The 69,941-nt window shown below is 52.3% G+C and overlaps 3 protein-coding genes and 1 pseudogene across 3 annotated transcripts; 3 read left to right on the top strand and 1 right to left on the bottom strand.

The window, feature by feature from the left end:
* The window catches only part of LOC118260188 (zinc finger CCCH domain-containing protein 11A-like), a 7,741-nt pseudogene extending 3,770 nt beyond the window's left edge, over positions 1–3,971 (top strand).
* A 28,962-nt stretch (positions 3,972–32,933) lies between these two features.
* Positions 32,934–35,282, bottom strand: LOC118260171 (RIMS-binding protein 3A-like). The gene has a single exon (XM_035570243.2). It carries the CDS (start codon positions 35,141–35,143, stop codon positions 32,951–32,953), a length of 2,193 nt encoding a protein of 730 aa, XP_035426136.1. The 5' UTR covers positions 35,144–35,282; the 3' UTR covers positions 32,934–32,950.
* A 16,229-nt stretch (positions 35,283–51,511) lies between these two features.
* Positions 51,512–53,495, top strand: LOC118260189 (tubulin alpha-1 chain-like). Its single transcript, XM_050715983.1, has 3 exons — positions 51,512–52,256; positions 53,295–53,361; positions 53,483–53,495. The coding sequence occupies exons 1-3, from the start codon at positions 51,566–51,568 to the stop codon at positions 53,493–53,495; spliced, it is 771 nt and encodes a 256-aa protein (XP_050571940.1). The 5' UTR covers positions 51,512–51,565.
* A 979-nt stretch (positions 53,496–54,474) lies between these two features.
* LOC118260190 (RIMS-binding protein 3A-like) lies at positions 54,475–56,724 on the top strand. The gene is made up of 2 exons (XM_035570278.2): positions 54,475–55,975; positions 56,288–56,724. Exons 1-2 carry the CDS (start codon positions 54,475–54,477, stop codon positions 56,722–56,724), a joined length of 1,938 nt encoding a protein of 645 aa, XP_035426171.2.
* The last annotated feature ends 13,217 nt before the right edge of the window (positions 56,725–69,941 follow it).

The following is a 69,941-nucleotide window of genomic DNA, read 5'->3' as shown; positions in this document are numbered from 1 at the left end:
TCACCCATGTTAGCCTGCTGGTGCTGCCTTCTTCTGTTCAAAACATGCTTTTATGCTGAAAGTCCCTGGTTGTACTGGAAAGATTTGGTGCTCAGGTTAAGTGCAGTAGCAGGAGAAAAAAAAATGTGTCAGTATGCAAATAGGGGGATAATGGAAAAACAGGCGAGTAACGAGAAGAAAGAGCTATAGAAGACAGTGCTATGTAAGAAGCAATTTCTGAAGCATTAAAGAGGCTGACAGTGGCAGGCGTGGACAGTAGTGTGATAGGAGTCTGTGTATAAATTATATTGTTTAGAGTTGTGCAAATTCCTTTTAAAGGGAAAAAAGTGAAGAAGTACTTTTACTCATAGACATTCACCTTAGAAAGGAATATTTCTCACCATTTGTACCTAATAATATTCTGCTTGCTTATGCAGCTTTGTTCTGCACGAAGTATAGCTGTCAAGCAGACTCAGATTCATTCTCTACTATCTCAGCTGGAATTTGAAGCAAACACTGAGACTAGTAATACTTTTTCTAAGTTAATTATAGTTGAAATATGAGTTTGTGTGGTTTAGCTGTCAAAACAGTGTCTTACTGGGTTTTTTTGGACATGGGCTAACAGTATAATATTTCTATTGGCTACTGGTTTCGATGAAATAGAAAAATTTTACTTTTGTTTTAGGGGAGGAACCTGTGATTCGACTAGATCTTGCTGAGAAACAAGGAAAACGGAAAGCCTCCGTGGGTAAGAACTTTTTATGAGCCGTTATTTAGGTGCCGCCTTCTATATATGACTGCATTAAAGAGTATTTTTGACGTATGAGAGGAAAATGCATTGCAGTGGAGATCTGTGTTGACTGCAGAAATGACAAAAAAAAACATTTAGCAGCTGAAAGGCAATTTTATGAAAATATGCTTGAAAAATAGAAGCTTGTGGTTGACTGTTCTCAAATCTTCCTGCAAAGAAATGTTCTTAAAATATTCCTTGTTTTCTCTGTCTGAAGCTGATGTAAGCGCCCTTCCAGTGAAGCGCAGCCTTGCTGAAAGGCTGGGGAAGAAGGTGGAGGTTCTGGGAAATGCTGACAAAGCACCGAAGAGAGGTACAGCTACTAAACGGGCATCTGGATTTGATTCACGGGTTTTGTATTTAGGCTTTCTGTTTGTCCTTTTCCTGTGATGTTTCTTTTTGCATGTTGGCTGAGGTGTTAATCACTGGGATTCAAAGTTACCTTTCCTGTCTTGTTTTCAAATGTGAACACAAAGTTGACGTTTATGCAGCCTCCCTAATTTGTTCTTTTTCTGTTTTGCAGTTCAAGTTCCCAAGTCTGTGAAGGAGAGACTAGGATTACCTTTTCAACAGACTAGTACTGCGAAAGGTAACAACTGGCTATTAAATATACTTTCTCCTTCTTCCTTTCCGTGAACTTAGACCGTTTTCATACAGCCCTAAAAATTAATTGAAATGAAAACAAAGAACTGATTCCTCTTGCTTGAGTGCTGAAGCTCTTCTGACAGCCACTATCAGAAATCTGGCTCTAGGTGTGTGTTTATTTTCCACTTGTGCCTTGTCAAGGTTTTAAGCTGCTTCTGTGAACCATCATATACAATTAGAATAGAACCACTGCCAGGAGCAGGAATTTGAAATGCAGTCTGAAAAAGTAATAAAGTAAACTAGCATTTCTGTGTAGCAACTCTCTCTGGATAGGGCTGGTCTTCAAACTACAACAAGTGGCTCAGAGGAAGAGGAGAATGTTAGGGTATTGTCCTAAGATGCGTTATTGGGAACGCTCAGGATTAGTTTTCCTTAGTACTGTGACAAATTCTGGAGACTTAAAATATTGTTGGACTCTCTTGAAATGTTGGTGCTTCTCATTTCTTGATGATGACAGGGAAGGCTGCTAAGCCAAAGGGAGAGATCCATGTGAAAACACTGGAGGAAATCCGTCGTGAGAGAGCTCTTCAGAGACGAGAAACTCAAGCCAAAGCCCAGGCTGAATGGCATGGTAAAACCGAAGATCCCAGCGCAGGGGCAAGACCCGCTCCTGCAGGTCACATCAAAACTTTCTCTGAAGCCTTGGCTGAAAAAAAGAATAATCGCTTGGTAGAAGAGAAGAAAAAAGCAGGAGAGTTCCATCCCAAGATAAAAATTCAGGGTGAGCCCAAGAAGCAGAGTGTGCTCACTCTGTCCGGGCCCAGCAAAGCGCAGTCGAAGGAGCCGGCAGGTAAAGTCAAGCCAGAAGGAGAAGTGCGTGTTAAAACCTTGGAAGAAATAAAGCGCGAGAAAGCTCTGCGGATGCAGCAGAGTGGAGGAAATGTGCCAGCTCCCCCAGCACAACCTGGACCTGCCCCAGCAGGGCAGAAATGGTTATGGAACACAAAGCTAACAGGTAATAAGATGCTTTAATACCTGCCCCGGTGAGGTGCTTCCCATATTGAGCAAGTTCAGTTTGCTCAGGATCTGCTTTGCTTTTTCCTTCAAAGCAGAGGATAAAAGAGTTTAAGGCTACAAAGTTCAAAGGCAAGGAAGGGCCAGAATATGCAACCATGTCTGTTTTCATTAATTACGTGATGGTATTCTGTATTTCCCGCTAGAAAATTAACTCATTGAGGGGCTTTTTAGTCTAATTTTGGTATTCTGTTTTTTTTCTGCCATCTGTTTATGGTATGGAGTCATCCCTGTGTTGAGTTCAAGTTCACCTTCCTCTTTGGCATGTGTTGCTTAACTTGACACGTGTATGTGTTTGTAAAGCATGCATCAACGTCTTAATGTGGGGGGCCAGTTTCTGTCAAAAATGACAGAGGATCAAAGGCCTCGTTGTTAAGATTATATCAACTTTGTAAAATGAGATTGTGTGAGGGAGATAAGGAGGGCTTAAAGGCTGCATGGATTGCACATTGTAGCCTTTCTCTCTGTCTCATGGGACACGAGGAAATAAACGCACAAAGAAAACAAGTACCCAGCTTTCTTTATTTCTGCCGTTGACAAAACTTTTTGGGGGGCTTGTTTTAAAGCACCTGAAAAAGAAGAAAAGAAGACAGTGGAATTGAACCGGCCTTTTCCGAAACTTTACTCTGTACCTGATGTACAGGTGAGTCCTTTGTGAAGACACGCATACATTCATATAATTTCTGATAAATTCTGACAAGTTTTGTTACTCACCATGTGCCACCCTCTTGAGTGTGTTCTTACCTTTCAGCATCTGGTAGGAGCTGCAGTGCAGTCTAAATCCTATCGCCAATAGCATTTCCAGACAACATTGTAATCCTCAAACTTTGAATCAGTCTGTTTATGCCACGACGAATAAGAAACCCCATTAGCACCAGTCGAAATCTACACAGTTAATGTGGAGGGAATTTTTTGTTCTTACCGACTTAATCTGTCAGACATGAAGGATATTGTAAAAATCCTGAGGGAAGTGATTTAATAGAGAAGGCCAGAGTTTTGTGTTCAAGGAAATCAATCGGTCAGTGGCTACTGTATAGGGGAACTTGTATGACTTTCTGCTGCTTAAAAAGCATGGAATAGATGTACAGCAAAACACCCTAGCTGTTTAAAGCAGCTTACCATGTTGGAAATTGCAGATACGTGAAACTGTTTCCATAGTAAAGCATGGCTCTTGTTACAGGCAAAATTTTATGGAAAAAAATGACAGTAACCTGAACGATATTAATATGCTGTTCCACATCGAGACCGTTTTGGAGGAATTGCTGATCAGATTTTCGTAATGAAATCTCCACAGATTTTTTTGTCCTATTCATGCACTACTTTTCTTTCCTTCTAGCCCACTCAGCAGAGTGCAACTCGTACTAAATTTCAAGTGAAGAGCATCGACGAGAGACTGTGGGAGAAGTGGCAACTGAGAGAACAACAAGAGAAGCTTCGGAAGGAGGCAGCTGCCGTCCCATCTACTGCTGGCTTCTTTGCTACTGTACCACTAGGGAAAGAGGCAGCTCAATTTCAGGAACAGGAGGCTAAAAGTAAGTGTTGAAGGTTAGAGTTACTTAGGTTGTCTCCTGAAATACAGGCAGAAGATGACAATTCTCATGTTGTAACTCTGGCTGGGTGCCTTTCACCACTTAATGCTACAAAGCGAAGTGCGTGATTTTTCCTGCTCCGGAAAAGGAAAATGTCCGGACAGTGGTGAGAACTGTGACACTGTCTACAGAGAAAGGTAATAATTAACGCTTTTGTTTTGATTTCATTACTCCTAAACTGGAAGGTTAAGCAGTAATTAAGACAATTCACCCATGTTAGCCTGCTGGTGCTGCCTTCTTCTGCTCAAAACATGCTTTTATGCTGAAAGTCCCTGGTTGTACTGGAAAGATTTGGTGCTCAGGTTAAGTGCAGTAGCAGGAGAAAGAAAAAAATGTGTCAGTATGCAAATAGGGGGATAACTGAAAAACAGGAGCTTCGGGGCTCCCGGGGGCCCAGCGGGGGTCACCGGTGTGGGTCCTCCGGGGAACCCGGGGGCCTGCCGGGGGTCACCGGTGTGGGTCCTCCGGGGCGCTCGGGGGCCCGTCGAGGGTCACCGGGATCGATCATCCGGGGCGGCTGGGGGACCGCCGGGGTTCACCAGGATGGGTCCTTTGGGGCGCCCGGGGGCCTGCCGGGGGTCACCGGGGTGGGTCCTACGGGGCGCCCGGGGCGTCCGCTGGGGGTCACCAGGGTGGGTCCTCCGGGGCGCCCGGGGGCCCGCCAGGCGTCACCGCGGTGGGTCCCCCGGCGCGACTGGGGACACGCCGGGTGTCACCGTGGTGGGTCCTCCGGGGCGCCCATGCACCCGCCGGGGGTCACCGGGGTGGGTCCTCCGGGGCGCCCGTGCACCTGCCGGGGGTCACCGTGGTGGGTCCTCCTGGGTGACCGGGGGCCCGCCGGGGCTCACCGGGGTGGGTCTTCCGGGGCGACCGGGGGCCCGCCGGGGGTCACCGGGTTGGGACCTCCGGGCCGCCCAGGGGCCCGCCGGGGGTCACCGGGATCGATCATCCGGGGCGGCTGGGGGACTGCCGGGGTTCACCAGGATGGGTCCTTTGGGACGCCCGGGGGCCTGCCGGGGGTCACCGGGGTGGGTCCTCCGGGGCGCCCGGGGGCCCGCCGGAGTTCACCGGGGTGGGTCCTCCGGGGCGCCCGGGGGCCAGCCGGGGGTCACCGGGGTGGGTCCTCCGGGCCGACCGGGGGTCCACCGGGGGTCACCGGGCTGGGTCCTCCGGGGCGCCCGGGGACCTGCCGGGGGTCACCTGCGTGGATGCTCCAGGGCGCCCTGGGGCCCACCGGGGGTCACCCAGGTGGGTCCTCCAAGGCACCCGGGAGCCTGCTGGGGGTCACCGGGGTGGGTCCTCCAGGGCACCCAGGGGCTCCGCCGGGGGTCACCGGCATGGGTCCTCCAGGGCACCCAGGGGCTCCGCCGAGGGTCACCATGGTGGGTCCTCTGGGGCGACCGGGGGACCGCCGGGGGTCATCAGGGTGGGTCGTCCGGGGCGCCCGGGGGTCCTCCGGGGTCACCGTGGTGGGTCCTCCGGGGCGCCCGGGGGCCCGCCGGGCGTCACCAGGGTGGGTCCTCCGGGGCGCCCGTGGGTCAGTTGGCGGTCACCGGGGTGGGTCCTCCGGGCTGCCCAGGGGCCCGCAGGGGTCACCAGGGTGGGTCCTCCGGGGCACCCGGTGGTCCGCCAGTGGTCACCGGGGTGGGTCTTCTGGGGCGCCCCGGGGCCCGCCAGGGGTAACCAGGGTGGGTCCTCCGGGGCACTCGGGGGCCCGTCGGGGGTCACTGGGGTGGGTCCTCCAGGGTGACCGGGGGACCACCGGGGGTCACCGGGGTGGGTCCTCCAGGGTGACCGGGGGCCCGCCGGGGGTCACAGAGGTGGGTCCTCCGGGGCGCCCAGGGGCCCGCCAGGGTCACCTGGGTGGGTCCTCTGGAGCGCCTGGGGTCCCGCCGGGGGTCACAGGGGTGGGTCCTCCGTGGCACCCGGGGACCCGCCGGGGGTCACAGGGGTGGGTCCTCCGGAGCAACCGGGGGTCCGCCTGGGGTCACTGGGATGGGTGTTCTGGGCCGCCCGGTTGCCCGCCGGGGGTAACCAGTTTGGTTCCTCTGGGGCGCCCGGGGGCCTGCCGGGGGTTACCGGTGTGGGTCCTCCGGGGCGCCCGGGGGCCCGCCAGGTGTCACTGGGGTGGGTACTCCGGGCTGCCCAGGGGCCCGAAGGGGGTCACCAGGATCGATCATCCGGGGCGGCTGGGGGACCGCCAGGGTTCACCAGGATGGGTCCTTTGGGGCGCCCGGGGGCCTGCCGGGGGTCACCGGGGTCGGTCCTCTGGGGCGCCCGGGGGCCAGCCGGGGGTCACCGGGGTGGGTCCTCTGGGGCGCCCGGGGGTCCGCCGGGGGTCACCGGGGTGGGTCCTCCGGGCCGACCGGGGGTCCACCGGGGGTCACCGGGCTGGGTCCTCCGGGGCACCCGGGGACCTGCCGGGGGTCACCGGCGTGGATCCTCCGGGGCCCACCGGGGGTCACCCAGGTGGGTCCTCCAAGGCGCCCGGGAGCCTGCTGGGGGTCACTGGTGTGGGTCCTCCGTGGCGCCTGGGGACCCGCCGGGGGTCACCGGGGTGGGTCCTCCTGGGCGCCCGGGGTTCCGCTGGAGGTCACCGGGGTTGGTCCTCCGGGGCGCCCAGAGGCCCGCGGGGGGTCACCGGGGTGGGTCCTCCGGGGCGCCCAGGGGCCTGCCGGGGTCACCGGGGAGGGGCCTCCGGGGCGCCCGGGGGTCTGCCGAGGGTCACCGGGGTGGGTCCTCTGGGGCGCCCAGGGGCCCGCCGGGGGTCACCGGGGTGGGTCCTCCGGGGTGCCCAGGGGCCCGCCGGGGTCACCGGGGAAGGGCCTCCGGGACGAACCGGGGCCTGCCAGGGTCACCGGGGTGGGTCCTCTGGGCCGCCCGGCGACCCACTGGGGGTCACCGGCACAACCATGTAGCTCTCTTTGCCAGCACTCCCCTTGCTGCAGACCAAATGGCAGCCCTGACAGAGGAGGAAGCAAGGGAAACCAGAAGGCCCTTTCTCGCCAGGGCCATAGGGGCGCCCTCTGTGCCTAGAAAGCAAAGCCCTGGCCTCAGAGGCTTGCTGAGGGGAGTTGTGGAAACCCAAGCTGCTCTGCTCCCTAGGCTGCCTTGGGACACTGGGACAGTCTTGCTGATGGAGACAGATGTCTGCAATCTTCCCTCCCACCAGCAATTCTTCCTCCTCGCCCTAAACGGGACTAATTCCCTTCCAGAGCCCCTTCCCACTGCTGCTTTTTCTGCTTTACCAGAAAGAAAGGGAAAGCACTTCCAAAGGTGGGCTAACCACCTCGTCTTCCCAGCAGGAGCTAGCCACATGGGAGAGCAGAGGGTGGCTTGGGTGATCATCTGAACCCTCTCTTCCAGAGACTTGCAGACAACCTGTCCTTCCTCCCTGCCATCCTGCCCACACGCACTTGCCATACCTGCACATAGAAGGTCTGAGCAATCACTCTGTCCATGTCATAGATGAATAGCCCAAGCAGCGTTTCCGCTTTGTCCTCATCCACTCCCTCAAAGACAAGAGATGATGAGAGCAGGTCAGTCTCAAGCAGGCCATCAGAAAAAGAATATGCTGAGGCCAAAGCTGGGAACCCTTTCCCACCTTCCTTGGCTCTAGCAGTATTCTAGTACAAGTGAGAGTGAACCCAAGTCAGGGCACTCGGAGCAATTGCTCCCAGATCCTTGTCTGTGAACCGCAGAAGAAGGTTCCAGACGTGTCTAACAGTGCTCAAGTGTCTCCAGTGCCCCTCGATAGGATGCGGTGCTCTGCAGCAACCAATCCTCAAATCTCTGAGGGAACACGCCACGCCACGCTTTCTGGCACTGCTTTTCCTTGGGGCCAGGGCCTCCCAGAAAGAAGTGCCAGGCAGAGACCTACAGAGACAGCAAACTCTTTTGGGGCGCTGCTGACTTCCCCGGAAGGAGAGACTCGCTTGGAGATATGCCAGATGGTGAAAGCTGTTGGCCAGATTTTCACCGGCAACTGAATGACGACGTGTCCCTGAGATCCTCGGAAGGCCCAGCAGTTGCCTGGGGAAATACTTGGCTGAAACGAGAAAGCCAGCGACCGTCAGTGGCAGGGCAGTCAGAGAGCCAACAGATCTGGCTGTTCAGCAAGGAGCCACAGACCTTGCCTTCTCTATAGGTCGCAATTCATCTCACAAGTAAACGCTAGTCTATGAACAGAAGGTGAAGATGCACAAGTTTTGAGAGTGTCTAGGCCCAATCGCCTTTCGCAATCCACTTCTGCTTTCTCAAAGGCTACAGAGTCAGGGTGGTGTTCCTAATGTATGTCACTCCATCACCCTTCAAAAACTGAGCTGGACCTGTGAGGACCATTTCAGGCATTCTTCAGGCTGATTTGATTGACCAGATCAGCGCTGGGGGGCCCAGAGAACATCTCTTGCAGCTTCCATGGCTCGGCACACCCACTGAACTCCCACCCGTGCTAGAAACGCATGGTCTCCCAGCCAGAAAGCAAGAAAGTAAACCAGCTGTCACAATTTCTCTTGCCATACCTGCAATATAGTCTCTGGATGTTTTGCAAAAGAAAAGAGTGGAAAAATCCACCCCTTCTTCATGCCTTCCCCACCATAACTCTTGGATGTCCTCTCCATATCAATTGCGGCACCTGAAATGAATATGGAAAGAAGTTCACTAGGACAGGCAGGAGATTAGCAGAAGCAGTGAATTATGATGTGTTTCTCGGGCTGAATGCAGAGCTTGTTGCTTTGGGGAGTGTCAGACACAAGCTGAGTGCAGTGAACTGTCTGTCTGCATACCTATGGATTTCAGGGCCCAGTCACGCATCCAGGTGTCGATTTTAAGCACCTTTTCAAATGCATCCATTGTCAAGTGCAGAATGTTCTGGAAAAAAAAAAAAGGGGGGGGAATGGAGACACAGCAGTTCTGCATGAGCACTGACTCCTAGCAGAGAGCTAAGGAAGGGCTCTGTGTCAGAAAATTCAAGGCAAGACCTGTCAGAAAAGGTGCCAGACTGTGAGCATTCCCAGATGAACCAAGTGAAGCCTCAAAAAGGCCACCAGTGTCCAGAGCCACAGCACAGACTGCCTTCAGGTTCAGCCTGAGCCCCATGTTCCCAACCCTGTGTACTCTCCAGGCCAGCCCGGAGATGGAGTCATGCCCTGAGCCAGCTGGTGCATGCAGAGGCCCCCTTCCAGCTGGCCTGGAGGGTGCGCCTGCCAGCTAAGAAGCCTGACCTGCAAGTTTCTAGGAAGGGCCTCCAAAGCCAAGCCAAGCCAAGCCCAGCAGGTGCCTGGCTGGACACCCAGCCCAGGGAGGAGTTCACAGCGCTGCTCAGAGCGGCTCCAAGCCACAAGCAAAGCTGAACCCTGGCGGTCAGGTGTTGTGGTGGTTTTACTCGGGTGGGCGGCCGAGCTCCACCACAACCGCTCTCTCACGGCCCCTCCTCAAAGAGGAACGGGGAGAAAATACGATGAAAAGAGCCCAAGGGTTGAGATGAGGACGAGGAGATCGCACAGTAATTATTGTGACGGGCAAAACAGACTCAGCATAGGGCGATAGTAAGATTTATTGCCTATTACTAACAAGCTAGAGAAGCGAGAAGCAAAGGAAAGAAACCAAAAGCACCTTCCCCCCCCCCCCGTCCACCCTCTTCCACCTCCTCCCCCTGAGCGGCGCAGGGGAACGGGGGAACGGGGGTTATGGTCACTCTATAGTGCTTCTTCTCTGCCGCTCCTTCTCGGTCACTCTCATCCCCTGTGCTGTGGGGTCCCTCCCACGGGATGCAGTCCTTGCTGAACTGATCCGACGTGGGCTGCCCACAGGCAGCAGCTCTTCAAGAACTGCTCCAGATATGGGTCCGTACCACGGGGTCCATCCCTCAGGAGCAAACTGCTCCAACCTGGATCCCCCACGGGCAGCAGCTCCTGCCAGGTCACCTGCTCCTGCGTGGTCTCCTCTCCACGAGCTACAGGTCTGGCCCGGAATCTGCTCCGGCAGGGGTCCTCCACAGGCCGCAGCCTCTGTCAGTGCAGGTCCACCTGCTCCACCGTGGTCTCCTCCACGGGCTGCAGCGTGGAACCCTGCTCCACCATGGTACTCCATGGGCTGCAAGGGGACAACCTGCTTCACCGTGGTCCTCACTACAGGCCGCAGGGGACTTCTGCTCCGGCGCCTGGAGCACCTCTCCCCCTCCTTCTGCACTGACCTTGGCACCTGCAAGGGTGTTCCTCACGCCTCTCACTCTCCCAGCTGCTGTGTGGCGCAGCTTTTTTTTTTTTTTTTTTCTTTTCCCTGTCTTAAATATGCTCTCAGAGAGGCGCAAAACAACATCACTTATTGGCTCAGCTAATAAGTGATTAATAAACTAATAAACCCACTACAGGTGTGGGGCAGGCAGCACAATGACAGAGCTACCACTGAAAAGGGCCAAGAGGAACCAGCAGGAGGAAGCCCTCAGAGGGCACCGAGCTCTCTGACTCGCCCCGAGCACCTTTACCTCTCTCTTCTCCCATTGGATGTGATTATCTTCCAGAACCTCGCTCACGGCCTGCACAAATTGTTCCACTGCAGCAGACGCATGGGCTTCCTTCTCCTTTAGCTCCTGCCTTTTCTGGTCAATTGAAACCAGTGAGGTCCTGGAGGCAAAGGGAAAGCAGATCTTTCCAGCAGCAGCCCATCAGAGGAAAGGGCTCCCATGGGCCAGCTACCTCCCCCCTCCCTGAACCCCCTCAGCCCCTTTTCCCTTACTCTGGTTTACAAAAGGCTCCTTTCCACTACCCCAGGTAAAGGTCGGGAGCCCTGGAAACAAGGCAAGGGAGTGCAAAAATAGCACACAGCTGGCTGAGACAAATCCCCAGAAAAACTTCCATGTCAAGAAAGCGCTCTTACCCGGTAGACTTGTGCTCTGCTTCGGGCACCGCTAACACTGCCTGGAAGATAAAGACACTCCACTGGAGAAAGCACGAGGAGCACCGCCGGGGCTTCCCAAAGGAGAATGCCCCAGTAACAGCTGGCAAAATTTTCCCCTGCTTCGAGGCAGTTTGGAGAGATCCCAACCCAATAGCTGAGTTCTTTAACTAGCTATGGGCAGCGGAGCATCTTCTGCATTTCCATTTGCTTTCCTATCCCACCCAGCCTCTCCCAGCGGTACAGAGGGAGCAAAGGCCTCTTCTGCCAAAGTGCTCCTCTCTTCATCCTGTCACTGCACAGGTCACTTGGGAAGATCTGTCTCCACACTGAAGCCCATCCAGGTTCCAAGATGGACCGACCAACACAATTGCCCACGACCCACTCTCTGTCTCAGCAGTGATGAGCCTTTGACCAAACTCCTCATTTTCCACATGGACATGGGGGGCCTGAACATCTCTCTTGGCTCTGTCGTGCCTCTCCCCAGAGGGTCCCACAATCCACACCCCATCTGCACCCCCAGCCCAGGAAACAAGGAAATACTGAACCATTTCATGCCAGAGAAGTCAAAAGTTCTTACTGCCCAGTGCAGACCCTTCCCTCACAAGGGCCCACAGCAGGGGTGTCTCTCTGATCAGCCGCACAACCATGATCTCCTGCAGTGAAGACATGGACAACCCGGCCATCTGCGCTTCTTCCCCCTGCTGCGGACTTCACGGGGCTCGGGGTGCTGCCCAGCCTCTGCTGGAGCTGTGATGGGGCACCTCTTCATCCCAGCACTGCACAGACCCTGCCTCCTCCATGCCCTTGGGGGGGGGGGGGGGGCAGGGCCTGGGGTCCCTGACAAGAGGCTGGGAGCTGCTCACTGTCGTGCAGCATTGCTTCGAGGAGTCAAGAGTTGCTCAGAGATGCCTTGAGCTGCTTAAGAGAAGGCAAAGGGCTCTCTGGAGCAGCCGTGAGGAGCAAAAAGGAGCCCCCAAACTGTCTCCCAGTGGCAGAGGGCTGCCCAAAGCTGATCAGTGCTCCAGGAAGGCTTTTAGAAGGAAGGCTTTTTTAACTATCAAGTTCCCATCTTATCACAGAGCCTAGATGCGGTGTCCTTGCACCCTCCCTCCAGGTATTTATACACAGAGATGAGATCCTCCCAGAGCCTTCTCTTCTCTCTGCTGAGCAGCCCCAGCTCTCAGGCTTGCCTCATGGGAGAGATGCTCCAGTCTCTTGATCATCCTTGTAGGCTTTAGTTTTACCCTCTCCGGTACATCCATGTCTCTCTCTCCCTGGGGAGCCCAGCACTGGACAGAGTACTCCGGGTGTGGCCTCACCAGGTCCGAGGAGAAGGGAAGGATTGCTTCCCTCGACCTGCAGGTAACAAAGCTCCTAATGCAACCCAGGACACCATGCGCTTGCTTAGCAGCAAGGGCACACACGGCTGGCTCATGATCAACTTGGTGTCCACCGGGACTCCCAGGTCCTTTCCTGCAGAGCTGCCTTCCAGCTGGGTGCCTCCAGCATGGCCGGGTGCCTGGGTTGTTCCTCCCCAGGGGCAGGACTCTGCGCTTCTCCTTGTTGGACTCCATGAGGTTCTTGTCAGCCCACCTCTCCAGCCTGTCGAGGGCTGTCTGGATGGCCGTGCAACCCTCTGGTTACTCCTCCCACTTATGTGTTATCTTCAGACTTGCTGAGGGTGCATCCTCCCCGATCATCCAGATCCTTAATGAAGCTGTTAAAAGGGACTGCACCCAGTATTGACCCTTGGGGCTCCTGGCCTCCACCTAGACTTTGCACCACTGATCATCATCTGAAGGGATGCAAGACACGGACTCCTGATGGCTCTTGAACACGAGACGTTTATTGCCCTTTTTCACTACTGCATATACTTTCCCTGTAGCCCCACGCGCCGTCCACGTGCCCGAATCTGTCATACAATTGGTTAGAGACCCTCGGACACGCGCCTCGAGCCAGCCAGCAATTGGCCACTGCCCAAAGCTCATCTTTAACACTGGAGCCAATTTACTTTATCTCGACCTTGCTCAAGTTTTTGTTTCCACAAAACATCGCAAAGCCACCTGCGAATTCCTTTCCCACAATCATCCTCTGGGCTTGGCCAGGCAGACTGTTTTCGACCCACCTCACGGTCTGCCCATCCAGCCCATACATCAGCCACGTCTCTAGGAGGATCTTGAGGGGGACAGTAGCAAAGGCCTTCCTGAAGTCCAGGAAGACAATCTCTACCTCTCGGGATATCAGGCTGGTCATTTTCAGGCAGGCAGGAGCTTATCGAGTTGATCGAGTGTTACTTCCCCTTGGTGAATCCCTGCAGGCTCCTGATGATTTTCTTGCCCTTCATATGCCTCAAAGGGGAGCAAAGGCATGTGCCTCAAAGGGGAGCTTTGTTCCCCTTTAACAGGGAGGAGGAGAACAATAAAGGGTTGAGTGTTACTCTAAAAGTCAGTCAAAAAACTAATGTCCTTTCTAGTACTTTAAATTCATTAACTCTGAGCAGCAGTTGCAGAGCCCTGTCTGATCCACATAACACACAAGAACTTGTATGAAGGAGTGAGCCCACACCTCCCTTGTGAGGCTAAAAGCATATCCGTCCTGGGAGTCTAAATTTTCTATTTCCCATTCCTGACCCTCTGCCTCAATAGATACATTAAAATGGGTGTGCACAGACACAGCAATTAGTTTGATTTGCTATTTTCATATTCTCTTCTATCAGCTCAAAATGAATATTTTTGTGCCATATGTTTTCTGCCTCCGTTAATTTACTTATTATATTTATCCTCACCATATACTTCCAAACCATGTCTGTTGAGATTGTGCACAGTGGATTTTTCTAATTTTTGTCTTAAGCAGTGCAGTGCAGTGCATTCTAGGATTCTGTTTCTAAAAACATCTGTTCTGTTCCATCCCAGTAATAATAAACAGTACAAGCAGAAATCATCTCTGCCAGCCTGGGGTGTCCCCATGCATTCAGGTTGTCCTCATCCCCCCTACATTCACACGCTACAGCCTGCCCCATGGGTGGCCAAGAGGAGATGTTTCACCTGCAGTTGCAGCTTTCCAGCAAAGGCCCTGGATTGAATGGAACGAGGAGGCTGTGGCAGGCAGTGCTGGAGCTACACAGGGGGTGCTTGGAGGGCTTGTAGGCACAGTAAAAGATGCATTTCAAACAGCCCAGCTGGGTCCTGTTCGTGTCCCGCAGCCCGAAGGAGATGCCAGCACGGATGCGCTTTGAACCAGGGCATTTATTGGGGTAAATCCAGGTTGGGGGGGGCAATGACCCACCCCTGGGTGCTAATGGAGGGCTGGGAAGGGCCCCTCCACAGCCCCATTCTGCGCAGGGGAGCGCGGCCAGGTATACACAAACAGGGACTGCTACTTGCAGGGAGAGGGAGTGATTCCCAGAGGATCACGAGGCCGGGGAGTGGGGGACAGAGATGCTCAGGGAGGTGCTCCAGGGTGCTCTCACTTTTGCAGCCGCTTGATGCAGGCTGGAGACCAGCTGCTGCTTCGGGCCCTCCAGCTGCCTGGCCAAGGCCATGGGCGACAGTTTCCTCTCCCAGCTGTCCATGGTTGGATCCTGTGCCAGCTTCTGGCACCAGCCCCAGAGCAGTGACAGCCATGTCCCAGTGGGCAGCAGTGGCCATGTCACCATGATGTCACCATGGTGTGTCAGTGTGACACAGCTGCCTCGAAGGGTATAAGGAGGGCTGCTCCCTGTGGTGGGGAGCTTATCTGCAGGAGAGCCTCGGTCCTGCTACATCTGGTTTTTGGGAGTGCTGACGAGCCATCCAATGTCTGCCGCGCAGGGGAAGGCCGCGAAATTGGGAGAAGAGGGTGAGGGCAGAGTAACCTCCCCAGAGACCGCACAGCCCGCAGGCGGGCGAGGGGGTGAACAGGGCTCTGTGTGAGGCTGCAAGCGGTGAGGGGCAGGCAGGAGCCCCCCCAGCTGCCTGGGCGCAGTGCCTGGCCTCTACTTGTCTTGGAGCCGCGAGGGAGGGCCGTGTGGGGCAGCCACGTGTGCTGCTGAGGCTGGCAGGAGGGCCAAAGGAAAGGGGTCCCAGGGGCTGTGGGCACTGGTAACATCACAGGGTGGGATGCTGACATTGGAGGTGGCCTCACAGAGGCCCACGGGTCGAGCAGCCCTGTGCACGCTGTGCAGGTGCAGGTGCAGGCACGAGGGGGGGTAGTGAAGGGGTCTTGAAGCACATGTAGGCCCACAACCCGGAGCTGACGGAGATGCAGGACTCAAAGGATAGGGAGCTGCTGGCGCTGCAGGCTGAGAGCGCCCGGCTGGCAGAGGAGCTGGCCAGCCGGTGCTATCCCGATGGCGTCGGGCAGTGGCAGAGGGAGGCGGCAGAGGTCCATGGTGTCACGTGGGAGGTGGGTGTCTGCACGGGGAATCTGATGGACCCTCATTCCTGCAGGTGGCAGAGATTCTCATGGCTATCCAGGGAGCCAAGAAATGCCCTGTGAGGTCCAGGAGCACCTGATGGAGCTCACCAGAGAGGTCGGTGTCCCCTCCTCTGTCTGTGTCCCTCAGCTGTGGCAGCTAGGGCAGTGTCAGGGGCTAAGTGCCTCTCTCCCACTCCTCTTTGCAGAAATGTTGCATGGCCCAGCTTCAGGAGTTGGTGGCATCTGTGAAGGTGAGTTCACAGACCCTCAGACTCACAGAATCACAGAAGACTTGAGGTAGGAAGAGATGGCTGGTGGTGATGATCTTATCAATGACAAATTCAAGGAGAATGGCAAGGATATCCTGCCAGGTGGAGAGCTCACAGGAGTGCCTCAGTGCCCTGATGGCTACTCCTCTTCCCCATCTCTCTCACAGAAGCACACGCTGGAGCAGGGGAAAAAGACAGTCGCAAAGACCAAGATATAAGGGAGAATGTGGCTCATCCTAACAGAGAAGGGGGAGAGAGGGGAGAGGGGCAGTGCTGGGTCCATGCACCCCCAGTGGCCTAGGGCAGCAGAGTGACTGGGCAGGATGTTTACTCCAGGATACAGGGTTGAGGACGGAGGGAGTGGAGGGAGTAACTCTTGAGTTACCCACAGGCCGTCTGTGGTGGCTTTGCTGCACAGGGAACCCTGGCGTGGGTCTGCAGGCACAGCAATATAGTTGTGGGACAACTGGGTGGGATGAGTGACATGGCAATAAGGAGGTGCTTGGTGACAGCCAACGTGGCTTCACTAAGGGCAGATCATGCCTGACAAATCTGGTGGCCTTCTGTGATGAGGTTACAACACCGGTGGACAGGGGAAGAGCAACTGACATCATCTACCTGGACCACAGCAACAAAAGTGACACTGTCCCCCATGACATCCGTGTCTCTAAATTGGAGAGACACGGATTTGACGGATGGAGCACTAGGTGGATAAGGAACTGGCGGGATGGTCGCACTCAAAGAGTTGTGGTCAACCACTCGATGTCCAGGTGGAGATGAGTAACGAGTGGTGTTCCTCAGGGGTCAGTATTGAGACCGGCACTATTTAACATCTCTGTCGGTGATGTGGACGGTGAGATTGAGTGCACCCTCAGCAAGTCTGCCAATGGCATCAAGCTGTGTGGTGCAGTCGGCACACTGGTGGGAAGGGATGCCATCCAGAAGGACACGGACAGGCTCGTGAGGTTCAACAAGACCAAAATGCAATGTCCTGCATCTGGGCTGGGGCAATCCCAAACACAAATACAGGCTGGGCAGCAAATGGATTGAAAGCAGCCCTGAGGAGATGGACGTGGGGGTTTAGGTGGATGAGAAGCTCGACGTGAGCCGGCAATGTGCGCTTGCCGCCCAGAAAGCCAACGGTATCCTGGGCTGTATCAAAAGAAGCGTGGCCAGCAGGTCGAGAGAGGCGATTGTCCCCCTCTACTCTGCTCTCCTGAGACCCCATGTGGAGCACTGTGTTCAGCTTTGGGGCCCCCAGAAGCAGAAGGACATGGAAGTATTAGAATGAGTCCAGCGGAGCACCACAAAGATGATCAAGGGGCTGGAGCACCTCTGCTACAAAGACAGGCTGAGAGAATTGGGGCTGTTCAGCCTGGAGAAGAGAAAGTTCCACGGAGACCTTTGTAACAACCTTGCAATACCTAAAGCTGGAGAAAGCTGGGGAGCGCAGTGATACATGACAAGGAGTAATGGCTTTAAACTAAAAGAGGGTAGATTTAGATGAGATACAAGGAAGAAATTCTTCACTCAGAGGGTGGTGAGGCACTGGAACAGGCTGCTCAGAGAAGCTGTGGGTGCCCCATCCCTGGAAGTGTTTAAGGCCAGGCTGGATGGGCCTTGGAGCAACCTGGTCTAGTGGAAGGTGTCCCTGCCCATGGCAGGGGGGCTGGAATTTGATGATCTTTAAGGGCCTTTCCAACCCAACCCCTTCTATGGTTCTGTGATCCTATGAGTGTCCTTCCCATGGGTCTGGAGCTCCAGCAGCTGGAGGGATGGTTGCCCAGATGGAGGAGTTGGGTCCAGGGGTCCCTCTTCCTGCCCCTCAGTGCCTGCAGGGCTGGGTAGGAGAGGGGACACGGTGCCCGAGGACAGCCAGGAGGGGACACTGGCAAGGATCTCCAGCCAGGCAGAGATCTCACAGCAGTGCCCCAGTGCCCTGATGGCTGCTCCTCTTCCCTTCCTCTCCCACAGGAACTTGAGCTGAAAATGAATAAAGAGACACCTGACGGACTGAAGGTGGGGTGCAAGGCAGAGGGCAGAAGTTGGCCCATCCTTAGAGGGTCAGAGAGGGGGGTGCCAGCGCTGCTTCTGTGCAGCCCAGTGGCCTCAGGCAGCGGTGTAGCTAGGCCAGACATTTGTGCCAGAATGCGGTGGAGAGGGAAGGGGCGGGGGGTGGGGAGTGGGGCATCATTTCCCTGTGCCTGTCTCTGTGAGTCGCCAGGTCTCCCTGTGCCGTGGGGCAGTGGGGGAGCTAGACGGCATGGCCCCAGAGCTGGAGAGCAGTGAGGGTCCCTGGGTCCCAGCACAGCTGTCCAGAATGCTGTGCTTGTTGTTTTGCAGCACATTGCCAAACTGGAAGAGCAGCTGCAGGAGGAGGAGGAGCAGACAAAGGTAGCGTTCAGGGGTCAAGGGGAACCGTGGGGGTGCCCGCTGGCACAGGGTGGGTGATGTGGAGGAGGGCTGGAGCAGGCACAGGGAGTCAACAATTCTGTCTCCCAGGTCCTGCATCAGGAATTAATCCAGCTACGAGAGGATATAGAGGAGAAGGAAATAGAAAGTGCCTGGTGAGTGAGGACTGCCCCCCTCCCCTCCCTTGCCCCACACTTGTACCCAAGGGGTTCTCCACAGCACCCAGTGGAGCAATGGAACCGCCAGGGCTGGAGCTGGGTAACCAGGGATGGAGTGTGGGAGCGAGTTCTGATCAGCACCTGGCGTGACAGAGGAGCCCAATCCCAGTCCGGGGGTGTGCATGTTCTGCTGGGGAGCCCCCGTGGTGATGGAGTTCTACACTCACCCAACCAAAAACACTGTTACCTATAGGCAGCAGCATCAGATGGAACTGGAGGCCACGACACAGGGATGTGTGATGCCGGAGGTGCTGGAAGCACAACTGGTAAGGGGGAGAGCCCATGTCAACCCCTGCCCCTGCCCCTGCCAGCATGGGGCTCCCTAGGGACAGGAGCGACATGGAGCGCCTGGTCCAGGCCCGGGCTGTGCTCCTGCAGGTAACTCCTGCTCTTGGGCATCAGCCCGGACTGTGCAGTGGGGCCTGACAAGTGTCCCTACCTTGTGTTGACCTACAGAAGAGGGAGGAACTGGCGAGGAGAAGAGGTGCCATTTCCTGGTTGTGGTGAGTGTCCCCTCAGGTGCCCTGTGCCTACCCAGGTTCCCCTGCAGCGACTGGGATGGCCAGGACGCCTGCTGCGGCGTGTTTGCCCAATGCCAAGGTGTCTTCCTGGGCTTGTGGAGGCTCACGTCCAAGCCTATCCAAATGAGCAATGAGATTTCCATCTCTGTTTCTGCCCCACAGGACAGTCTGCCTTAGCTTTGTGTGCTTAGAGCTGGCCGTCCCTTTCATGCTGGGGGTTGCGGTGCTCTACGCCTCCTATTACGACCAGGAGTTCTTCTACCACCTGCTGCTTCACGTGCTGCCAGAAGACACCTACACTGACCTGGCATACTTCCTTGGAGACACCCTGTCTCTGGTCAGTGAGGGCGTGCTGCCCTACTGACATCTCCTCTAAATAAAACCAAGGCTGCTCTACCCAGTTCCCCTGTGCCTGTGCAAGAAAAGAAATTGACCAGAAAAAAAACAAGTAATGAGTCCCTCTACAGATAGGTAGGAGAAACTTCACGTTTGCAGGGCCCGGTCCTCCCAGGGGACTTCAACCACCATCTGTCTGCTGGAGGGATAACACCGCAAGACATCAGCAATCCAGGAGGGTCCTGGGGTGCACTGATGACAGCTTCCCCTCACTCAAGGGTTAAGAAAATGGGCTGGGACATCTTTCACTGTGGATGTGGATGAGGCACTCACGCTTTAGTTTGACCAGAAGGTCCTTACTCAGCCATGCTTTTTCTCCTGCATTCCCATTCCCTGCCTGATTGCTATCACATGGGAATGGAAAACCCTTGCTCCCTGAGAAAAATGTCCTTAAGGAGCTGCCGTCTCCACATGTACAGGTCAGAGGCAGCCTTGGCTGCAGTGACCGTGAAATGGCGGAGTTCAGGGTCCTGGGGGTGAAAAGCAAGATCACAACGCTGGGCTTCAGGAGACAGGATGCAGACACTAGTGCTGAAGGAGTTCTCAGATGTCACTGTGAGGCCACTCTTGATAATCTGGGATTGAACGTGGCGAGTGGGAGAAACGCCAGTGGACTGGAGGCAAGCAAATGTTGCTCGTGTCTTCATGAAGGTCAAGAAGGAGGACCCAGGGACTACAGGCTGGTCAGCCTCACCTCACTCCTGAAGGGAGCCACCATGAAGGCGACCAGGTTATTAAGGGAAAAATACTGACAGAGAAAAGATGTCTGCTAGCCTGGGAGCTGCTAGCCTGGGAGCCCTGGGCATCCTTGAAGGGCATCCTTGAGAAGAACAGCTGAGATCCTGAGATGTCCTGAGGTACCCTCAAGAAGCACAAAACAAGAAACTGTGACAACAAACTTAGCACCCTGGAAAGGTAGAAAGGGCCTGGGAAAGTGGAAAAGAGTCTGGGAGGGCAGCGATCAGCAACAGCTATTGGCTGCTCCAGGTGGTGGTGTACTACAGCCCCAATAGCTCTAAAGGTAAAAAATAACCCACTTTCTCTACAAAATGGAGATTCTCTCCAAGAGCCCCTGTGCTAGGGCTTCTCTCTGCCAGATCTCAACAGACGGGACCCTCGGTGAGAATGATTGGCTGACTCCAGGCTCCGTGACACAAATTAGCCCCAAAGTGAGACTTTGTCCGCCATCGATTGGTCCCACTCCTGGGAGTAGTTTGGTGAGTGCTGCACCAGTAGCAGTTCAAGCAATATTACATAGGTGCACATTTGAGTCATTATTTTAAGTCTCCATTTGCTTCACTAGTGGTAATTTGTAGTAACTTGTAATAAACATAAGAAACAAAAATCTCCATTTCCTGGTGTATTATGGAATCCAGTGAACCCACTGTCACAACCTTGAGTACACACTTGAGAGTCAGGTAACGGTCAGAGGTGATGGAGCAGCCAATCCTGGGAAACACTTCCAGGCACATGAAGGGCAAGAAAATCATCAGGAGCCTGCAGGGATTCACCAAGGGGAAGTAACACTCGATCAACTCGATAAGCTCCTGCCTGCCTGAAAATGACCAGCCTGATATCCCGAGAGGTAGAGATTGTCTTCCTGGACTTCAGGAAGGCCTTTGCTACTGTCCCCCTCAAGATCCTCCTAGAGACGTGGCTGATGTATGGGCTGGATGGGCAGACCGTGAGGTGGGTCGAAAACAGTCTGCCTGGCCAAGCCCAGAGGATGATTGTGGGAAAGGAATTCGCAGGTGGCTTTGCGCTGTTTCACACGTCCCTGAATTAGAGATAATGAGGAAAGAAGCGGTAGAAACAAAAACTTGAGCAAGGTCGAGATAAAGTAAATTGGCTCCAGTGTTAAAGATGAGCTTTGGGCAGTGGCCAATTGCTGGCTGGCTCGAGGCGCGTGTCCGAGGGTCTCTAACCAATTGTATGACAGATTCGGGCACGTGGACAGGCGCGTGGGGCTACAGGGAAAGTATATGCAGTAGTGAAAAAGGGCAATAAACGTCTCGTGTTCAAGAGCCATCAGGAGTCCGTGTCTTGCATCCCTTCAGATGATGATCAGTGGTGCGAAGTCTAGGTGGAGGCCAGGAGCCCCAAGGGTCAATACTGGGTGCAGTCCCTTTTAACAGCTTCATTAAGGATCTGGATGATCGGGGAGGATGCACCCTCAGCAAGTCTGAAGGTAACACATAAGTGGGAGGAGTAACCAGAGGGTTGCACGGCCATCCAGACAGCCCTCGACAGGCTGGAGAGGTGGGCTGACAAGAACCTCATGGAGTCCAACAAGGAGAAGCGCAGAGTCCTGCCCCTGGGGAGGAACAACCCAGGCACCCGGCCATGCTGGAGGCACCCAGCTGGAAGGCAGCTCTGCAGGAAAGGACCTGGGAGTCCTGGTGGACACCAAGTTGATCATGAGCCAGCCGTGTGTGCCCTTGCTGCTAAGCAAGCGCATGGTGTCCTGGGTTGCATTAGGAGCTTTGTTACCTGCAGGTCGAGGGAAGCAATCCTTCCCTTCTCCTCGGACCTGGTGAGGCCACACCCGGAGTACTCTGTCCCGTGCTGGGCTCCCCAGGGAGAGACCCCATGGGGTGTCCCCATGCATTCAGGTTGTCCTCATCCCCCCCACACTCACACCCTACAGCCTGCCCCATGGGTGGCCAAGAGGAGATGTTGCCCCTGCAGTTGCAGCTCTCCAGCAAAGGCCCTGGATTGAATGTGTAAGGAATGGTCCAGCAATTCGTGCCACTAAGGGATTTGAAGGGTTAATATTGAGGCCTGGGTTTAGGTGATAAGAGAACAAAGGGATTTCTTTAGAGGAAAACTGCTGACTCTGCAGGGACGTGCAGTAACTTCTGACATCCGGCCAGGAGACCACCAGATAAGGAGGAAGAATATGAGCCTCCCGTCCGAGAGGCCCCCGAGAGACTACCAGAGTCTGATAAGGAGGCGCTCCTGGGAGGACTTTGGATTCGGGAAACCAATTATAATAACCCTGCCTCTTTTAGAAGTAGTAATAAATATGTATTAGCCTAGGAGTATAAAAAATCAGCCGTCTTATGTAACGGGTGTGCGTCTTGGTGGAGCAGAGACTCCCGGCGCACCCAGCGCTGTTTGCTTGCCTCTATTCGTTCAATAAATTGTAAACTTTGATTGCAGTCCTATTTGGGACTCAGTCATTTATAACAACTGGGGGCTCGTCTGGGACGGTCTTGGTTCCTGAATTCTGACTTGATCTAGGAGGGGCGCCCCCACCATTTGGTGGCTCCTGTTTGAGTCGGGTCGAGACTAATGCCATCTTGAACCTGAATAAGGGCAAGCAAAGATTTAGATTTTTTATGAGCTCCCTTTGCCGGCTGCAGCACTATATTTTGCCCGTAATTGTGCGCGCGAAGATCCGAACGAAGATGACGGAGTCGTAAGTATTTAAGTCGTATACCGTTCGGTTGGGTGGGATTCGGTTGCCTATGTGTGTGTGAGAGTGTGACTGAGACGGAACGTAGTTCCGAAGCGATTGTGGAGGTCTTCTAACCGCGGTTCCAATCTCCCGTGAGGGACTTGGCCAGTGAAGGACCAAAGCGATTCCTATAGGATTCGTGGTTGGGTGATAGGTCCTAAACCCCCTGCAAGACACTCTCACTAAGGCAACCAAGGGCTGTAGGAATTGCCACAGTAAAATTCCTAGATGGGTCAGACAAAATCGTGACCCGGGACCAGAGAAAAGGGAGCAAATTACCAGATATACCACCAGAAAGTCCATTAGGGATAATGATTAGAAATTGGAACAATAGGGGCCCCAGAAAAGGAAAAAAGTCAATTAAAAATGGTCCAGTATTGTATGATAGAAAGGCCGAAGGAGCCTTTAAGACCACATGTCTTTTGACCCGTTTTCGGATCCTTTGAAAACTGGGTTTGCCAGGCCTTAAATATACATGTTAATTCAAAGGAACCTTTTTAGCCAGGAGGAAAGTGATTATGCAGGATTATGGATCAGGACTTCACGTCCTTTTCCAGCCTCAATATTTACACTAAAAGCAGACGAGACGTTTGAAGAAGAAGAAAAAAGAAAAAAAATAAAAAAAAGGAAAAAGAAAAAGATGATGAATGGGAGTCATTGGGTAACCTACCACCTCTATATCCTAACAATCCACCCCCGGTGGTGCATCTTGTAATCCTATTTTGTTCTTAAATATTTTGAGTGTGTCAAGGAGGAAAGTGGGAGCATTATCTAAGTAACAGTTCAGAAGTTTCGGTATATTTGAGGTGGTGTTTGGTCAGTTTCCCAAGTATCGGGGGAGGGGGGCTGACTGATTATCAAAGCGGTAGAACCGAGAGTCACTTCTTTGGTGGTTCGGACCTGAGCCCTGGGAATTTGGTAAGAAGGGGGAGAGCGAATTTATTTAGGCCACGATACCTTTTTAAATCCCCATATTGATGGATACGCAGAAGTGATTCCTTGTTTTGTGTAGGCTTACTAACAAAGTGCATGAGAAAAATTAGCATTCGGCTTGAAATTCGGTCTTGTTGAAATGTAAATTTTGTGAAAAAGGTGGTATTGTTTGTCTAGAAGACGGAAGGCTGAGTGCTGCAGGTGTTTTTCCGAAGTCCTGTGGATTTATGATTGGAACGGGGCTCATTAATAATCTGAAATAGTGAAGTTTGTATGTGGAAAAAAGAGTTTAATCCCAGAGAATTGGCACATTTGGGAAGAAGATAGTAAAAACCTGCAATAAAAAGGTTTGTGTGGAAATTGAAACAAGGCACAGTAACTAATATAAATAAATAAAAGGGAATGGGAAATCAAGGAAATGGGTAATATCCAAAGCAAAGACGTTTTAAAGAAAGCCTCCTTGGGTGCATATTGGCACATTGGAAGGATATTGTTAGAAATGGGGGCACAGAAAGCAAGAGGACTTTCACTAAGTATTGCAGTCAATGGTGGCCACTATATAAACTAAATGGCCACTTTATGGATCAATCGACTATAACAGTGTCTTGCAATTAATGTTGTTTTTGAGGAGAGAAGGAAAATAGGATGAAATGTTGTATACTGATACTTTGTTTCAGCATCGTGGAGGGAAAAGGTATGGAATGAAGTTGGCCCCTGACTGAGCCTTTGGTGTTGGCATTAGAAAAGTACAGGCTGGAGAAAGATAAAGGAAGTGTTAAAAGGGTCGTTGAAGGTGTTAAAGGTTGTGTGGCGTGTAGTATTTAACAGAGCTGTTTGAAGTTGAATGAGCAGGGAAAGAGGATGTAGGAATGTTAATAGTTCCGCCTCAACCCGAGGCTGAGATCTCTAAATCGCGGGTGTGAGCCCTCTGGGGCAGAGGGATCGTGATGGGTCCGAGAGAGTTGTCGTGGAAACAGAAAAGCAGCTAACTCTTAAAACAACCTGAGTACATGTGTGAGCTCAGATTGCCAATGGGACCGCTCAGGGAACTGTCAACGATTGCATTCCCCTGACCGACCACCCCACTGAGACCCTAATCACCCCGGAAATACCAAAATCTGGTTAAACTGGGAATTGAGAATCTGTTCCAACAAGGTCCAAGAGAAACCCCTATGGAATTTTTGAATTTTTGGACCAACTTTGAAATGCAATGAAGAGAAAAAAAGAAAGAAAAAAAAAAACACAAAAAATTTGGGCCTGGCTTCAGAAAACAAACAGAGGCAATTGGCTAGCCTCTTTCTAGGGAAAGAAATTGTCTTAGGCTGCAGGATAAACTTACAACAGTCAGGAATGACGGGGACATGGGGCATCTACCCTAGCAGGTCCACTAGTTGAAATAAAGCTAGGAAACGAAGAGAGAGGCTTGAATTTTTTGTTGGTTACGGGAGCTTCTTTCTCTGTGTTAATTAGTCAGTAAATGTAATAGGAGCTGGCCAACAGGAAAAGGCGTTTTTTTTTTTTTTGTTTTTTTGTTTTTTTTTTGCAATGCTTGAAATTTAAATGGGAAAAATGATTAGAATTACAAACTGAGAAAAACAGTCAAGTTTGGTTCATGGTACTAGATTTAAAGGATGCCTTTTTCTGCCTTCCCGTGGTAGCTGAAAGTCAGAAACTCTTTGCCTTTGAATGGGAAAGTCCTAACAGAGGATGGAAAACTCAGCTTACGTGGACAGTGTTACCACAGGGGTTCAAGAATACCCCCACCATATTCAGGAACTGTGATCTTGAAGCTTGAAAGACCCCTTTGGGAAAAGGGGACATTGTTGCAACATGCAAATGATAGCTACTGAAGAAGAAAAGGAATGTGTATAATGGACTATTAGTTTATTATTTTTTTTTCGGCACTAATACTGTGAACCCAGCCTCTTTCCTTAGTAACAGAGTTTCCAGATTATCCATTCATGATCGCATCAAGACCAGGGACGCGGTATACTCCAGCTGACCAGACTTAAAGGATACAGCCCTAGGAGATGTGGAGGATTGGTATATAGACGGCAGCAGCTTCGTCTGCCAGGGACTTCGCCTCACAGGATATGTGGTAACAAACATCAGCCCAAAAGGTGGAAATCATCGCCTTGATAAGAGCTTTTGAGCTGGCAAACATTTGGACAGATTTGAAACATGCCTTTGGTGTGGTGCATACACGTGGGGCAATTTGGAAGGAGAGAGGACTTCTATCTTCCTCAATTAAACATGCAGAAGAGATACTGAAATTACTCCAAGCGGTATACCTGCATACATCAAGCAGAAGATACTGATACTGAAAGGGGAAATAGCCTGGCTGATGCAGGAGCCAAAGGGGTGGCAGAACGGGCATCTGAGAGTCAAATTTTGGCACTAGTACTAGGAACAGAAAATCAGGCATTAACAAAAGCTTTAGAAAATGAAGTAGAATATTCTAAGATGTAAACGGAAAATGTAACCTACAGGTTTAACGTAAATAAATGATGGGAGAATTGTGACACCATATTAAATTGAATGGTATCTGGAGAACATAATAAAGCATGCTGGGGAGCTGAAGTAGCGTAAGAGTTTTTTAATGGAAAATGGATAGGGCCTGATTTGTACACCACAGTAAGACAGGTAACTCAGCAATGTGATCTTTGTCTGCAGACTAATCCCAAGAACACTCCCAAACCAAAAATGGGCCAAATTGGAAAAGGTAATGGGCCTGGACAACAATAGCAGATTGATTTCACTGAACTCCCAAGAAAAGGGGGGTACCGGTATTTATTGGTATTAACTGACACCTTTTCAGGACGGCCAGAAGCATTTCCAACCAGAACAGCCAAGGCTCGGGAGGTAACTAAGATATTACTACAAGAAATAATACCACGTTTTGGAGTTCCAGCAACTATATCCTCTGACCGGGGACCACACTTTATCTCAAGAGTGGTACAACAAACTAGCCGCCATTTGGCTATAGACTGACAACTTCATACTCCAATATTGCCCTCAGTCGAGTGGCCAAGTAGAAAAAATGAACCACTTAATCAAACAGCAAATTGTAAAATTGGGACAGGAAACAAATTTGGCCTGGCCTCAGTCTCTTCCTTCAGCCCTTTTGCGTATACGAACTAGACCAAGGGCAAAGGAAGGGCTAAGCCCCTTTGAAATCTTATATGGACCACCCTATGGAATACGAAGAGGGATATCCATGCAAGCTGGGGATGAAATTATGACCTCCCGTATGGTGGCCTTAGGTAAACAGCTTGATGAAATTGGAAAGCATGTGAGTGGGACTCGGGGTAGAGGGTTAGATGGACCAGTGCACAATATACAACCTGGAGATTATGTGTATGTAAAGTCTCTTGCAGAGAAGACCTTGAAACCACAGTGGGAAGGACCGTTCCAGGTCACAGCGATCAGAATCAAGGAGCAGAATGCCTGGATCCTATCACAACAGAGTGAAAAAGGCACCCAAGATCCTATGGAAGGTTACTCAGGTGCAACCTGGAAGGTTACATTTCGCACAGTCTTAATGGCATCATTGGTCAAGGAAACTGAACAGTGGGTGCACAATACCTATGTGAAACTCACCCGGGCAGTGAGTGATAGTTTCAACCTTTCTGACTGTTGGGTGTGCACAGTGCTGCCTAGAGGCAACCTAGAATTCCCCGTATGGGGCATACGCAGTATGAATTGGACACTGACCTTTGCGCACCCAAGAAATGGAACGTGTCCATTTGGCAAGGATGATCGTGAACATCTAGGGGAGAGACCCGAACTACTCCCACGCGAAAATGTTAACATATACAGCAGATGCTTAAACGATAAAACCCCATGTGTAGGTACAGGTCCACTCAGTTATTTAGCCCAGGAACCTGACAACTGTAGTATGGCAGAATATGTAGGAACTTTTAATCTTACTAAAATTAGAGATTATGGTGTAGGTGTCAACGAACTCAGGATCTCACGGTCTCAATTCTCTCACGCAAATCTGCAAGCTACAAAAAGGATCTTATTGGCTATGTGGAAATGGGCATGCTAGAAAAAGCTTACCCTTAAGCTGGAAGGGTCATTGTATTGGGGGCTATCTTAGTCCTCGAGGGGGTATATTCACTGAACCGACTCTGGGAATAGTCCAGACCTTATGGAGACAAACACGTACTGTTTCAAATAACCCCTTCATGATGAGACCCACGGGATTCCATAGTTTTGTAAGGTGGTCGATTCCACCCCTGGGAATAAGTGAATTAGAAAAAGCTGTCGTAAATATCTCAGCCACATTAGAAATTATTGAAAATGCCACAGCTGATGCTCTTTCGGAATTATGGGAAGAAATTTCCTCGCTACACAAAGTAGTGCTTCAGAATAGGGTGGGATTAGATATACTTTTAGCCAAGGAGGGAGGATTGTGTACAGTCATAAACCAAACTTGCTGTGTATATGTTAACAAAAACAGATTGAGACTGACCTGGAGAAGATTTGGGAAAAGAATAAAATTTTGCATGCAGTAGCTCAGGATGATACATCCTGGGGATTTACAGACTTGGTAGAAAAATTAACTTCCTGGTTGCCAAACCTAACCTGGCCGAAACAGTTGTTTATCACAATAATCATGGTTGTGGTTTTGTCCATGGTTCTTTGCGTAGTGATCCGATGTACCTTATGGTGTTTTAAGAGTACAGGAAACTCCTACAGTGAGTGGAAAAAGAACCAACTCAGACGGAAACTGGAGTCTAACAGATATTTTGAAAGAGTGTTAGATAGAGAAACACTATATTGAAAGTAGAAATAGTAAAAGAATTTACTAACTTTTTAGAAAAGGGGGGGACTGAGAGGGGGAGTTAGGAGAATCTTATCAAGTAGAGATAGAGCGCTGACAGCATTAAACTAGGATGCTACTTAGTGTCTTTGCTAACTATGGTGCGTTGTGCAAATTAACTAAAGCAAGAAGCCTTGGGCCCCTTACCAAGGTCAGTCTCCTAATAAGAGTGTGAGCCTATCTTAAGAAACTGGTAGAAACTGGTCCTGCAGATGGACAAGAGCCAAGGAGCAACTGAGTCTGTGCAAAGACAAGAGGTCAGCTAGCGGTGACGAGGAAGAGTCATCAATCTTCATCCCCACGACCCCCGACGACCACCACCAGAATACACTGTGCAAGCACAGATGGGAGGAGTTTATGGAAATGACTCCTTGGAACTAATTTTAATATGAAGCGGGGACGGGTTATGAATATGTATAGGCGTATTGTGAAACTTCATGCATATGTAACTCTTGACTGCATATAACCAAGGCAAGTTGCCCCATCAGGTGCGCACGACTTTGGCGGGACTACTAAAAATGTGCACATGTGCACAGTCCTAATAAAATGTGGACTTTATCTGATAACATTCCCTAAGGAATTCCAAATCCTGGTATTATCTCTTTTAACAGAGCTTTTACTACTTTTATTGCCTTACTGGTACGACACGGAAAAGCCCCAGGACAACCTGTATATGTGTCCACAAGGACTACAAAAACATTAGGCCCCCCCCCTTTTCTTGGCAATTCAGTAAAGTCTATTTGCCAGTACTTTCCAGGTTCCTGCCCCCAGTAGTTTTCCAAACTGAATGACATTCTGTGTTTTTGGTTAATTCCTACAACATATTTCACACCTCTCTGTGACTGGCCTAATAGTCTCTACCATATTCCTGCTAATAACTGACCTCTGTAAGTGCTTTAGCAAATTTTCTATTTCCCCAGTGCACAGCATTGTGTTCTTCTTTCACTATTCATAAGAGAATAGAGTGTAACTGCCCATCCATTCTCCCATTTTTCCACTTTTAAAGTTTTAATTTTTAAAGTTTTAATTAATCTTAAATCTTGCTTTTTCTGCAACCCATTTTACGGCTAAATCAGCCAGCTTATTTCCTCTTTCTTGGGTGGTTCACCACTATTGGTAAGCTTTGCAATGCCTATTAGCTACGGCAACAGGGATTTGTATACTTTCAAGTAAACTCAAAATTTCTTATTTATGCTTTATCTCTGTCTCTTGTGCAGACAGTAGTCCTCTCTCTTTCCAAACGTAGTCCCCTCTCTTTCCAAATGGCTCCATGCTCATGGACTACTCCAAAGGTGTATTTTGAACCATTCCAGATGTTTACGTATTTGTCTTTGCTTAACTACAAAGCTCAAGTGAGAGCAATTAATTCGGCCTTCTGGGCAGATGTGCTGGCAGGCAATGTTTGAGCTTCCACTACTGTCTCAATAGTAGTGACTGCATATCCAGATACTCTTTTTCATTCCTTTCGTAAAACTGCTACCATCCATATACAATTCCCAATCTGGGTGTTGCCAAGGGGAGTCCTTCAGGTAGGGTCTACTTGAATAGACCTCCTCAATTGTTTTTCTTCATGTAAACTTGGTCTATTAGTCCAATACTATAGTTACCGTGTCCGGAACATAAACAGTTATTTTCTGTCCCATGGTGAACCTCCAGGCCTCTTGTATTAACAATACTGTAGCAGCCACTGCTCTCAAGCATCCAGGCTATCCCTGACTTACTGGATCCAATTGTTTGGAAAAGTATGATGCTGCTTGCTTATATTACCCCAAGCACTGTGTCAGGAAACCGAGGGCTGCAGCCTGCCTTTCACAGGTGAAAGCAGATTCTGACTTCCATTGGTCCACCGAAGGGAGCCCTTGGATAACTTCAACAATTCATATAAAGGTTTCATCATCAGTCCCTAATTAGGAATCCACATGCGGCACCATCCCACCATTCCCAGGAAAGTTCTTAATTCATGAACACTTTGGGGTTCTGGGAGTTGGCAAATATCTTCCTTCTGAGAGAGGGAGTTAGGAGAATCTTATCAAGTAGAGATAGAGCGCTGACAGCATTAAACTAGGATGCTACTTAGTGTCTTTGCTAACTATGGTGCGTTGTGCAAATTAACTAAAGCAAGAAGCCTTGGGCCCCTTACCAAGGTCAGTCTCCTAATAAGAGAGTGAGCCTATCTTAAGAAACTGGTAGAAACTGGTCCTGCAGATGGACAGAGGCAAGGAGCAACTGAGTCTGTGCAAAGACAAGAGGTCAACTAGCGGTGACGAGGAAGAGTCACCAACCTTCATCCCCACGACCCCCAGCGATCACCACCAGAATACACTGTGCAAGCACAAATGGGAGGAGTTTATGGCAATGACTCCTTGGAACTAATTTTAATATGAAGCGGGGACGGGTTATGACTATGCATTGTGAAACGTCATGCATATGTAACTCTTTACTGCATATAACCATGGCGAATTGCTGCAGTCAGGTGCACATGATTTTGGTGGGACTACCCCCCCGCCCCATGCTGCCCAGTGCTGAATAAACATACCTACTTTACAGTCTTACTGATTGTGGAGTCCATTTTCTACAAGTCACTTCCTTTCAGTACTTAACTATCTCTGACCCTTTAAAACTTCAAAACCTAAATGCCTTAGAATTTCTTGTGCAATTTCTCCCCTGGGAGAATTGCAGATGTAGAATATGCTGCATTAAGATCAGAAAAGGAGGTGCTAAAAAAATCACTGGAATTTGAAAAGGAAAACCAAGAGAAACTAGAGACAGAAAATAGGTAACTTCAAATGCTATTGGCCTCAGCTGAAAGGTGAGAAAAACAAGGAAAGGGAAAACTAGAACTGTTACTAAACCAGATGCCATCCTCCATTGACTTGCTGAAAACGGACTGAAATATGTTGTAGGAATTAACCAAAAACACAGAATATCATTCAATTTGGAAAACTACTGGTGGGGACATGGGAGTTGAAATAGTGAGGGGAAAGGGGGACATATGGGAGTGGGGGCACATGCGAGTGAAAATGGGGGGCACGCTGGGGGGCACGGGGGATTCTCTTCTCAGGGAGCCTGTTGGTTGTGCTCCCAGATGGCTGCACGACGGCGGTGTTGTAGCGCAGGTTTGCGCTTTTGTTCCAAAGGGCAAAGTGACAGCGGAGCCCAGCAGAGCCTTCTCTTTGAGGCCCCTGAAGCTCTCCTGCAGGCAGCCAGGAGGGGACAGCTCACCCGAGGCCACACCTGAGGAGAAACGAGGTGCTTGTGGCAGAGCTGGGTGAACGATGGCGGCAGCAGGCATGGTGGGCCTGCAGCAGGCTTCCAGAAGCAGCGATGATGTGAAATCCGTCACAGCTGGCACAGACCGCTGCCCCGAGCACACCTGGGCCGTTGGTCCAAAGGGGAACCTGGGTTCTGAAAGAGCCAGGGCTTTCCAAGCAGCTCGCAGCAGGGAGCAGAAGCTTCACAAGTTACAGGCTGAGCAGCCTTTCCACAAGCCAGGTAAAGCAGAGTCATGGTCACCATTGTGACCAAGAATGAAGGAAAAAGGATGCTCCAAACCGAGGTGTGGAGCTGGCCACGCTGTGCTCTCACCCCTAGAGATTCACCGGCACATGCACGTGCAGAGCTGACATCCCTTGGAGAACACTCATGCTGCTTGCTCACTTGACTTGCTCTTCATTACCACTCGCACACATGCAGGCAACCCCCCATCTGCTCAAGGTGCCGGCTGCCCCTTAACTTCCCCACAGCTGCTCCTCCCCTAAACATTGTGTCAGCCCTTTAGGATCCCACACGGCTTTTCCATTGCGTCCCACGAGGCGTCCCACCACTGGGCAGCCAGCTCCCCCCACAGTCAGAAGGGTGACCCGAGGGCCCACGGCGATGGGTTCCATGCCTGGGCAGTGGGGCTGGTGGCTCTGCTGGGACAGCCCCAGGAGGGACCGGGACAAGGTGCCCATTCTGCTGGAGTCCTTGGTTTGGGTTCCCGCTGCCATGGTGCCTTCCTGTGCCCCACTGGACTTGTGTGGGTGGGCCTTTGCTGGGCGGATGGCCCCTGCGATGGACCTGGCAGGAGCCCGGCAGGGACTCGTCTGGGCTCCCCCTGACGCTGCCGTCCCTCTGAGCTCCTCGGTGGGTGAGCGTAGGAGCTCCCACCACACCATCCAGACCCTTCCCCATCATTCCCAGCCCCCTGGCGACTTTTTCAGTCGGGATCCAGCCACCCCTCTAGACCCTGCCTGGTCATACCATCCCCACCACGGTGGGTGCCTGGGATGGACTCAACCTTCCCCACTGCAGCCCATACAGCACTATGCTCTGTACTTGTAGCTAGAACTGACTTGATATTGCACCAATGTGTTTTGTCTACCGCTGAGCCGTGCTGGCACAGCATCAGGCCTCCCACAGCGCCCTCCCTCTGCCACCCCCCAGCCCCAAATCCAGTCGGCTGGCTGTGGGCAAGAGGTGGGGAGGGGGCATTGCCAGGGCAGCTGACCCAAAAAGACCAAAGGGATAGTCCATACGGCGACGTCACACTCAGCAATAGAAGCTGTGGAAGGGGAGGGAGAAGGGGGAAGACACAAGGGACACAGATTCCTTGGTCAAGACCTTTATTTATTCCTCCGTTTCTTCTTTCTTCTCCTGCTGCAAAACCTCACTTCATCATCGCTATCCTGCAGGAGATCACGTAGCTCTGGAGGCACAGTTGTCATCACGTCGTCGTCTGAAACTTCTTCTACCAAATTAGAGGGGACAAATCCTCTTGTGCCATCCATCAGCTCTCCCACAAACCAGCCGTCTTCATCCATGTCTCCATAGACATAAATGAATTCTCCCGCAGTCAGAGGAAGCTCTTCTTCGGGGTGCTCATTAGGACCCTCAAAAGGATCGTAGCTATATCGAGCTAAAAATTTTCGAAGTTTTAGCGATTCTTGTCCCGAGGACTGCAGGATGAAGGACACATCCTCTGCTCCTGATTCTCCGTTCCCACCCACAGGGCCCTCTTCACGGTTGCAAAGGTCATGGGACTGCTCTGCATAGGCCTGTGCTGTGGGAGATGATGTCACCTGTGGTAGTCCTGAACCGATACGGTTGGATTTTTTTCTTTTTTCTTGCTCAAGTTGCTGAGAGAGCAGCTCACATTGTTGACTTTGGTGCTGATGCTGTTTCTCTAATTCTCTCAGCTGCGCTTGAGACACTTGCGCGTCTTCCTCATGTGTCCTCCTTTGCTCTGCCCAAGCCCTCTGCAAATGCTCAACTTCCTCTTTTTTCGTCTGCAGCAGTCGCTTTGTTTCCTCGAGGTCGTTCTCCTGTTGTTGCCTTCGTTCTGCCAGTTGTCTCATGGCTTTCAGTTCACAACCCAGATCTTTCAGTCGCGTTTGAAGATGTTTGGCCTCTCTCATGGCAGAACTTTGCTGCTCTGTCACTTGCACGAGTTTCCCCTTCAGAGCAGCGCTGTCAGATCGAACCTCCTCTATCCGCTCCTTCTGCCCACGGAGCTGAGAATTTTCTTCTGCGCGTCTGGCATTTTCATTTATCATCTCTGTTAGACGCACTTTCAGCTCCTCGTACCCTTTCTGCAGTCTTGAGCGTTCCTGATCCAGGTTCTTGTGAGGCCTAAGTTTTTTCCCAGCCTCGGTTTCCAGTTGCCCTCTCTGCTGCTGGTCGACCTGCTCTGTCTTTGCAGCAGTCTTTCCAGATTTCAAGGCGATCTCTTTCAGTTGCCTGTCTTCTTCTTGCAGGTGCTTGGTAAGGAGGCCTAGCATATTAGTCTTCTGCTGGAGCCTCTCCACCTCCTCCCTCAGTTCCAGAGACCTTTTCTTCCTCAGAAGGCGGGTCTCCTCTTGAAGGACACTGCATTGCCTCTGCAGGTCCTCCAGGGCATGCTGCAGATGAGCTTTCTCCTCCAGCAGCTGGCTCTCTCCACTGCCAGGTGGACAGGCCTCTTGTTGCGCTGCGACCTGAACAGCCACGTCTGTGACCGCCCGCCCGCAGCTCTTCCCTTCTCCCTGGAGGTGAGCGTCTTTTAAGCTGGAGTGGGTTGTCTGCTGCCCTCCTCCACCAGCAGCACCAGATGCACCGGGGCGCTTCGAAGAGCAGGTCCCGGTGGTCCCTGTGCCCAGGCGAGTCTGCAGGCGGTGCCAGGCTGCAGCCCTGTCTTCGCTGTGGGAGGCAGGCGGCCGCCCCTCAGCCTGCTCCAGGATGTACTGCTGGAAGAGTTTTCTCTGCAGTTCCAGTTCATTTTGCAGGTTTAGGATGTGGGCGGTCTGCTTGCTGTCCTTCCGCCACTGGAGCTGCCTGTGGACCTCCTGCAGCTTGCTGCGGGCCTCGCTGCTGCTGCTGCAGCCGTGCTTCACCAGCTCCTCGGCCAGCTCCTGCTGCAGCTCCCGCGCCTGGCGGATGGCGTCGTCCCGCTGCTGCTGGAGCAACTCCTGTGCCTGGCGCCACCTGGCCTCCTTCTCACGCAGCAGCTGACGGATCTCTGTTGCCCGCTGCTTCTGGCTCAGCTCCCACAGCTGCTGCAGCTCCCGTGCCCGTTGCTGCTCCCATTTGGAGCGTAGCTTCTCAGCCAGAAGCTGCCGCTCCTGCTCTGCTGTCTTCTTCATCTCACAGATTTCATCAGCAAAGCGGCGGTGCAGCTCCTGGGAGCGGAGACGCTCGGCCTCCAGCTGGGCCTGCAGCGCCTCCAGTTCCTTCGTGTGCTCCTCCTGCTGCACAGGCCTGCTGGGGGGTCGCGCTGGGCCCCGACGGGATGAGGGGTGACTGTACGCCACGGGCCCCTGGCCCACACCACCCCGGATCATGGCTTAAGGATTGAGAATGATGAACGGTCACCAAATGCCCCCCCAGCGCTCATCTGCGTGCGGAGGGAGCCGAGCCGCGGCGGGACGCGCCCAGCCAGCGAGGCCCTGACGGCGCCGCCGGGCCCAGCCTTGGGCCGCGCTCCCGGTCCCGGTCCGCCGAGGATCGCGGCCAGCGCCGCCGGGTCTGCCTGGAACGGGGGCGTCCCGCGGGGCTCCGTGGCGCGGGGCTCCGTGGCGCGGGGCTCCCCGCCGCCGGGGGGGGCCGCGAGACGCCATGGGGGCTCCGCACCCTGCGCCCGGCCCTGCCGGGACCCGTCTACGGGCCCCGCGCCGCCCGCCGCCGGTTTCCAAACCGACGGCGGCGGGGATTGGTCCCCGCGCGGCGCGGGGCCGGCCAATAGGAGGCTTCCCGACGCCGGCGACGCTGTCGGGATTGGTCGGCGCCGCTCAAGCACCGCCCCTATCAGCCGCCCGGCAAGGAGTGGCCGACCACAGAGAGGAGGCGGCGGGCAGAGCGCCCCCTGGGGACTGTGGGATAGCGGCGGACGCGGGACGGGCCCCGGCCCCGGTCCCGCTCCCGGCCCCCGGTGCCGCCCCCGACAGCGCCGCCCCCGGGCTCCAGCCTTTATTTGCCGCTCAGGCGCGAACGGGGACGGCGGGGGGTAGTACCTGCCCCTCCCCCCCCCCCGGGCTTTCCCGTCCTCCCCCCCCCCGGGCCGTGACTTGGCTCCCGCAGAGCCGCCATGCACGGGGCAGCGCTGAATAGCGGGCCCGGGCCCCCTTCCAGCCCCCCCTCCCCCTCCCCGGGTCTCGGCACGGGGGAGGGCTCAGCCCCCAGCCCAGGCGCTGTGCAGACAGCCCAGCACCATGTAACCCACTCACAGCAGGCGCAGCCCCCAACCCACCCAAGGTGCCCCCCGCCAGCCAGCATCCCCCCCTCCAGGACAGCCCCCACCACACAGGAAGCCCCCCCCAGTATCGTCAGCTGGGGGTCCTGCCCGGGTGAGCGTGAAGCAGAGTGTGTTGGGACAATAAGCGAGAGGCAGGATGATGCAGATTGGGCTTTTAATGAGCGGCTCGCGGTGCAGCTGGCAGAACAGACAAGGCACTGGTACTGCCCCTCCTCCTCGCCCTCCACGCTGTCAGCCCCCACCTCCTCGCAATCCTGCTCCAGGGCAGCTGACTTGCGGAAAACGGACTCCACAATCAGTAAGATTGTAAAGTATCACAGAATCACAGAATCATCTAGGTTGGAAGAGACCTCCAAGATCACCGAGTCCAACCTCTGACCTAACACTAACAAGCCCTCCACTAAACCATATCGCTAAGCTCTGCATCTAAACGTCTTTTAAAGACCTCCAGGGATGGTGACTCAGCCACTTCCCTGGGCAGCCCGTTCCAATGCCTAACAGCCCTTTCGGTAAATAAGTTCTTCTTAATACCCAACCTAAACCTCCCCTGGCGCAACTTTAGCCCATTCCCCCTTGTCCGGTCCCCAGGCACATGGGAGAATAGACCAACCCCCACCTCGCTACAGCCTCCTTTAACGTACTTATAGAGCGCGATACGGTCGCCCCTGAGCCTCCTCTTTTCCAGGCTGAACAATCCCAGCTCCCTCAGCCGCTCCTCGTAAGACTTGTTCTCCAGACCCCTCACCAGCTTCGTTGCCCTTCTCTGGACGTTTATTCGGAACTGGGCAGCACGGGGGGTTGTCTCAACAAAGTCGTGAGTCGTGCTCTCACGACGCGGCAACTTGCCATGGTTATATGCAATAAAGAGTTACATATGCATGAAGTTTCACAATAAGCCTCTACTTATGCATAACCTGGGCCCGTTATTCAGCACTGCCCTGTGCATGGCAGCTCTGCGGGAGCCAAGTCACGGCCCCGGGGGGGGGGAACGGGGAAGCCCTGGGGGGGGCCAGGTGCTGGCCGCGATCCTCAGCGGACCGGGACCGGGAGCGCGGCCCAAGGCTGGGCCCGGCGGCGCCGTCAGGGCCTCGCTGGCCGGGCGCGTCCCGCCGCGGCTCGGCTCCCTCCGCACCCAGATGAGCGCTGGGGGGGTACACACATACCTGAGGGGCCACGTGGGGCTGGGGGCACCCGGGGCACGCAGTCGGGGAGAACTGTGCTGTATGCAGTTCTGAGGACTGAATCCGGTTCTTGAGTACTGTGTCCAGTTCTGGGCTCCCCGGTACAGAACAGACAGGGATCTCCTGGAAAGAATCCAGCCCGGCCAGCCCGGCCCTGCCTCTGCTCTGCCTCCCGCCTGAGGGTGATGAAGGCTCTGCACCCCCACAGAGGGAGGAAGGCTTGTAGCTCCCAGGTCTTCCATTTTCCCTTTTTTAGAATGGGGGTTATGTTTCCCCTCCTCCAGTCAGTGGGAACTACTTAAACGGACTTCCACAACGTCTCATATATGATGGACAGTGGCTTAGCAAGTCCACCGGTTCCCTCAGGACCCATGGATGTAGCTCATCAGGTCCCATGGACTTGTGCACCTTCAGGTTCCTTAGATGGTCTTGAATCTGATCTTCTCCTACACTGGGCAGTTCTTCATTCTCCCAGTCCCTGGTTTTGCCTTCGGGGAGTTGGGCGGGGTGGCTGGAGCACTTGCCGATGACAACCGAGGCAAAAAAGTTGCTGAGTGCCTCAGCCTCCTCCTGTCTCCTTCCAGAGGGGGCCCACATTTTCCCTGCTCTGCCTTTTATCACCGAGGTATCACTGAGCCACCAGTGACAACACAATCGTCTTTGCAAGCCACGTGTCTGCTCTGCTCCTGTCAGCACCTCATAGAATCATAGAATCCCTGAGGTTGGAGAAAACCTCCGAGATCATCAAGTCCAACCGTTAAGCTACCAGTGACTCAACCGCTTCCCTGGGCAGCCTGTTCCAACGCTTCACAGCTCTTTCAGTGAAGAAATATTTCTCCTCAACACCTGCAGTACGTTGAAGACATCGTCGTGTGGGGCAACACAGGAGAGGCTGCTTTTGAGAAAGGGGAGAAAATAACACAATTCTGGATGGCTGCTTTTCTCATGTTAAACAGAATAAGGTGAAAGGATGTGCACTGGAAATGCATTTTTTAGGAATAAATTGGCAAGATGGATGTCATCAGATCCCTACGGATGTGATCAGTAAAGAGCAGCTGTGAACCGGCCAACTAGCAAATGCTAATGGCTGTGTAATGCTGTATGTCATCACTACCACGCTTCCCACACTAAAGGACAGACATGGTCCAGACCCATGAGCTGTGCCCATGCCTGAGGCCTCACAGACAGATTCTCGTTGTGCACCTGCGCGGGGGCTCCGTCTGCACTCGTTAACAACCCTTCGCATCCCTCCTCTGCACCCCTTGTGCTGAGGCTGTCGGGGTGTGTTTGGGCGGGCACACACCATATAAGGTCATATGACGTCACCCCCCCCCCTTTATGACGTCATCACCAGGACACTATATAAGGCCGCGCTCGCCCAGGCCGGGCCAGTGGCAGAGGCGACCTCTGCTGCTGCGCGGTGCTGGGAGCCAGTGTCTGCTGAGGGCTCAGAGGCTGCTGTCCCTCAGAGGCCCAGGCCGTGCGATCGCTGGTGGCTATTGCTGGCAGCGTTTGGTGACCGTTCATCATTCTCATTCCTTAAGCCATGATCCGGGGTGGTGTGGGCCAGGGGCCCGTGGCGTACAGTCACCCCTCATCCCGTCGGGGCCCAGCGCGACCCCCCAGCAGGCCTGTGCAGCAGGAGGAGCACACGAAGGAACTGGAGGCGCTGCAGGCCCAGCTGGAGGCCGAGCGTCTCCGCTCCCAGGAGCTGCACCGCCGCTTTGCTGATGAAATCTGTGAGATGAAGAAGACAGCAGAGCAGGAGCGGCAGCTTCTGGCTGAGAAGCTACGCTCCAAATGGGAGCAGCAACGGGCACGGGAGCTGCAGCAGCTGTGGGAGCTGAGCCAGAAGCAGCGGGCAACAGAGATCCGTCAGCTGCTGCGTGAGAAGGAGGCCAGGTGGCGCCAGGCACAGGAGTTGCTCCAGCAGCAGCGGGACGACGCCATCCGCCAGGCGCGGGAGCTGCAGCAGGAGCTGGCCGAGGAGCTGGTGAAGCACGGCTGCAGCAGCAGCAGCGAGGCCCGCAGCAAGCTGCAGGAGGTCCACAGGCAGCTCCAGTGGCGGAAGGACAGCAAGCAGACCGCCCACATCCTAAACCTGCAAAATGAACTGGAACTGCAGAGAAAACTCTTCCAGCAGTACATCCTGGAGCAGGCTGAGGGGCGGCCGCCTGCCTCCCACAGCGAAGACAGGGCTGCAGCCTGGCACCGCCTGCAGACTCGCCTGGGCACAGGGACCACCGGGACCTGCTCTTCGAAGCGCCCCGGTGCATCTGGTGCTGCTGGTGGAGGAGGGCAGCAGACAACCCACTCCAGCTTAAAAGACGCTCACCTCCAGGGAGAAGGGAAGAGCTGCGGGCGGGCGGTCACAGACGTGGCTGTTCAGGTCGCAGCGCAACAAGAGGCCTGTCCACCTGGCAGTGGAGAGAGCCAGCTGCTGGAGGAGAAAGCTCATCTGCAGCATGCCCTGGAGGACCTGCAGAGGCAATGCAGTGTCCTTCAAGAGGAGACCCGCCTTCTGAGGAAGAAAAGGTCTCTGGAACTGAGGGAGGAGGTGGAGAGGCTCCAGCAGAAGACTAATATGCTAGGCCTCCTTACCAAGCACCTGCAAGAAGAAGACAGGCAACTGAGAGAGATCGCCTTGAAATCTGGAAAGACTGCTGCAAAGACAGAGCAGGTCGACCAGCAGCAGAGAGGGCAACTGGAAACCGAGGCTGGGAAAAAACTTAGGCCTCACAAGAACCTGGATCAGGAACGCTCAAGACTGCAGAAAGGGTACGAGGAGCTGAAAGTGCGTCTAACAGAGATGATAAATGAAAATGCCAGACGCGCAGAAGAAAATTCTCAGCTCCGTGGGCAGAAGGAGCGGATAGAGGAGGTTCGATCTGACAGCGCTGCTCTGAAGGGGAAACTCGTGCAAGTGACAGAGCAGCAAAGTTCTGCCATGAGAGAGGCCAAACATCTTCAAACGCGACTGAAAGATCTGGGTTGTGAACTGAAAGCCATGAGACAACTGGCAGAACGAAGGCAACAACAGGAGAACGACCTCGAGGAAACAAAGCGACTGCTGCAGACGAAAAAAGAGGAAGTTGAGCATTTGCAGAGGGCTTGGGCAGAGCAAAGGAGGACACATGAGGAAGACGCGCAAGTGTCTCAAGCGCAGCTGAGAGAATTAGAGAAACAGCATCAGCACCAAAGTCAACAATGTGAGCTGCTCTCTCAGCAACTTGAGCAAGAAAAAAGAAAAAAATCCAACCGTATCGGTTCAGGACTACCACAGGTGACATCATTCTCCCACAGCACAGGCCTATGCAGAGCAGTCCCATGACCTTTGCAACCGTGAAGAGGGCCCTGTGGGTGGGAACGGAGAATCAGGAGCAGAGGATGTGTCCTTCATCCTGCAGTCCTCGGGACAAGAATTCGCTAAAACTTCGAAAATTTTTAGCTCGATATAGCTACGATCCTTTTGAGGGTCCTAATGAGCACCCCGAAGAAGAGCTTCCTCTGACTGCGGGAGAATTCATTTATGTCTATGGAGACATGGATGAAGACGGCTGGTTTGTGGGAGAGCTGATGGATGGCACAAGAGGATTTGTCCCCTCTAATTTGGTAGAAGAAGTTTCAGACGACGACGTGGTGACAACTGTGCCTCCAGAGCTACGTGATCTCCTGCAGGATAGCGATGATAAAGTGAGGTTTTGCAGCAGGAGAAGAAAGAAGAAACGGAGGAATAAATAAAGGTCTTGACCAAGGAATCTGTGTCCCTTGTGTCTTCCCCCTTCTCCCTCCCCTTCCACAGCTTCTATTGCTGAGTGTGACGTCGCCGTATGGACTATCCCTTTGGTCTTTTTGGGTCAGCTGCCCTGGCAATGCCCCCTCCCCACCTCTTGCCCACAGCCAGCCGACTGGATTTGGGGCTGGGGGGTGGCAGAGGGAGGGCGCTGTGGGAGGCCTGATGCTGTGCCAGCACGGCTCAGCGGTAGACAAAACACATTGGTGCAATATCAAGTCAGTTCTAGCTACAAGTACAGAGCATAGTGCTGTATGGGCTGCATGTGGGGAAGGTTGAGTCCATCCCAGGCACCCACCGTGGTGGGGATGGTATGACCAGGCAGGGTCTAGAGGGGTGGCTGGATCCCGACTGAAAAAGTCGCCAGGGGGCTGGGAATGATGGGGAAGGGTCTGGATGGTGTGGTGGGAGCTCCTACGCTCACCCACCGAGGAGCTCAGAGGGACGGCAGCGTCAGGGGGAGCCCAGACGAGTCCCTGCCGGGCTCCTGCCAGGCCCATCGCAGGGGCCATCCGCCCAGCAAAGGCCCACCCACACAAGTCCAGTGGGGCACAGGAAGGCACCATGGCAGCGGGAACCCAAACCAAGGACTCCAGCAGAATGGGCACCTTGTCCCGGTCCCTCCTGGGGCTGTCCCAGCAGAGCCACCAGCCCCACTGCCCAGGCATGGAACCCATCGCCGTGGGCCCTCGGGTCACCCTTCTGACTGTGGGGGGAGCTGGCTGCCCAGTGGTGGGACGCCTCGTGGGACGCAATGGAAAAGCCGTGTGGGATCCTAAAGGGCTGACACAATGTTTAGGGGAGGAGCAGCTGTGGGGAAATTAAGGGGCAGCCGGCACCTTGAGCAGATGGGGGGTTGCCTGCATGTGTGCGAGTGGTAATGAAGAGCAAGTCAAGTGACAACCATGTCCCAGTGGGCAGCAGTGGCCATGTCACCATGATGTCACCATGGTGTGTCAGTGTGACACAGCTGCCTCGAAGGGTATAAAGAGGGCTGCTCCCTGTGGTGGGGAGCTTATCTGCAGGAGAGCCTCGGTCCTGCTACATCTGGTTTTTGGGAGTGCTGACGAGCCATCCAATGTCTGCCGCGCAGGGGAAGGCCGCGAAATTGGGAGAAGAGGGTGAGGGCAGAGTAACCTCCCCAGAGACCGCACAGCCCGCAGGCGGGCGAGGGGGTGAACAGGGCTCTGTGTGAGGCTGCAAGCGGTGAGGGGCAGGCAGGAGCCCCCCCAGCTGCCTGGGCGCAGTGCCTGGCCTCTACTTGTCTTGGGGCCGCGAGGGAGGGCCGTGTGGGGCAGCCACGTGTGCTGCTGAGGCTGGCAGGGGGGCCAAAGGAAAGGGGTCCCAGGGGCTGTGGGCACTGGTAACATCACAGGGTGGGATGCTGACATTGGAGGTGGCCTCACAGAGGCCCACGGGTCGAGCAGCCCTGTGCACGCTGTGCAGGTGCAGGTGCAGGCACGAGGGGGGGTAGTGAAGGGGTCTTGAAGCACATGTAGGCCCACAACCCGGAGCTGACGGAGATGCAGGACTCAAAGGATAGGGAGCTGCTGGCGCTGCAGGCTGAGCCCATGGCCATGCTCCTCACGCTGTGCTGGCTTGTGATGTGCAGGCGAAGCCATGGAGGCAGAGGGTGCGAAGGGGTCCCTGGAGTGTGCGCAGGAGTCCCTGGAGTGTGCGCAGGAGTGCCACGAGAACATGGCAGAGGTCTTGGCACAGGTCGCTCAGGCAAGGGCTGATCTGGAAGCGGTGCTGGAGGAGTTCTTCAAGGTCTGTAACCCAAAGGCAGAAATCCAACAGGGGCAGGGCAGAGCTGCTGGGGAGTGGTGCGATCCCCAGACTGCCTTAGTGCTTGCTACCCTGGTTCCGGCCTGGCCTTGCAGAGCCCTGGGGATAGACTGGGGATGCCCTTTCCCACCCTGACTCCATGCAATGTGTCCCGGTTGCTTTGCAGTGCAAACTGGAGACGTGCAGAGCTGGAAGAGGCTGTTGCCGAAAGAGTCCAGTATCAACAAGGTCCTGAGGGCAGGAGGGAGGGGAGATCAACATGTTTGGGGGGGGGGGAAGCCCCGTCCAAGCATGTGTGGCATAGTCTCACAACCTGGTCCTTTGCTTCTCCAGGCACTGAGGGAAGAGATTAAGCACCTCCGGGAGAGAAAGGAGGTTTTCAAAACACAAACTGCCAGGTGAGTGGGGACAGCGCCCTGACCCCGGCCAGGGGTAGATGGTGGGGAGGATCTCTACAGCTTCCAGGCACCTGTGTCACAGACAGTTTGGGGGCTCCTTTCAGCTCCTCACGGCTGCTCTGGAGAGCCCTTTGCCTTCTCCTAAGCAGCTCCAAGCATCTTTGAGCAACTCTTGACTCCTTTTAGCAATGCTGCACGACAGTGAGCAGCTCCCAGCCTCTTGTCAGAGCCCCCCGCACCCCCAAGGCCCGGGGCAGAGAGGAGGCAGAGGGTGCAGGGGGGGAGTGCGGGTTTGTGCCGTGCTGGGACAATGAGATGCCTCGTCCCTGCTCCAGCAGAGGCTGGGCAGCACCCTGAGCCCCTCCTGGCCACCTCAGTCACGGGGGAAGTCCTGGCCGAGGTCTCTTCTCACAGCCCAGAAGCTCTGTGGTGTCTGTAGCAGGGGGAAGAGGATGCAGGCGGCCGAGCTGCCCAAGACTTCGATGCAGGAGATCGTGGCTGCGCAGCTGGTAAGAGCTATCCCCCTACTGTGGGCCTGCGGGTGAAGGGAATGAGGAAACGGACTCCAAGACAGTCGAGAAATGGAGACCCTTTATTGTTCCAATGCCAGATATTATATAGCTTTCTGAGCCAGCTACACGTGCTGCACGCGGCTAGCGGGCGTAGTTGCAGACTTCTGATTGGTGCATTCCTTTTGATCACGCGTAGCCCTCTATAGGCCGGCCGAGCCTAGAAACTTCTTCTTAACCCTTAGTGCACCGCCGTATCAATCAGCTCCAGTTTATCACCGAACGGGTCACCCATAATTCCCCCTTTTTTTGTTTCCACAAGCCAAATCGTGCGCAACGAATGATTAATCATTTTTTGCAAACATTGCAAAAGGCACGGTATAACTGTTATAATTGCAACAAACGCGATAAACAAAATAATCACCCCTTTTACCAACTCCGTTAACCACCCGGTTATTCCTAATCCCTTTAGCCAAGACTCCAATCCCAGTGAGCTTGTCGTTAGCTTATCAGACAACTCATTCAGTTTTTTAAGCTGTTGAAATACCATCTGGGAATTGTCACTCAGGTTCATACAGCACATGCCTTCAAATTCTTCACACCCATGACCTTGGGCTAACCAATACAGCAGCGTAAGAAAATATAATTAGAAATTTTTCTGACTTCAAATGGGAAAGTATGAGGTTAAACTCTTACGTTACTGAATTGTGAAATCACATAAGAAGCACTAACAGGTTAACTACATAAACTTCAGACTATGAAGTATGCATGAACAATCTGGGGAAAGGGTAAGAGAAAAACATGCATTTGTTCCCCATCTGCATAGTTTTCAACACCGCAGTTCTAACACAACTGAGGAATGAAACCCAACTAAGACATGGTCCATCCTTAAGCTAAAAGGGAAACCAAGTATTTCAAACTATTGCAGTCAAACACTACTCAACAGGAAGATGGTCTTTCAGCGGTGGTTTCTTAACTATACATTTCAACCAAAATAACTCCAACATACAACAGAACTATTCCATTGCTTAAAAACGATACAATCACTGAAGTTTGCGTATTTCAAATTCCGCCTTTTTAGAGAAAATGGCCTTACTCACTTGGATACCTGTTTAATGTCAGGGATGGAGAAGCAGTACAATTAATGGAATGTATAAAAGATGAATTGATGCGTGTTAGCTAGAGACTGTTAATGTATTGAGCAAATCACATTTTTAAACATTTTGCTAAAGATTTAGCTCTGAAGTCTCTGTGCTTTCCGACTTCAGGAGAGTTGCATTTTGTTGCATTCCAGAACTTGATATAATACTTAGGTCACTGATCTGATGTTGTTCATATTCATCCTTGGCTTTACTAAGCATTTCCAGGATGTCAATAGGCCTGTTTTCACTGCAGCCATTTGTTCTGCCGGGACTTTTTCTGTCCTGGAAACTTGCTGTGACCTCTGAGCTTCTTGTTCTACCGCTTTAGCCATGAGTTTTGCTATTCGATGACAGTCATTCTTGCTGTAAAACCAGATACTGTAAATCGACAAGCTAGCATTTCTGTAAAGAAGAAAAGGCTCATGGAGCTGAAACTCCAAGTCTTTATTTACTGGTTCAACCAGGTTGTTCATGTTCAGTCGATTCACTATTGTAAAACCATGATAAGGAGAAGCCGACCTTTTGTACACAAATAAGATACCTTCTGTATCAGTTTTCTCCCACTTGTTGGCCTTGGAGCTGAAACTGTAGAGCGCTACCTGGTCGGTCACGTCGGCGATGCTGGTGATGTAGGGGTCCTGGCGCTCCAGGGCCGCCAGGCTGATCTCCTGCCCCGTCCTTTAATGCTTCCCGGCACACCTGCTCCCATGGTTCCCACGGATCAAAAACTCGAGCTCCCAAGGAGGCGTTGTTAAGGGGGGGGCAATGCGGGAGCCGAGGCGGCTCGCGGAGTAGGGCTTAGCGGTGCGGGTCCGCGACCCTCCTCTGGATCGTCCCCCAAATCTGTTAAATTGTCCTGCTCTGGTGGCTTATCAGACTCTGATCCTGGAGCTGCTATCAGGATCACCCGGGCAGCGGTGCTCTGTACCTTCTTTTCCGCCTGCCACGCTCTTAAAGTCTCCGTTACCAGGTGCCACGTGGTCATAACCTCAGCGGCGGTCGCATCCCCGCTTGATGCTGCCTCCCACTCTTTCTCCCCCACTTGTTCCCAAGTCTTTACATCGAATATAGCTGAGGCCGTCGAGGGGACCTCTTGTTTTTGCAAAAACTTCAATAGTAGCTTTATCATAAATGGGTCATATTTTACATCCCTTTTTATTAATAATTGCGTTAATGATGTTACTATTGCCTCTTCTTCTGCTGAGATATTGGCTCCCATTGTGAATGCCCACCTGTCCTTCAGGTGATGTCCCGGGGTTGAAGCTGCAGTCTGGCTGCGAGCTTGATTCGTTCGGCTGGGTTCCCTCCGGACACTCGTGCAGCGTTGCTCTACCCCTTATCACGTCGGGGTCACCATTTGAAGGGAATGAGGACACCGACTCCAAGATAGTCGAGAAATGGAGACCCTTTACCGTTCCAATGCCAGACGTTATATAGCTTTCTGAGCCAGCTACACGCGCTGCACGCGGCTAGCGGGCGTAGTTACAGACTTCTGATTGGTGCATTCCTTTTGATCACGCGTAGCCCTCTGTAAGCCCGTCCGAGCCTAGAAACTTCTTCTTAACCCTCAGTGCACCGCCGTATCAATCAGCTCCAGTTTATCACTGAACAGGTCACCCATATGCGGGGGGAGGGTCTGGACTCGGCCCCCGAGGACATGGGGCCATTCACCTCAGTGGGAACGAGGGAGGGGGTCTGAGCGCCCCCAATGCCTTCCCTGTCTCACGTGCCCTAACACATGGCCCTGCTTTGCCTTGTCCTGTAGGATGAACAGTTGGCGTCAAGGAGGCACCGAATCAGTACTTGGCTGCGGTGAGTTGCTCTCGGAGGTCGTGGCTCCCTAGGCATTAGGCAGCTTTTGACTTCTCCAGGATGAACTGCTTCAGCATTTCTTTGTTTCCTGGGTTGGGGAAGCAGGTGGGGTGTGGATTTCAGGCCCCGTTGGCCCTCAAAGTACAACAGAGCCAAGAGGGATAGGCAGGTTCCTCACCCCAGTCCTGAGCGGCATCTGTTGCTCCCAGCATGGCACAGGGTCCTATGGCAGGGTTAAAAGAGGATGGTTGGAAAGAGCTAAGACAAATTTATCCCTGGCTCTATCTGAACCTTCTTTTGTTCTGCAGGAGATTTCTGCTGTCCTTTGTCGGCCTGCAGCTCGCCTTCCTCATCCTGGTCCTGCTGAAGAGGGACATCCTCCACTGGATCCTTCCTCCAGGGCTGGCATCTGCTCTTGGAAGCCACCCACCACGACCCTTTCTCTTCTAACCCTACCAATAAACTGTGGCCCTTTATCAATAACCCTACCAATAAACTGTGGCCTTTTATTAGTGGGGAAGGGCCTGCGCAGACATTCTGCACGGCTGGTGCTGACTGCATGATGCTGCTGGGCAGTTGGTGGCCCGCTGGGTGTTTGATGCACCCCATTGTGAGCGATACAAAACAGCAACAAGAATCCCAGCTCAGAAATCTGTGCTTGTCCATGTGTTGCAAAAGGAATTATGCACTTCACTCATAAGAGAGAAGCAGCAATAGATTTATTGCTGAAAACAGTGATGGAGCAAAGCCAAATATGCCTGCTGAATGTCTGCTTGGCAGCTTACCAGTGTGTGGGGCTAGCAGAGGGCATCAAACAGACCTCAGTGTGACCACAAGTCAGCCCAGCCTTACAGGGTGCAGTGCACACGGGGGCCTGGCACACCCCACCATTATCTGGGCACTACTGAGCGCACAACTCACACGTGCTGGCCTGCTGTACGAATGAGAGGTCTGTTGGGCCTGCTGGGAACCTCTTGTCCCAGTGCGGGAAACGTTTCTTGGCGTGCAACCTCAAGTTTCTTAGTGAGTGGGGCTACATCTGCCTGGTGGCCAGTCACTAGCGGTCTTCCCCAGGGCTCAATTCTAGGGCCAATTACATTCAACATGTTTATCAAAGATCTAGGTGCAGGAGAGGAATGGGTCCTCAGCAAGTTTGCCAATGACACTAAACTGGGAGGCACTGTTGACTCTGTGGAGGGCTGAGAGGCTTTGCAGAAGGATCTAGATAGATTGGCACACTGGGAGATTAGTAACGGCATGAAGTTCAACAAAGGAAAATGCCAGGTGCTGCACCTGGGACAGCGTAATGCTGGATGCAAGCACAGGCTGGGAGACGGGTGGCTGGACAGCAGCTCAGCAGAAAGGGCTCTGGAGGTGCAGCTCCACAGCAGGCTCAGCGTGAGCCAGCAGCCAAGTCCTGGCAGCCAAGAGGGCAAAATGCATTCTGGAGTGCATTCAACCCAGTAAAGCCAGCCGTTAATTATCCTGCTGCATTTAATTATCTTAATTAATTATTAATTAATTATCTTGCTGTATTTAGTACGTGTGCAGCCTCACCTTGAGTATTGTGTGCACTTCTGGGCTCCACAACACAAAAGGGATGTGAACGTCCTTGAAAGTGTCCGGAGGAGGGCAACAAAGCTGGCAAAAGGGCTGGAAGCCATGTCCTGTGAGGAGAGGCTGAGGTCACCTGGGTTGTCTAGGCTGGAGAAGAGAAGGCAAAGAGGCCACCTCATTGCTTTCTACAACTTCCCGAGGAGGAGAAACGCAGAGGCAGGTGTCGATCTCTTCTCCCTGGTAACCGATGACAGGATGCATGGGAATGGCACAAAGCTGCGCAAGGAGAGGTTCAGACTGTACATGAGGAAAAACCGCCTTACCATGAGGGTGGTCAAACACTGGTACAGGCGTCCTGGTGAGGTGATAACTCCCCATGCCTGTCAGTGTTCGAGAGGCATTTGGATGATGCCCTCAATAATAAGCTTTAACTTTTAGTTAACTCTGGAGTGGTTAAGTTGTTGGACTGGATGATCTTTGAAGATCCCTTCCGACTGGGCTATTCTATTCCATTCTATTCTAAAACGACCAATCCCCAGTGATGGGACCAATCCTGGAAAGGATGTGTTGCATAACTCTCTAAACCCCCTCTTTTACCCTTTTATTGCTGAGCATGACGTTACATGGCGTGGAACGTCTTGTTGGTTAGTGTGGTTGCTCTGCCTGGTTATGTCTCCTCCCAACCTCTGGCTCACCCCACAGCCATTCACTTGAGGGGCGGGTGTAATAGACAAATATAGTGTAAATAGGTGTAAAAATAGGTGTAAAAGAAATAGAGAAGGCCTCGATGCTGTGCAAACACTGGTCAGCAAAAGCTAACAACTTCAGTCCACTACCAGCATTGTTTTGGCCACAGCTCTAAAACACAGCACGTTACAAGCTGCTATTAAGAATATTAACTCTATCCCAGCCAGACGCAGTACAGGGGAGCAGGCCACGGCTGGAGGCCTTTGGGGCTGTTCTCATCAGTTACAGCTCATCCATCCCACAGGCACTCTGTGGAGCAGGTGCCCGAGCCGCTTCCACTTGTGGAGCTCCACATCACCCCAGAATGCCTCTGACAAGCAAGAGAATGGGAGAAGCCACCACAGCCTGAGGGAGAAGCAGCTACACCCGCCTCATTTTGAAAAGACTCGGACAAAGACTTGTAAAGACTTATGACAAGATGCAGGTGAGAAAGAGCCTGACAGGGGGCTCATGCCCCAGCCCAACACTGTGTCTGCCTTCATGCGGCTCTCCTCTCCCCATGCTTGGGATATCTGGGTGACAGACAACATGGCTTCACTTGGGGCAGATCGTGCCTGACAAATCTGGTGGCCTTCTATGATGGGGTTACAGCATTGGTGGGTAGGGAAAGAGCAACGGACATCATCTACCTGGACTTGTGCAAAGCACTTGCACTGTCCCCCATGATCTCTAAATTGGAGAGACATGGATCGGACAACTCGGTGGGTAAAGAATTGGCGAGATGGTTGCACTCAAAGAGCTGCGGTCAGTGGCTCAGTGTCCAGGCAGAAGCCAGTAACGAGTGGCATTCCTCAGGGATCTGCATATTGACCAGTGGTATTTAACATCTTTGTCAGCGACAGTGGGATTGAGTGCACGCCCAGCGTGCAAAGGGACTTTGATGGGCTTGAAAGGTGAGCCCATGCAAATCTCAGGAAGTTCAACAAGGCCAAGTGCAAGGTCCTGCACCTGGGGTGGGGCAGTCACAGAGCTGGGGTGATTCAGCATGGAGAAGGCTCCGGGGAGCCCCTACAGCAGCCTTCCAGTACCTAAAATAGGCCTACAGAAAAGATGGGGAGGGACTCTATCAGGGAGTGTAGTGATAGGACAAGGGCTAATGGTTTTAAGCTAAAAGAGGGTAGGTTTACATTAGATACTAGGAAGAAATACTTTACTTGGAGGGTGGTGGGGCAGTGGGATAGGTTGCCCAGAGAAGCTGTGGATGCCCCATCCCTGGGGGCCTGTTCAAGGCCTGGTTGGATGGGGCTTGGAGCAACCTGGTCTAGTGGAAGGTGTCCCTGCCCTGTCCCCATGGCAGGGGAGTTGGACCTCAGTGGTCATTAAGGTCCCCTCCAACCCAAAGCATTCTATGATTCTGTTTCTAAAAACATCAGTTTTTTTTTTTTACACTAATGCATGCAGCATGGGTAACAAACAGGAGGAGCTGGAGGCCACCGTGCTAGTAGGAAACTTCAATGCAGTTGCCATCACGGAAACCTGGTGGGATGATTAACATGACTGGAGTGTGGCTGTTGATGGCTACGAACTGTTCAGACGGAATAGGTGAGGAACGAAGGGAGGAGGAGTTGCCCTCTATGTTAGGAAGTGGATAGATTGTGAAGAGCTGTGCCTGAGAAACAGCCATGACCAGGCTGAGAGCTTGTGGGTGAAAATCAGGGAATCAGGGAAAATCAAGGATCGGTCCGGTAAAGGGCATCCAGTGGTTGGGGTCTGCTATAGGCCACCTGGTCAGGGAGCGTCTGTTGACGAGGCCCTCTTGCTTCAGCTTCAAGAACTGTTGCGCTCACAAGCTCTTGTCCTGATGGGGGATTTCAACCACCCAGATGTCTGCTGGGATAGCGGCACGGTGGGTTCCAGACAATCCAGGAGATTCCTGGAGTCTGTTGAGGATAAATTCCTGGTCCAGGTAATAGACGGACTGACCCAAGGTGAAGCCTTATGAGACCTGGTGCTCAGCAATGTGGAAGAGAGCATTAGAGAGGTTAAGATTGGAGACTGCCTGGGCTGTAGCGACCATGCCCTGGTAGAGTTTGTGATCTTGAGGAATATGGGTTTGGCAAAAACCCATAGAGTCAGGACCCTGAACTTCAGGAGAGCAAACTTCTGGCTGCTCAAGGAATTACTGGCTGGGATCCCCTGGGAAACTGTCCTTAAGGGCACAGGCACGGAACAGAGCTGGCAGCTCTTTAAGGACACCCTTCTGAGAGCACAAGAGCTCTCCTTCCCTCAGCAGAAGAAATCATGCAGAGGAGGCGGGTGACCGGCATGGCTGAACAAGGACCTACAGCTTAAACTGAGGGAAAAGAGGGAAATGTACAGGAAGTGGAAGCAGGGTTGTATAGCCCGGGAGGAACGCTCACTCTACCCAGGTGGAATGGAAGAGAGAATCAGAAAGGTAAAAGTGTGAGAACTCATGGGTTGAGATAAAGACGAGGGCATGGAGGAGGGGGGGTTCTCAGAGGCGCGGGAGGACATGGCCACCCTAGAGAAGGATTATGAGGAGGTGGGGGCTGATAGCTGCCTGGCCCCGCAGGTCTCCACGGCCGTGGTGGAGCGCTACAACTCCATCCTCACCAGCCACACCATGCTAGAGCACTCCGACTGCGCTTTCATGGTGGACAACGAGGCCATCTACGACATCTGCCACAGGAACCTGGACGTCGAGAGGCCCACCTACACCAACCTCAACAGGTTCATAGGCCAGATCGTGTCCTCCATCACGGCCTCCCTGTGCTTCGATGGGGCCTTGAATGTTGACTTGACAGAACTGCAGGCCAACCTGGTGCCGTACCCCTACATCCACTTCCCCCTGGCCACTTATACTACCGTCATCTCTGCCAAGAAGGCTTACCACGAGCAGCTTTCGGTGGCTATCACCAATGCCTGCTTTGAGCTGGCCAACCAGATGGTGAAGTGCGACCTGCGGCACGGCAAGTACATGGTGTGCTGCCTGCTGTACCACGGGGACGTGGTGCCCAAGGACGTCAACGCCGCCATCGCCACCATCAAGACCAAGCGCACCATCCAGTTTGTGGACTGGTGCCCGACTGGTTTCAAAGTGGGCATCAATTTCCTGCCTCCCACGGTGGTGCCCGGGGGGGACCTGGCCAAGGTGCAGCACGCCATCTGCATGCTGAGCAACACCACGGCCATCGCTGAGGCCTGGGCCCGCCTGGACCACAAGTTCGACCTAATGTACGCCAAGCGTGCCTTTGTGCACTGGTACGTGGGCGAGGGCATGGAGGAGGGGGTGTTCTTGGAGGCGCGGGAGGACATGGCTGCTGAGAGAGGGAGTTCAGAGAATCTTAGCAAATAGAGATAGGGTGCTGACAGTATTAAACTAGTGGATGCTGCTGAATGTCTTTGCTATCCATTTTGCATCGTGCAAATTACCTGAAGCAAGAAGCCCCTTACCACGTTTAGTTCCTGATAAGAACATGAGCTAATCTTAAGAAACTGGCAGAAATTGGTCCTGCAGTTTGGACAAGAGCCAAGGAGCAACTGAGTCTGCGCAAAGACAAGAGGTCAACTAGCGGTGATGAGGAAGAATCACCAACCTTCATCCCCACAACCCCTGGCGACCACTACCAGGAGACACTGCGCAAGCACAGATGGTAGGAGCTTGTGGAAATGACTTCTTGGATCTAATTTTAATATACAGCGGGGACAGGTTATGCATATGTAGAGGCTTATTGTGAAACTTCATGCATATGTAACTCTTTATTGCATATAACCATGGCAAGTTGCCGCGTCGTGAGAGCACGACTCACGACTTTGTTGAGACAACCCCCCGTGCTGCCCAGTTCCGAATAAACGTCCAGAGAAGGGCAACGAAGCTGGTGAGGGGTCTGGAGAACAAGTCTTACGAGGAGCGGCTGAGGGAGCTGGGCTTGTTCAGCCTGGAAAAGAGGAGGCTCAGGGGCGACCGTATCGCGCTCTATAAGTACGTTAAAGGAGGCTGTAGCGAGGTGGGGGTTGGTCTATTCTCCCATGTGCCTGGGGACCGGACAAGGGGGAATGGGCTAAAGTTGCGCCAGGGGAGGTTTAGGTTGGGTATTAAGAAGAACTTATTTACCGAAAGGGCTGTTAGGCATTGGAACGGGCTGCCCAGGGAAGTGGCTGAGTCACCATCCCTGGAGGTCTTTAAAAGACGTTTAGATGCAGAGCTTAGCGATATGGTTTAGTGGAGGGCTTGTTAGTGTTAGGTCAGAGGTTGGACTCGGTGATCTTGGAGGTCTCTTCCAACCTAGATGATTCTGTGATTCTGTGATACTTTACAATCTTACTGATTGTGGAGTCCGTTTTCCGCAAGTCAGCTGCCCTGGAGCAGGATTGCGAGGAGGTGGGGGCTGACAGCGTGGAGGGCGAGGAGGAGGGGCAGTACCAGTGCCTTGTCTGTTCTGCCAGCTGCACCGCGAGCTGCTCATTAAAAGCCCAATCTGCATCATCCTGCCTCTCGCTTATTGTCCCAACACACTCTGCTTCACGCTCACCCGGGCAGGACCCCCAGCTGACGATACTGGGGGGGGCTTCCTGTGTGGTGGGGGCTGTCCTGGAGGGGGGGATGCTGGCTGGCGGGGGGCACCTTGGGTGGGTTGGGGGCTGCGCCTGCTGTGAGTGGGTTACATGGTGCTGGGCTGTCTGCACAGCGCCTGGGCTGGGGGCTGAGCCCTCCCCCGTGCCGAGACCCGGGGAGGGGGAGGGGGGGCTGGAAGGGGGCCCGGGCCCGTTATTCAGCGCTGCCCCGTGCATGGCGGCTCTGCGGGAGCCAAGTCACGGCCCGGGGGGGGGGAGGACGGGAAAGCCCGGGGGGGGGGAGGGGCAGGTACTACCCCCCGCCGTCCCCGTTCGCGCCTGAGCGGCAAATAAAGGCTGGAGCCCGGGGGCGGCGCTGTCGGGGGCGGCACCGGGGGCCGGGAGCGGGACCGCGGCCGGGGCCCGTCCCGCGTCCGCCGCTATCCCACAGTCCCCAGGGGGCGCTCTGCCCGCCGCCTCCTCTCTGTGGTCGGCCACTCCTTGCCGGGCGGCTGATAGGGGCGGTGCTTGAGCGGCGCCGACCAATCCCGACAGCGTCGCCGGCGTCGGGAAGCCTCCTATTGGCCGGCCCCGCGCCGCGCGGGGACCAATCCCCGCCGCCGTCGGTTTGGAAACCGGCGGCGGGCGGCGCGGGGCCCGTAGACGGGTCCCGGCAGGGCCGGGCGCAGGGTGCGGAGCCCCCATGGCGTCTCGCGGCCCCCCCCGGCGGCGGGGAGCCCCGCGCCACGGAGCCCCGCGCCACGGAGCCCCGCGGGACGCCCCCGTTCCAGGCAGACCCGGCGGCGCTGGCCGCGATCCTCGGCGGACCGGGACCGGGAGCGCGGCCCAAGGCTGGGCCCGGCGGCGCCGTCAGGGCCTCGCTGGCTGGGCGCGTCCCGCCGCGGCTCGGCTCCCTCCGCACGCAGATGAGCGCTGGGGGGCATTTGGTGACCGTTCATCATTCTCAATCCTTAAGCCATGATCCGGGGTGGTGTGGGCCAGGGGCCCGTGGCGTACAGTCACCCCTCATCCCGTCGGGGCCCAGCGCGACCCCCCAGCAGGCCTGTGCAGCAGGAGGAGCACATGAAGGAACTGGAGGCGCTGCAGGCCCAGCTGGAGGCCGAGCATCTCCGCTCCCAGGAGCTGCACCGCCGCTTTGCTGATGAAATCTGTGAGATGAAGAAGACAGCAGAGCAGGAGCGGCAGCTTCTGGCTGAGAAGCTACGCTCCAAATGGGAGCAGCAACGGGCACGGGAGCTGCAGCAGCTGTGGGAGCTGAGCCAGAAGCAGCGGGCAACAGAGATCCGTCAGCTGCTGCGTGAGAAGGAGGCCAGGTGGCGCCAGGCACAGGAGTTGCTCCAGCAGCAGCGGGACGACGCCATCCGCCAGGCGCGGGAGCTGCAGCAGGAGCTGGCCGAGGAGCTGGTGAAGCACGGCTGCAGCAGCAGCAGCGAGGCCCGCAGCAAGCTGCAGGAGGTCCACAGGCAGCTCCAGTGGCGGAAGGACAGCAAGCAGACCGCCCACATCCTAAACCTGCAAAATGAACTGGAACTGCAGAGAAAACTCTTCCAGCAGTACATCCTGGAGCAGGCTGAGGGGCGGCCGCCTGCCTCCCACAGCGAAGACAGGGCTGCAGCCTGGCACCGCCTGCAGACTCGCCTGGGCACAGGGACCACCGGGACCTGCTCTTCGAAGCGCCCCGGTGCATCTGGTGCTGCTGGTGGAGGAGGGCAGCAGACAACCCACTCCAGCTTAAAAGACGCTCACCTCCAGGGAGAAGGGAAGAGCTGCGGGCGGGCGGTCACAGACGTGGCTGTTCAGGTCGCAGCGCAACAAGAGGCCTGTCCACCTGGCAGTGGAGAGAGCCAGCTGCTGGAGGAGAAAGCTCATCTGCAGCATGCCCTGGAGGACCTGCAGAGGCAATGCAGTGTCCTTCAAGAGGAGACCCGCCTTCTGAGGAAGAAAAGGTCTCTGGAACTGAGGGAGGAGGTGGAGAGGCTCCAGCAGAAGACTAATATGCTAGGCCTCCTTACCAAGCACCTGCAAGAAGAAGACAGGCAACTGAAGACTAATATGCTAGGCCTCCTTACCAAGCACCTGCAAGAAGAAGACAGGCAACTGAAAGAGATCGCCTTGAAATCTGGAAAGACTGCTGCAAAGACAGAGCAGGTCGACCAGCAGCAGAGAGGGCAACTGGAAACCGAGGCTGGGAAAAAACTTAGGCCTCACAAGAACCTGGATCAGGAACGCTCAAGACTGCAGAAAGGGTACGAGGAGCTGAAAGTGCGTCTAACAGAGATGATAAATGAAAATGCCAGACGCGCAGAAGAAAATTCTCAGCTCCGTGGGCAGAAGGAGCGGATAGAGGAGGTTCGATCTGACAACACTGCTCTGAAGGGGGAACTCGTGCAAGTGACAGAGCAGCAAAGTTCTGCCATGAGAGAGGCCAAACATCTTCAAACGCGACTGAAAGATCTGGGTTGTGAACTGAAAGCCATGAGACAACTGGCAGAATGAAGGCAACAACAGGAGAACGACCTCGAGGAAACAAAGCGACTGCTGCAGACGAAAAAAGAGGAAGTTGAGCATTTGCAGAGGGCTTGGGCAGAGCAAAGGAGGACACATGAGGAAGACGCGCAAGTGTCTCAAGCGCAGCTGAGAGAATTAGAGAAACAGCATCAGCACCAAAGTCAACAATGTGAGCTGCTCTCTCAGCAACTTGAGCAAGAAAAAAGAAAAAAATCCAACCGTATCGGTTCAGGACTACCACAGGTGACATCTTCTCCCACAGCACAGGCCTATGCAGAGCAGTCCCATGACCTTTGCAACCGTGAAGAGGGCCCTGTGGGTGGGAACGGAGAATCAGGAGCAGAGGATGTGTCCTTCATCCTGCAGTCCTCGGGACAAGAATCGCTAAAACTTCGAAAATTTTTAGCTCGATATAGCTACGATCCTTTTGAGGGTCCTAATGAGCACCCCGAAGAAGAGCTTCCTCTGACTGTGGGAGAATTCATTTATGTCTATGGAGACATGGATGAAGACGGCTGGTTTGTGGGAGAGCTGATGGATGGCACAAGAGGATTTGTCCCCTCTAATTTGGTAGAAGAAGTTTCAGAGGACGACGTGGTGACAACTGTGCCTCCAGAGCTACGTGATCTCCTGCAGGATAGCGATGATGAAGTGAGGTTTTGCAGCAGGAGAAGAAAGAAGAAACGGAGGAATAAATAAAGGTCTTGACCAAGGAATCTGTGTCCCTTGTGTCTTCCCCCTTCTCCCTCCCCTTCCACAGCTTCTATTGCTGAGTGTGACATCGCCGTATGGACTATCCCTTTGGTCTTTTTGGGTCAGCTGCCCTGGCAATGCCCCCTCCCCACCTCTTGCCCACAGCCAGCCGACTGGATTTGGGGCTGGGGGGTGGCAGAGGGAGGGCGCTGTGGGAGGCCTGATGCTGTGCCAGCACGGCTCAGCGGTAGACAAAACACATTGGTGCAATATCAAGTCAGTTCTAGCTACAAGTACAGAGCATAGTGCTGTATGGGCTGCTGTGGGGAAGGTTGAGTCCATCCCAGGCACCCACCGTGGTGGGGATGGTATGACCAGGCAGGGTCTAGAGGGGTGGCTGGATCCCAACTGAAAAAGTCGCCAGGGGGCTGGGAATGATGGGGAAGGGTCTGGATGGTGTGGTGGGAGCTCCTACGCTCACCCACCGAGGAGCTCAGAGGGACGGCAGCGTCAGGGGGAGCCCAGACGAGTCCCTGCCGGGCTCCTGCCAGGCCCATCGCAGGGGCCATCCGCCCAGCAAAGGCCCACCCACACAAGTCCAGTGGGGCACAGGAAGGCACCATGGCAGCGGGAACCCAAACCAAGGACTCCAGCAGAATGGGCACCTTGTCCCAGTCCCTCCTGGGGCTGTCCCAGCAGAGCCACCAGCCCCACTGCCCAGGCATGGAACCCATCGCCGTGGGCCCTCGGGTCACCCTTCTGACTGTGGGGGGAGCTGGCTGCCCAGTGGTGGGACGCCTCGTGGGACGCAATGGAAAAGCCGTGTGGGATCCTAAAGGGCTGACACAATGTTTAGGGGAGGAGCAGCTGTGGGAAAGTTAAGGGGCAGCCAGCACCTTGAGCAGATGGGGGGTTGCCTGCATGTGTGCGAGTGGTAATGAAGAGCAAGTCAAGTGAGCAAGCAGCATGAGTGTTCTCCAAGGGATGTCAGCTCTGCGCGTGCATGCGCCGGTGAATCTCTAGGGGTGAGAGCACTGCGTGGCCAGCTCCACACCTCGGTTTGGAGCATCCTTTTTCCTTCATTCTTGGTCACAATGGTGACCATGACTCTGCTTTACCTGGCTTGTGGAAAGGCTGCTCAGCCTGTAACTTGTGAAGCTTCTGCTCCCTGCTGCGAGCTGCTTGGAAAGCCCTGGCTCTTTCAGAACCCAGGTTCCCCTTTGGACCAACGGCCCAGGTGTGCTCGGGGCAGCGGTCTGTGCCAGCTGTGACGGATTTCACATCATCGCTGCTTCTGGAAGCCTGCTGCAGGCCCACCATGCCTGCTGCCGCCATCGTTCACCCAGCTCTGCCACAAGCACCTCGTTTCTCCTCAGGTGTGGCCTCGGGTGAGCTGTCCCCTCCTGGCTGCCTGCAGGAGAGCTTCAGGGGCCTCAAAGAGAAGGCTCTGCTGGGCTCCGCTGTCACTTTGCCCTTTGGAACAAAAGCACAAACCTGCGCTACAACACCGCCGTCGTGCAGCCAACCAACAGGCTCCCTGAGAAGAGAATCCCCCGTGCCCCCCAGCGTGCCCCCCATTTTCACTCGCATGTGCCCCCACTCCCATATGTCCCCCTTTCCCCTCACTATTTCAACTCCCATGTCCCCACCAGTAGTTTTCCAAATTGAATGATATTCTGTATTTTTGGTTAATTCCTACAACATATTTCAGTCCGTTTTCAGCAAGTCAATGGAGGATGGCATCTGGTTTAGTAACAGTTCTAGTTTTCCCTTTCCTTGTTTTTCTCACCTTTCAGCTGAGGCCAATAGCATTTGAAGTTACCTATTTTCTGTCTCTAGTTTCTCTTGGTTTTCCTTTTCAAATTCCAGTGATTTTTTTAGCACCTCCTTTTCTGATCTTAATGCAGCATATTCTACATCTGCAATTCTCCCAGGGGAGAAATTGCACAAGAAATTCTAAGGCATTTAGGTTTTGAAGTTTTAAAGGGTCAGAGATAGTTAAGTACTGAAAGGAAGTGACTTGTAGAAAATGGACTCCACAATCAGTAAGACTGTAAAGTAGGTATGTTTATTCAGCACTGGGCAGCATGGGGCGGGGGGGTAGTCCCACCAAAATCATGTGCACCTGACGCAGCAATTCGCCATGGTTATATGCAGTAAAGAGTTACATATGCATGACGTTTCACAATGCATAGTCATAACCCGTCCCCGCTTCATATTAAAATTAGTTCCAAGGAGTCATTGCCATAAACTCCTCCCATTTGTGCTTGCACAGTGTATTCTGGTGGTGATCGCTGGGGGTCGTGGGGATGAAGGTTGGTGACTCTTCCTCGTCACCGCTAGTTGACCTCTTGTCTTTGCACAGACTCAGTTGCTCCTTGCCTCGTCCATCTGCAGGACCAGTTTCTACCAGTTTCTTAAGATAGGCTCACTCTCTTATTAGGAGACTGACCTTGGTAAGGGGCCCAAGGCTTCTTGCTTTAGTTAATTTGCACAACGCACCATAGTTAGCAAAGACACTAAGTAGCATCCTAGTTTAATGCTGTCAGCGCTCTGTCTCTACTTGATAAGATTCTCCTAACTCCCTCTCTCAGAAGGAAGATATTTGCCAACTCCCAGAACCCCAAAGTGTTCATGAATTAAGAACTTTCCTGGGAATGGTGGGATGGTGCCGCATGTGGATTCCTAATTAGGGACTGATGATGAAACCTTTATATGAATTGTTGAAGTTATCCAAGGGCTCCCTTCGGTGGACCAATGGAAGTCAGAATCTGCTTTCACCTGTGAAAGGCAGGCTGCAGCCCTCGGTTTCCTGACACAGTGCTTGGGGTAATATAAGCAAGCAGCATCATACTTTTCCAAACAATTGGATCCAGTAAGTCAGGGATAGCCTGGATGCTTGAGAGCAGTGGCTGCTACAATATTGTTAATACAAGAGGCCTGGAGGTTCACCATGGGACAGAAAATAACTGTTTATGTTCCGGACACGGTAACTATAGTATTGGACTAATAGACCAAGTTTACATGAAGAAAAACAATTGAGGAGGTCTATTCAAGTAGACCCTACCTGAAGGACTCCCCTTGGCAACACCCAGATTGGGAATTGTATATGGATGGTAGCAGTTTTACGAAGGAATGAAAAAGAGTATCTGGATATGCAGTCACTACTATTGAGACAGTAGTGGAAGCTCAAACATTGCCTGCCAGCACATCTGCCCAGAAGGCCGAATTAATTGCTCTCACTTGAGCTTTGTAGTTAAGCAAAGACAAATACGTAAACATCTGGAATGGTTCAAAATACACCTTTGGAGTAGTCCATGAGCATGGAGCCATTTGGAAAGAGAGGGGACTACATTTGGAAAGAGAGGGGACTACTGTCTGCACAAGAGACAGAGATAAAGCATAAATAAGAAATTTTGAGTTTACTTGAAAGTATACAAATCCCTGTTGCCGTAGCTAATAGGCATTGCAAAGCTTACCAATAGTGGTGAACCACCCAAGAAAGAGGAAATAAGCTGGCTGATTTAGCCGCAAAATGGGCTGCAGAAAAAGCAAGATTTAAGATTAATTAAAACTTTAAAAATTAAAACTTTAAAAGTGGAAAAATGGGAGAATGGATGGGCAGTTACACCCTATTCTCTTATGAATAGTGAAAGAAGAACACAATGCTGTGCACTGGGGAAATAGAAAATTTGCTAAAGCACTTACAGAGGTCAGTTATTAGCAGGAATATGGTAGAGACTATTAGGCCAGTCACAGAGAGGTGTGAAATATGTTGTAGGAATTAACCAAAAACACAGAATGTCATTCAGTTTGGAAAACTACTGGGGGCAGGAACCTGGAAAGTACTGGCAAATAGACTTTACTGAATTGCCAAGAAAAGGAGGGGGGGCCTAAAGTTTTTGTAGTCCTTGTGGACACATATACAGGTTGTCCTGGGGCTTTTCCGTGTCGTACCAGTAAGGCAATAAAAGTAGTAAAAGCTCTGTTAAAAGAGATAATACCAGGATTTGGAATTCCTTAGGGAATGTTATCAGATAAAGTCCACATTTTATTAGGACTGTGCACATGTGCACATTTTTAGTAGTCCCGCCAAAGTCGTGCGCACCTGATGGGGCAACTTGCCTTGGTTATATGCAGTCAAGAGTTACATATGCATGAAGTTTCACAATACGCCTATACATATTCATAACCCGTCCCCGCTTCATATTAAAATTAGTTCCAAGGAGTCATTGCCATAAACTCCTCCCATCTGTGCTTGCACAGTGTGTTCTGGTGGTGGTCGTCGGGGGTCGCGGGGATGAAGATTGATGACTCTTCCTCGTCACCGCTAGCTGACCTCTTGTCTTTGCACAGACTCAGTTGCTCCTTGGCTCTTGTCCATCTGCAGGACCAGTTTCTACCAGTTTCTTAAGATAGGCTCACACTCTTATTAGGAGACTGACCTTGGTAAGGGGCCCAAGGCTTCTTGCTTTAGTTAATTTGCACAACGCACCATAGTTAGCAAAGACACTAAGTAGCATCCTAGTTTAATGCTGTCAGCGCTCTATCTCTACTTGATAAGATTCTCCTAACTCCCCCTCTCAGTCCCCCCCTTTTCTAAAAAGTTAGTAAATTCTTTTACTATTTCTACTTTCAATATAGTGTTTCTCTATCTAACACTCTTTCAAAATATCTGTTAGACTCCAGTTTCCGTCTGAGTTGGTTCTTTTTCCACTCACTGTAGGAGTTTCCTGTACTCTTAAAACACCATAAGGTACATCGGATCACTACGCAAAGAACCATGGACAAAACCACAACCATGATTATTGTGATAAACAACTGTTTCGGCCAGGTTAGGTTTGGCAACCAGGAAGTTAATTTTTCTACCAAGTCTGTAAATCCCCAGGATGTATCATCCTGAGCTACTGCATGCAAAATTTTATTCTTTTCCCAAATCTTCTCCAGGTCAGTCTCAATCTGTTTTTGTTAACATATACACAGCAAGTTTGGTTTATGACTGTACACAATCCTCCCTCCTTGGCTAAAAGTATATCTAATCCCACCCTATTCTGAAGCATTACTTTGTGTAGCGAGGAAATTTCTTCCCATAATTCCGAAAGAGCATCAGCTGTGGCATTTTCAATAATTTCTAATGTGGCTGAGATATTTACGACAGCTTTTTCTAATTCACTTATTCCCAGGGGTGGAATCGACCACCTTACAAAACTATGGAATCCCGTGGGTCTCATCATGAAGGGGTTATTTGAAACAGTACGTGTTTGTCTCCATAAGGTCTGGACTATTCCCAGAGTCGGTTCAGTGAATATACCCCCTCGAGGACTAAGATAGCCCCCAATACAATGACCCTTCCAGCTTAAGGGTAAGCTTTTTCTAGCATGCCCATTTCCACATAGCCAATAAGATCCTTTTTGTAGCTTGCAGATTTGCGTGAGAGAATTGAGACCGTGAGATCCTGAGTTCGTTGACACCTACACCATAATCTCTAATTTTAGTAAGATTAAAAGTTCCTACATATTCTGCCATACTACAGTTGTCAGGTTCCTGGGCTAAATAACTGAGTGGACCTGTACCTACACATGGGGTTTTATCGTTTAAGCATCTGCTGTATATGTTAACATTTTCGCGTGGGAGTAGTTCGGGTCTCTCCCCTAGATGTTCACGATCATCCTTGCCAAATGGACACGTTCCATTTCTTGGGTGCGCAAAGGTCAGTGTCCAATTCATACTGCGTATGCCCCATACGGGGAATTCTAGGTTGCCTCTAGGCAGCACTGTGCACACCCAACAGTCAGAAAGGTTGAAACTATCACTCACTGCCCGGGTGAGTTTCACATAGGTATTGTGCACCCACTGTTCAGTTTCCTTGACCAATGATGCCATTAAGACTGTGCGAAATGTAACCTTCCAGCAGAGGATCTTGGGTGCCTTTTTCACTCTGTTGTGATAGGTCCAGGCATTCTGCTCCTTGATTCTGATCGCTGTGACCTGGAACGGTCCTTCCCACTGTGGTTTCAAGGTCTTCTCTGCAAGAGACTTTACATACACATAATCTCCAGGTTGTATATTGTGCACTGGTCCATCTAACCCTCTACCCCGAGTCCCACTCACATGCTTTCCAATTTCATCAAGCTGTTTACCTAAGGCCACCATACGGGAGGTCATAATTTCATCCCCAGCTTGCATGGATATCCCTCTTCGTATTCCATAGGGTGGTCCATATAAGATTTCAAAGGGGCTTAGCCCTTCCTTTGCCCTTGGTCTAGTTCGTATACGCAAAAGGGCTGAAGGAAGAGACTGAGGCCAGGCCAAATTTGTTTCCTGTCCCAATTTTACAATTTGCTGTTTGATTAAGTGGTTCATTTTTTCTACTTGGCCACTCGACTGAGGGCAATATTGGAGTATGAAGTTGTCAGTCTATAGCCAAATGGCGGCTAGTTTGTTGTACCACTCTTGAGATAAAGTGTGGTCCCCGGTCAGAGGATATAGTTGCTGGAACTCCAAAACGTGGTATTATTTCTTGTAGTAATATCTTAGTTACCTCCCGAGCCTTGGCTGTTCTGGTTGGAAATGCTTCTGGCCGTCCTGAAAAGGTGTCAGTTAATACCAATAAATACCGGTACCCCCCTTTTCTTGGGAGTTCAGTGAAATCAATCTGCTATTGTTGTCCAGGCCCATTACCTTTTCCAATTTGGCCCATTTTTGGTTTGGGAGTGTTCTTGGGATTAGTCTGCAGACAAAGATCACATTGCTGAGTTACCTGTCTTACTGTGGTGTACAAATCAGGCCCTATCCATTTTCCATTAAAAAACTCTTACGCTACTTCAGCTCCCCAGCATGCTTTATTATGTTCTCCAGATACCATTCAATTTAATATGGTGTCACAATTCTCCCATCATTTATTTACATTAAACCTGTAGGTTACATTTTCCGTTTACATCTTAGAATATTCTACTTCATTTTCTAAAGCTTTTGTTAATGCCTGATTTTCTGTTCCTAGTACTAGTGCCAAAATTTGACTCTCAGATGCCCGTTCTGCCACCCCTTTGGCTCCTGCATCAGCCAGGCTATTTCCCCTTTCAGTATCAGTATCTTCTGCTTGATGTATGCAGGTATACCGCTTGGAGTAATTTCAGTATCTCTTCTGCATGTTTAATTGAGGAAGATAGAAGTCCTCTCTCCTTCCAAATTGCCCCACGTGTATGCACCACACCAAAGGCATGTTTCAAATCTGTCCAAATGTTTGCCAGCTCAAAAGCTCTTATCAAGGCGATGATTTCCACCTTTTGGGCTGATGTTTGTTACCACATATCCTGTGAGGCGAAGTCCCTGGCAGACGAAGCTGCTGCCGTCTATATACCAATCCTCCACATCTCCTAGGGCTGTATCCTTTAAGTCTGGTCAGCTGGAGTATACCGCGTCCCTGGTCTTGATGCGATCATGAATGGATAATCTGGAAACTCTGTTACTAAGGAAAGAGGCTGGGTTCACAGTATTAGTGCCGAAAAAAAATAATAAACTAATAGTCCATTATACACATTCCTTTTCTTCTTCAGTAGCTATCATTTGCATGTTGCAACAATGTCCCCTTTTCCCAAAGGGGTCTTTCAAGCTTCAAGATCACAGTTCCTGAATATGGTGGGGGTATTCTTGAACCCCTGTGGTAACACTGTCCACGTAAGCTGAGTTTTCCATCCTCTGTTAGGACTTTCCCATTCAAAGGCAAAGAGTTTCTGACTTTCAGCTACCACGGGAAGGCAGAAAAAGGCATCCTTTAAATCTAGTACCATGAACCAAACTTGACTGTTTTTCTCAGTTTGTAATTCTAATCATTTTTCCCATTTAAATTTCAAGCATTGCAAAAAAAGAAAAAAACAAAAAAAAAACGCCTTTTCCTGTTGGCCAGCTCCTATTACATTTACTGACTAATTAACACAGAGAAAGAAGCTCCCGTAACCAACAAAAAATTCAAGCCTCTCTCTTCGTTTCCTAGCTTTATTTCAACTAGTGGACCTGCTAGGGTAGATGCCCCATGTCCCCGTCATTCCTGACTGTTGTAAGTTTATCCTGCAGCCTAAGACAATTTCTTTCCCTAGAAAGAGGCTAGCCAATTGCCTCTGTTTGTTTTCTGAAGCCAGGCCCAAATTTTTTGTGTTTTTTTTTTCTTTCTTTTTTTCTCTTCATTGCATTTCAAAGTTGGTCCAAAAATTCAAAAATTCCATAGGGGTTTCTCTTGGACCTTGTTGGAACAGATTCTCAATTCCCAGTTTAACCAGATTTTGGTATTTCCGGGGTGATTAGGGTCTCAGTGGGGTGGTCGGTCAGGGGAATGCAATCGTTGACAGTTCCCTGAGCGGTCCCATTGGCAATCTGAGCTCACACATGTACTCAGGTTGTTTTAAGAGTTAGCTGCTTTTCTGTTTCCACGACAACTCTCTCGGACCCATCACGATCCCTCTGCCCCAGAGGGCTCACACCCGCGATTTAGAGATCTCAGCCTCGGGTTGAGGCGGAACTATTAACATTCCTACATCCTCTTTCCCTGCTCATTCAACTTCAAACAGCTCTGTTAAATACTACACGCCACACAACCTTTAACACCTTCAACGACCCTTTTAACACTTCCTTTATCTTTCTCCAGCCTGTACTTTTCTAATGCCAACACCAAAGGCTCAGTCAGGGGCCAACTTCATTCCATACCTTTTCCCTCCACGATGCTGAAACAAAGTATCAGTATACAACATTTCATCCTATTTTCCTTCTCTCCTCAAAAACAACATTAATTGCAAGACACTGTTATAGTCGATTGATCCATAAAGTGGCCATTTAGTTTATATAGTGGCCACCATTGACTGCAATACTTAGTGAAAGTCCTCTTGCTTTCTGTGCCCCCATTTCTAACAATATCCTTCCAATGTGCCAATATGCACCCAAGGAGGCTTTCTTTAAAACGTCTTTGCTTTGGATATTACCCATTTCCTTGATTTCCCATTCCCTTTTATTTATTTATATTAGTTACTGTGCCTTGTTTCAATTTCCACACAAACCTTTTTATTGCAGGTTTTTACTATCTTCTTCCCAAATGTGCCAATTCTCTGGGATTAAACTCTTTTTTCCACATACAAACTTCACTATTTCAGATTATTAATGAGCCCCGTTCCAATCATAAATCCACAGGACTTCGGAAAAACACCTGCAGCACTCAGCCTTCCGTCTTCTAGACAAACAATACCACCTTTTTCACAAAATTTACATTTCAACAAGACCGAATTTCAAGCCGAATGCTAATTTTTCTCATGCACTTTGTTAGTAAGCCTACACAAAACAAGGAATCACTTCTGCGTATCCATCAATATGGGGATTTAAAAAGGTATCGTGGCCTAAATAAATTCGCTCTCCCCCTTCTTACCAAATTCCCAGGGCTCAGGTCCGAACCACCAAAGAAGTGACTCTCGGTTCTACCGCTTTGATAATCAGTCAGCCCCCCTCCCCCGATACTTGGGAAACTGACCAAACACCACCTCAAATATACCGAAACTTCTGAACTGTTACTTAGATAATGCTCCCACTTTCCTCCTTGACACACTCAAAATATTTAAGAACAAAATAGGATTACAAGATGCACCACCGGGGGTGGATTGTTAGGATATAGAGGTGGTAGGTTACCCAATGACTCCCATTCATCATCTTTTTCTTTTTCCTTTTTTTTATTTTTTTTCTTTTTTCTTCTTCTTCAAACGTCTCGTCTGCTTTTAGTGTAAATATTGAGGCTGGAAAAGGACGTGAAGTCCTGATCCATAATCCTGCATAATCACTTTCCTCCTGGCTAAAAAGGTTCCTTTGAATTAACATGTATATTTAAGGCCTGGCAAACCCAGTTTTCAAAGGATCCGAAAACGGGTCAAAAGACATGTGGTCTTAAAGGCTCCTTCGGCCTTTCTATCATACAATACTGGACCATTTTTAATTGACTTTTTTCCTTTTCTGGGGCCCCTATTGTTCCAATTTCTAATCATTATCCCTAATGGACTTTCTGGTGGTATATCTGGTAATTTGCTCCCTTTTCTCTGGTCCCGGGTCACGATTTTGTCTGACCCATCTAGGAATTTTACTGTGGCAATTCCTACAGCCCTTGGTTGCCTTAGTGAGAGTGTCTTGCAGGGGGTTTAGGACCTATCACCCAACCACGAATCCTATAGGAATCGCTTTGGTCCTTCACTGGCCAAGTCCCTCACGGGAGATTGGAACCGCGGTTAGAAGACCTCCACAATCGCTTCGGAACTACGTTCCGTCTCAGTCACACTCTCACACACACATAGGCAACCGAATCCCACCCAACCGAACGGTATACGACTTAAATACTTACGACTCCGTCATCTTCGTTCGGATCTTCGCGCGCACAATTACGGGCAAAATATAGTGCTGCAGCCGGCAAAGGGAGCTCATAAAAAATCTAAATCTTTGCTTGCCCTTATTCAGGTTCAAGATGGCATTAGTCTCGACCCGACTCAAACAGGAGCCACCAAATGGTGGGGGCGCCCCTCCTAGATCAAGTCAGAATTCAGGAACCAAGACCGTCCCAGACGAGCCCCCAGTTGTTATAAATGACTGAGTCCCAAATAGGACTGCAATCAAAGTTTACAATTTATTGAACGAATAGAGGCAAGCAAACAGCGCTGGGTGCGCCGGGAGTCTCTGCTCCACCAAGACGCACACCCGTTACATAAGACGGCTGATTTTTTATACTCCTAGGCTAATACATATTTATTACTACTTCTAAAAGAGGCAGGGTTATTATAATTGGTTTCCCGAATCCAAAGTCCTCCCAGGAGCGCCTCCTTATCAGACTCTGGTAGTCTCTCGGGGCCTCTCGGACGGGAGGCTCATATTCTTCCTCCTTATCTGGTGGTCTCCTGGCCGGATGTCAGAAGTTACTGCACGTCCCTGCAGAGTCAGCAGTTTTCCTCTAAAGAAATCCCTTTGTTCTCTTATCACCTAAACCCAGGCCTCAATATTAACCCTTCAAATCCCTTAGTGGCACGAATTGCTGGACCATTCCTTACACATTCAATCCAGGGCCTTTGCTGGAGAGCTGCAACTGCAGGGGCAACATCTCCTCTTGGCCACCCATGGGGCAGGCTGTAGGGTGTGAGTGTGGGGGGGATGAGGACAACCTGAATGCATGGGGACACCCCATGGGGTCTCTCCCTGGGGAGCCCAGCACTGGACAGAGTACTCCGGGTGTGGCCTCACCAGGTCCGAGGAGAAGGGAAGGATTGCTTCCCTCGACCTGCAGGTAACAAAGCTCCTAATGCAACCCAGGACACCATGCGCTTGCTTAGCAGCAAGGGCACACACGGCTGGCTCATGATCAACTTGGTGTCCACCAGGACTCCCAGGTCCTTTCCTGCAGAGCTGCCTTCCAGCTGGGTGCCTCCAGCATGGCCGGGTGCCTGGGTTGTTCCTCCCCAGGGGCAGGACTCTGCGCTTCTCCTTGTTGGACTCCATGAGGTTCTTGTCAGCCCACCTCTCCAGCCTGTCGAGGGCTGTCTAGGATGGCCGTGCAACCCTCTGGTTACTCCTCCCACTTATGTGTTATCTTCAGTACTTGCTGAGGGTGCATCCTCCCCGATCATCCAGATCCTTAATGAAGCTGTTAAAAGGGACTGCACCCAGTATTGACCCTGGGGCTCCTGGCCTCCACCTAGACTTTCGCACCACTGATCATCATCTGAAGGGATGCAAGACACGGACTCCTGATGGCTCTTGAACAGGAGACGTTTATTGCCCTTTTTCACTACTGCATATACTTTCCCTGTAGCCCCACGCGCCGTCCACGTGCCCGAATCTGTCATACAATTGGTTAGAGACCCTCGGACACGCGCCTCGAGCCAGCCAGCAATTGGCCACTGCCCAAAGCTCATCTTTAACACTGGAGCCAATCTTCGACCTTGCTCAAGTTTTTGTTTCTACCGCTTCTTTCCTCATTATCTCTAATTCAGGGACGTGTGAAACAGCGCAAAGCCACCTGTGAATTCCTTTCCCACAATCATCCTCTGGGCTTGGCCAGGCAGACTGTTTTCGACCCACCTCACGATCTGCCCATCCAGCCCATACATCAGCCACGTCTCTAGGAGGATCTTGAGGGGGACAGTAGCAAAGGCCTTCCTGAAGTCCAGGAAGACAATCTCTACCTCTCGGGATATCAGGCTGGTCATTTTCAGGCAGGCAGGAGCTTATCGAGTTGATCGAGTGTTACTTCCCCTTGGTGAATCCCTGCAGGCTCCTGATGATTTTCTTGCCCTTCATGTGCCTGGAAGTGTTTCCCAGGATTGGCTGCTCCATCACCTCTGACCGTTACCTGACTCTCAAGTGTGTACTCAAGGTTGTGACAGTGGGTTCACTGGATTCCATAATACAGCAGGAAATGGAGATTTTTGTTTCTTATGTTTATTACAAGTTACTACAAATTACCACTAGTGAAGCAAATGGAGACTTAAAATAATGACTCAAATGTGCACCTATGTAATATTGCTTGAACTGCTACTGGTGCAGCACTCACCAAACTACTCCCAGGAGTGGGACCAATCGATGGCGGACAAAGTCTCACTTCGGGGCTAATTTGTGTCACGGAGCCTGGAGTCAGCCAATCATTCTCACCGAGGGTCCCGTCTGTTGAGATCTGGCAGAGAGAAGCCCTAGCACAGGGGCTCTTGGAGAGAATCTCCATTTTGTAGAGAAAGTGGGTTATTTTTTACCTTTAGAGCTATTGGGGCTGTAGTACACCACCACCTGGAGCAGCCAATAGCTGTTGCTGATCGCTGCCCTCCCAGACTCTTTTCCACTTTCCCAGGCCCTTTCTACCTTTCCAGGGTGCTAAGTTTGTTGTCACAGTTTCTTGTTTTGTGCTTCTTGAGGGTACCTCAGGACATCTCAGGATCTCAGCTGTTCTTCTCAAGGATGCCCTTCAAGGATGCCCAGGGCTCCCAGGCTAGCAGCTCCCAGGCTAGCAGACATCTTTTCTCTGTCAGTATTTTTCCCTTAATAACCTGGTCGCCTTCATGGTGGCTCCCTTCAGGAGTGAGGTGAGGCTGACCAGCCTGTAGTCCCTGGGTCCTCCTTCTTGACCTTCATGAAGACACGAGCAACATTTGCTTGCCTCCAGTCCACTGGCGTTTCTCCCACTCGCCACGTTCAATCCCAGATTATCAAGAGTGGCCTCA

Source organism: Cygnus atratus, chromosome 29, assembly GCF_013377495.2.
Source record: "Cygnus atratus isolate AKBS03 ecotype Queensland, Australia chromosome 29, CAtr_DNAZoo_HiC_assembly, whole genome shotgun sequence".
In the NCBI taxonomy this organism is placed as follows: domain Eukaryota; kingdom Metazoa; phylum Chordata; class Aves; order Anseriformes; family Anatidae; genus Cygnus; species Cygnus atratus.
This window is presented reverse-complemented; position numbering and strand designations above follow the sequence as displayed.

What these genes read in the sequence shown, in the direction of transcription:
- LOC118260171 (XM_035570243.2), bottom strand. Translation starts at nt 35,143, where the DNA reads ATGATCCGGGGTGGTGTGGGCCAGGGGCCCGTGGCGTACAGTCACCCC.
- LOC118260189 (XM_050715983.1), top strand. Translation starts at nt 51,566, where the DNA reads ATGCTAGAGCACTCCGACTGCGCTTTCATGGTGGACAACGAGGCCATC. An exon ending in CTTGGAGGCGCGGGAGGACA is followed by an intron (nt 52,257 to 53,294) that starts TGGCTGCTGAGA and finishes TTTTCCGCAAGT; the next exon opens with CAGCTGCCCTGGAGCAGGAT.
- LOC118260190 (XM_035570278.2), top strand. Translation starts at nt 54,475, where the DNA reads ATGATCCGGGGTGGTGTGGGCCAGGGGCCCGTGGCGTACAGTCACCCC. An exon ending in AACGCGACTGAAAGATCTGG is followed by an intron (nt 55,976 to 56,287) that starts GTTGTGAACTGA and finishes CTTCTCCCACAG; the next exon opens with CACAGGCCTATGCAGAGCAG.